General features: G+C 54.7%; 2 protein-coding genes and 1 long non-coding RNA gene across 10 annotated transcripts; 1 reads left to right on the plus strand and 2 right to left on the minus strand.

Moving 5' to 3' along the window:
- Window positions 1-11,572: 11,572 nt before the first annotated feature.
- On the plus strand, window positions 11,573-14,827 carry LOC118530655 (uncharacterized). Its single transcript, XR_004914749.2, has 3 exons — window positions 11,573-11,837; window positions 13,494-13,631; window positions 14,392-14,827. It is a non-coding gene; the product is annotated as an uncharacterized LOC118530655 (long non-coding RNA).
- Window positions 14,828-16,457: 1,630 nt separating this feature from the next.
- Window positions 16,458-18,618, minus strand: CHST14 (carbohydrate sulfotransferase 14). The gene has a single exon (XM_036084267.2). The coding sequence runs from the start codon at window positions 18,392-18,394 to the stop codon at window positions 17,264-17,266; it is 1,131 nt and encodes a 376-aa protein (XP_035940160.1). The 5' UTR covers window positions 18,395-18,618; the 3' UTR covers window positions 16,458-17,263.
- Window positions 18,619-21,056: 2,438 nt separating this feature from the next.
- Window positions 21,057-45,777, minus strand: BAHD1 (bromo adjacent homology domain containing 1). Of its 8 annotated transcripts, none has more exons than XM_036084265.2 (7): window positions 45,678-45,777; window positions 28,311-29,747; window positions 26,163-26,545; window positions 25,138-25,297; window positions 24,655-24,731; window positions 23,801-23,901; window positions 21,057-23,325 (listed from the first exon to the last, which is right to left on the minus strand). In XM_036084265.2, the coding sequence occupies exons 2-7, from the start codon at window positions 29,731-29,733 to the stop codon at window positions 23,136-23,138; spliced, it is 2,334 nt and encodes a 777-aa protein (XP_035940158.2). In that variant the 5' UTR covers window positions 29,734-29,747; window positions 45,678-45,777; the 3' UTR covers window positions 21,057-23,135. The 8 variants fall into 8 exon arrangements, with proteins under 8 accessions (XP_035940158.2, XP_035940152.2, XP_035940151.2 ...); XM_036084259.2 differs by lacking the exon at window positions 45,678-45,777 and adding an exon at window positions 45,463-45,532 and having other exon boundaries at window positions 26,163-26,542; XM_036084258.2 differs by lacking the exon at window positions 45,678-45,777 and adding an exon at window positions 45,463-45,531.
- Window positions 45,778-59,217: the final 13,440 nt, after the last annotated feature.

The raw sequence follows: 59,217 nt of genomic DNA on the forward strand, positions 1-59,217 counted from the left end.
TGCGTTTATCTACAGGGAAGAGTCAAAACAGTAAAGCTGATTTAGGAGCTGTTTGAGCCTCTTGCAGATGTGTCTTTCCCAAAGTGGACTCAGATCTGTGAAAAAAAGGGATTATGCAGTCAAGTAAGTTTGGAAGAGCAGCTCCACTGTCTCCACCTTCCATTCAGATCTACAAGACACATTAAATATCAGGAAAGAAGTCCCGCAGTAATCTTCAAAATTCAGTGTAACTCTGGGGCACCTGAGTGGCTCAGTTGGTTAAGCAGCTGCCTTCTGCTCAGATCATGATCCCAGGGTCCTGGGATCGAGTCCCACGTTGGGGTCCCTGCTCAGCAGAGAGCCTGCTTCTCCCTCCCCCTCTGCCTGCCTCTCTGCCTACTTATGCTCTCTCTCTGTCAAATAAATAAATAAAATCTTAAAAAAAAAAATTCAAGTGTAACTCTGGATTTCCCCACCATATTTGATCACCAAAACTTGTCACGAGGCTTGTTATCACCTGAATGAGACTTGTATTCCGCTGGGGAAACATCAGCATGGTCCTGGCCCGAGGTAGGCGCCCACTCATGACCAGGGCACGGATGGATGCTTTCCTGACCGGAGATGCTAGGGACAGCACACTCTGAATGGTAAAATACCTCAGATTTCTGAGTAAAGTGGAGGTCCAAGAGGGAGGGGGAATGTGGACAAAGTCATACCCACTCTGGTGGAAGGGAAAGGAGAGGAGGGAGCCTTCAGAAGAGGGCAAATTTGCTTTGCTGGTCCAAGGAAACATAACCTTCAAGTTTGTAATTCAGGTGGTAGTTTCCAGGACAAAAAGGATGCCTTGAATTATGAAAAATAAAGTATAACATCCTGTCATTGACCTGTGTTTTTATCAGTAAGAGTCTCTGTCTTTGTCAGTGCGAGCTTCTATAACAGAAAACCATAGACTGGTGGCTTAAACAACAAGCTTTCATTTCTCACAATTCTGGAGGCTGGGAAGTCCAAGGTCAAGGTACTGGGAGATCTAGTGTCTGCTGAGAGAGCCCTTTTCCTGGTTTGCAGATGGCTGCCTTCTCACTGTGTGCTCATAAGGAGGAGAGAGAGAGAGAGCTCTGGTCTCTCCTTCTCTCTCTCTTTTTTTTTTTTTTAAAGATTTTATTTATTTGACAGATAGACAGCACAGGTAGGCAGAGAAGCAGGCAGAGGGGAAGGGAGAAGCAGGCTCTCCGCTGAGCAGGGAGCCCAACATGGGATTCGATCCCAGGACCCTGGGATCATGACCTGAGCAGAAGGCAGCCGCTTAACCGACTGAGCCACCCAGGCGCCCCTGGTCTCTTCCTCTTCTTATAAGACGCTAAATACCATTCCAGGGGCTCCACCATCATGATGTCATTTGAACCTAATTGCCTCCCAAAGCACCCCCCCCTTACTAATATTATTACATTGGGGATTAGAGCTTCAACAAATGAATTTTGAGAGGATACAAACATTCAGCCCATAGCAGTCTCATTAACAATGATTACATTAACAATTATTGTGAAAAGTGTGTTGTCCCATTATGCTTAGGAATACAAGCTGCTAGGGGTGCCTAGCTGGCTTAGTCTGTGGAGCATAGGACTCTTGATCTTGGGGTTGTGAGTGGGGTTGTGAGTTTGAGCCCCACGTTGGGCATAGAGATTACTTAAAAATAAAACCTTTGGAGAAAAAAAGGGGGGGCACCTGGGTGGCTTGGTCGGGGAAGCATCTGCCTTCAACTCAGGTCATGATCTCAGGGTCCTGGGATCGAGTCCTGCATCGGGCTCCCTGCTCAGCAGGGAGTCTGCTTCTCCCCCTGCTCATGCTCTCCCTCTCTCTCTTTCTCAAATAAATAAAATCTTCAAAAAAATTTTTTAAAAAATAAATCTATTAAAAAAAAATAAATAAATCTATTAAAAAATTAAAAAAAAAAAAGACTACCAACTGCTGAACATAATGCGTCAACACATGGTGGAGCTGCCCCCCAACCTGCTCGGACACCAGCAGGAACCATGCACAGTAACAAGTCCATCACCAAACTCTCATAGCTAATACAATGAGGCAGGGACAATTAAAAATAACACTTGTCCTTTACGCACTGTGGGGCTTACAGTCTGAGATGATAGGCCAGCAGAGACCCAAACAGAAAAAGAGGACAGGTTTTGAGAAAAGCAGACATCCATTTTAGGACAAAACACTCCGATAGCTATAATCAGTTAATGGAATGTTGCTCTTCAGAACTAAGCCTTCAAGGTATGGATTAGGACAGCAGTTATCTTCCCCCAAGTGTCCATGGTGGTAATGAAAAAATCAGTAACGATACTAAGTAACAATAAGGCTAGATTTGTATTCCATGAGTTCCTTTGGATTTTATGCCTGTGTGAGATTTCTCCTTGTATAATGACAAATCGACTGCCCACAGTTATCACTCTTGACCTTTGTGGAAAAAATGATCAGGAGCCCAATCTGTAGATTCTTGAAAACTCTCAGATGTCTGAGCAGAGACCAGATAAAAATGCTCAACACACAGTTCCAGGGGGCTCTCAGCACCCCAAGTGCCATCCAGAGATTATGAGACCACAGGGGAAGAACCTCTGTTCTACCAATGGTGTTTTTGCAGGAATAGAAATAAAATCCTAAAATTTATGTGGAATCTCAAAGGACCCTAAACAGCCAAAAAAATCTTGAGAAAGAAGAACAAAGCTGGAGGCCTCACACTTCCTGATTTCCAAACATATTACAAAGCTACAGTAATGAAAACAGTATGGTATGGACAAAAAGACAGGCATATTATAGACCAATGGAGCAGAATAGAAAGCCCAGAAATAAACCTTCACATATATGCTTAAATGATTTTTAACAAGGGTGTCAAGACAACACAATGGAGAAAGGACAGTCTTTCAGATGTTGGGAAAACTGGATAACTACATGGAAAAAGAATCAGGATCGACTCTTACCTTAGACCATCTATAAGAATGAACTCAAAATGGATTAAAGACCTCATGAAAGACCTGAAGCTATACATCTAGAAAGAAACATGGGGGAAACTTTCATGATATTGGACAGACCATGATTTCTTGGATACAACAGCAAAAGCACAGGCAAAGCAAAACGAAACAAAACAAAGAGCAAGAATAGACAGATGGGACTATATCAAATTTAAAAACTTTTGTGCAACAAAGGAAACAACAGAATAAAAAGGCAGCCTATGGAAGGGGAGAAAATATTTGCAACGCATAAATCTGATAAGAGGTTAATATTCAGAATACATAAGGAATTCCTACAATTCAACAACAAAAAAACAAATAACCCATTTTTTAAATGAATAAAAGACTTGAATAGACATTTCTCCAAAGGAGATATATAAATGGCCAACAAGCATATGCAAAGATGCTCAACATCACTGATCATCTGAGAAATGCAAATCAAAACCACAATGAGATGTCATTTCATACCCATTAGGACGGCCACTGTAAGAAACAAAACAAAAATGAAACAGAAAACAGCAAGTTTTGGTGAGGATCTGGAGATATCAGAGCCCTTTGGGTCTGTTGGTGGGATGGTAAAATGATGCTGCTATCGGAAACAGTGTAGAAATTCCTCAAAAAAATAAATATAGCGGGCGCCTGGGTGGCTCAGTTCGTTGAGCGTCTGCCTTCGGCTTGGGTCATGATCTCAGAGTCCTGGGATTGAGTCCCTCATTGGGCTCCCTGCTCAGCAGGGAGTCTGCTTATCTCTCTGCCTCTCCCCTGCCTCGTGCTCTCTCTCGCTCACTCTCTCTCCCTCACTCTCTCTCTCTCTCAAATAAAGAAATAAAATCTTTAAACAAATAAATAAAAATAGAGCCACCCTATGATGCGGCAGTCCTACTTCTAGTTATATGTCCAAAAAAGAATTTAAAGCAGGATCTTGAAGAGATATTTGCACATTGATGTCCATTGTAGCAGTATTCACAATAGCAAAAATGTGGAAGAAACTGTAATGCTCAATGGATGAATGGATAAACAAAGTGTGGCATATACATACAATGGACTATTATTCAGCTTTAAAAAAAGAAGGAAATCCTGGCACGTGCTACCACAACATGGGTAAACCTTGAGGACACGATGCTGAGTAAATAAGCCAGCCACAAAAAGACAAATGCTGCACGATGGCACTTACATGAGGTATCTAAAGCCGTCAAACTCATAGAAACAGAAAGTAAAATGGTGGTTGCCAGAAGCCGAGGGAAGGGAACTAGGGAGTTCTGGTTTAATGGGTTTGGTTTCAGTCATGCAAGATGAAAAAGTTCTTGAGATCTGTTGTAAACAATGTGCATATAGTTAACAGTATTGTACCATACACTTAAAAAATTCTTAAAAGAGGATAAATTTATGTTACGTGTGTTTTACCACACAGACAGACACACAAAAAGAAATCCTCATCTAGGAATCTCTTCTGATGCTGCTCTGACTGATGTTCCTCAAGCAGGATCCTCCCGCCAGGCCCTGGGACACTTATTTTCCAAGTTCTTTCTAGAAAAGGAATGTAAACCTGAGCTTTCTGCACACTTCAAGAGCTGAATGATAGAAGAAAAACGATCCCAACCTCTAGGGGTCAGGCGTGGTGGCACGGGGAGCTGATTTGGGAGTAAGGTCACAGTGGCACAGTGCACAGCAGTGGGGGAGGGGGGAAGAGGAAGCTGCCCCGAGGAAGGGCACAGCTGGGGTAAGGGCACTGTCCAAGGCTGGCTGCCACTCCACAGGCTGTTGAGTAGCCTGGAAACATAGAGTGAGGTCACCAGGACAACTGGAAAAGCCCACACAGCAGTGGAGGGACAATGGGAGCAGATGGGACTCAAACCGAGAAGGAGCCTTTAGTTCTGGGCACGACATTGCCACATTGAATGGGACTCCGACGAGAGATACACACTATTTTAAAACACCAACACCGGGTGCCTGGGTGGCTCAGTCGTTAAGCGTCTGCCTTCGGCTCAGGTCATGATCCCAGGGTCCTGGGATCAAGCCCCGCATCGGGCTCCCTGCTCCGCGGGAAGCCTGCTTCTCCCTCTCCCACTCCCCCTGCTTGTGTTCCCTCTCTCGCTGTGTCTCTGTCAAATAAATAAATAAATAAATAATCTTAAAAAAAAAAAAAAAAAACTAACACTGGTAAATTGCTTGATATTTGATCCTCGAGAGAGTCAAAATTAATCATTACTTTTGACTCTTTTGAGACAGACTTTAATGTTGAACCCTATGAAACTTTGTAGGTTTTCTCATTTTCAGGCCCTGTTACAGGAGAAAAAATATGTATAGCATATTTAGAATAGCCTTTGATCAATTGATAGAACTGTAGAAAATATGACTTAAATGCTTTCCAGAATAGATTAGGAAAGGAGGAATATTTTATGTCCGCCATATGTTCAGCCTGGCCTCTCCCTTTGACTTCATGACAGTATGGGTCCCCCCCACTTCATAATTAATGCTTATATCACAAGGAAACCCTATCTTGAGAAAGTCAAACACAGTCCAAAATGCTCACGAAATAAAACTACCCATCTGCTTCAGTCCTCACAATGTGGGAAAGTGACTTGGGACAAATCAAGGAATCATGCATATGCTTGGGGCGCCTGGGTGGCTCAGTCGTTAAGCGTGTGCCTTCAGCTCAGGTCATGATCCCAGGGTCCTGGGATCGAGCCCCGCATCGGGCTCCCTGCTCGGTGGGAAGCCTGCTTCTCCCTCTCCCACTCCCCCTGCTTGTGTTCCGTCTCTTGCTGCGTCTCTCTCTGTCAAATAAAGAAAATCTTTAAAAAAAAAAAAAAATCATGCATATGCTTGACACCTGCAGAAATTACTAGGTAATTTGCTATCTCAACCTGTATCTGGGAAGCCTCTGAAATTGAGTCATTCCCATGCTTGAGGCCCTAACTCAGTCATTCTTCAAAAGAAAACGAGGTAAAGTAGAGAAGGAAACACGAAGAGCTATCAGTGAGTACCGGAGCCTGGCATTTCTCACCCTTGAGGAACAGACCCCCATTAAAGGAGAAGAAAGAATGCTCAGATCTCTGCCGGCAACTTACTACTCAGGTAAGTACAAAACATGAAGCTAATGACACTTCCGCTAATAGTTATTATACTACTGCGAAAACCAAAAGTACAAGTTCAAACAAAATTATTACTACAAGCAATCCGAACTGAAAGCATTAATTTTATGGGATAAATGATACCATGTTGCTGCAGCAGAATTCTGCCCACCTGTTTTTGCTGCTGATTGCTGGGGTGCACGTTCTTTGGTTCGGGACGCTGTGTCCTACCAACTTCCTTGCCACTTTTCTTCTTTTTGGTTTTGTCACCATTTCCATATTTTATCTGTATCTGTTTTTTTTTTTTAATTTTTTTTTTTTAAGCAGGCTCCACAGCCAGTCCGGAGCCCAATGCGGGGCTTGAACTCATGACCCCAAGATCAAGACCTGAGCTGGGATCAAGAGTTGGAGGCTCAACTGACTAAGCCACCCAGGCCCTCCGCTTTAAAGTTTTTAAAATGTGAGCTCTACATCCAACCTGGGCCTTGAACTCAACCCCGAGATCAAGAGCTGGGGCTCCACCGACTGAGCCAGACAGGAGCCCATCTCTGTTCTTTTCTAATCAGAATGGAACAATTTGGGTGGAGCTGCTTGGCATCGTCTCTGCTGTAAATGCAAACTCAGAAGCTGATAGGGCTGGTGTGGCAGTACTTGATGCTAAGGAGGTTGTTCAAACCCTCAGGAATGCTATGCAGTAATTTGTTTATATTACCATTCAAAATGAGAAGACTCCCCAGAATATTTCCTTGGGTCTTAGTTTGACAAAACTTCCATAGCCTAAACCTGAGGCTTTCAACTTTTTTTTGTACTGCAGCTCCCTTTGGTGGCCTGGTGAAGCCTCAGAATAATGTTTTGTATTAAAAAAAAAAAAAAAATGGGAGGGATTGAAGAGGAAGCCAATTACATTGACATTTAATTATTAAAATATTAAAAATGAAATTGTGATGGTGATTTATGTTTCTTCATGAGCACATTAAGGAGCTAATGGCAGGTCTAATAACTTGTAATTTCTAGGTAGTGATGAGTATAATCGATAGCTTATAATATCTTCAACAACTGTGAAGTGATATAAAAATGTCTGTGATTTCTATGACAAAGTCCCCAATTTTATTATTTCATAAAACTATGAATTTACAATATCTTATAAAATAGTTCAGGCATTTCAGGAGAGGTTTGGGAAAAGAAAGATGTAACTTTTCCCCACAGACCCCTAAGGAGTCCTGAGGACCCCAGGCAAGTACCCGTGGCCTAAATCTTACTCAAATCAAATGGTTAAAGTTATGCACACATATTCAAGATTAACCGCAGGCTTGGATGCTTAAGGGGCTGCCCGGGTACATGGATCATCCATCTCTCTCCCTTCCCGGAGCCACACGGCCAGGACCCCAAGCAGCACTGTCGGCAGCAGCGCTCTGAACCTCTGTGGCACGTATCACAGGAAGCTTCACCGTCCTAGCACCTAGATCTTTTCCTTTTACCCTTTTCCCGTCAAAGATTCACTGCAGGGGGAGGTATGTGTCCTCCTCTTAGCTCTCTGGAACCCCTCCCTGGGAGGAGCCCCATTCCGTAGTGCCCCTGTGTGGCTCCCCAACCAAGAGGGAAGGCCCTAAAGAGAGTCTGCTCATCTCTTACGAGGAGGAGGGGAGCTCCCCAGAGCACAAGGACCTCTTTGGTTGTTAGGCAACTAGACATAAGGAAGCAGGGCCAGGAGACCTCCAGAGTAAGAGATACCCAGCCAGTCACATGGGTGCCCCCTCTACCTACCCTCTGGCTGGGAAGGGCTGAAATGCCCTAGGGTTGCTAGGCAACAGGACAGAATTCACTGATGATGGTCTCCAGAAGATTGTTACACCCTTGGTAGTGTGTGGCATGTGGTGTGTGAGTGTGTGTGTGCGTGCGTGTGTGTGTGTGTGTGTGTGTGTGCGTGTGATGCATCACTTCCGCTGGAGGTCTAGAAGGGGGCAGAAAAAGTCACATTTCCAAAATGGCCTAATAGACAAAGAAAACAGCCTAAAGGGACTTTTGGGGTTCTCTCCAGGGCTGACTTGGAGACTAGGGCTCACTGCTGAGTATGTTGGAGATGCCCCCCCCGGGGGGTACTTCCTCTCCCCTTACCAGCTCCTGTCAGAATCTGCTCTCTATTCATGGCCAAGGGGCTGAAGGGGGCTGATAACAGATCTGTCCTAAGAACCCACCTGGGAAGACTTTGCAGATGCTCCTGGCAGTGTGGAGTATGAGCCCAGACTGACCACCGAGCTCTCTGCATCCAATCTGGGTAGCCTCTCAGTAGCTGTGTGACCACTCTCTCCAAGCCTCTGTCTTCATTTCTGTAAAATGGACAAGTAAAATCCATCAGAAAGCCATGAGGAGGGTCAAACATGCAGGTCAGCCTGAATCTAACCATGAGGAAACCATCAGAAAATCCAAACGGAGGGACATTCTGCAAAGATCTGGTTTGAATGCTTCAAAATGTCAATGGCATGGAAGACCAAAGAGAAAAAAAAAGATGGGAAACTGTTTTTGATGAAAGGAGGCTAAGGACCAAGGAGTCATGACAACTAAAGACAGTGTATGATCCTTGATTGGATTTAAAAAATTCAAAGTCATAAGTTATCATCTGAATGACTGGAAAATTTGAATGTGGACTTATACTGTTGTATTAATATAAAACATCTTTGGTTTGATTATATATTGGGTTATATAGCAGAATGTCCTTTTCCTTTGAAGATACATGATGAAATATTTTGGGGGTGAAGCGTTGAGATGTCTGTAATCTATTCTGGAAGGGAATGGTTTAGTAAAACATACATATACAGAGACATAAAACAAAGGTGGCAAGATGCCAACTGATGAATCTACATCTATGGGTGTTCAATGTACTATATTCACAGCTTTTATGTAAGTTAGAACATTTTTTCAAAATGAAAAATAGGAGAAAAGGTATATAGTCTGGCACAAAGAGCAGCTCATGAATGATAGTTTCTTACGCTTTTTTGACTTTTCATCTACGTGGGGATGGTTCCCTAAAACCAAAGAGTGGCTATAGCACAGTGGAATGACTCTGGCACAAGATGGTGGCAGGACTCGGGGTGTGGGGCCTTGCTGGAGCCTCCCGTACTCTGCCTGGTCCCTCAAGGGCTGATGACAGTGTTCCCGACACAGAGATGGAGCTCCTTCTCTCACACTCTGGGAGGAGGATGTCTGGGCCACCCAGCCCGGGTCATCAGCCATGTTGGGTGGGTGCCTGGCCTGCAGACTTCTCCTCTGAGGAAGGTAAGAGAGTAGAGCTGGAAATGACACTCTTAATCCCAGGCTTGCTGGGGGCAGCCTTCCAGGTGCAGATCTTGAGGAGCAGACGGTACTTTTGTGAGAATGAGAAAGAGGTGTTCCTTCCTCTGGGAGACCCAGCTTATGTCCGGGCCCTGACTGCCCAACCCCGCACAGCAGACTGATGAATCCCTTCTACGTAATATTGGCTTCCATCTATTGAGTGCCAGGCGTGTTCCGTGACTAATTTTGAAACCTCACTACAACTCTTCGGGAGAGATGTTGTTTTGCTCATTTCGCTTGTGGGGACACAGGCTCAGAAAGGCAGAGAGACTTGTTCGATTGGCCCAGTGAGTAAGTGTCTGAGCAAGAGAGCAAGTTTCTGAATGCAGGACCTTCTGACTCCTAAGCTCTCACCACCCCCTTGCTGTTCTCCAGCCCTCTGTCTGTGCAGAGTTTTATGCCATGGAAAGCTCCTTTCTTCGTGATCTGCAAGTCCTCGTGGGGGTAGTGAAGGTGACAGGTGATGAAACTGAGACTCAGACAAGGGACTGAGCAAGATCATCAGAGGCTTGTGGCAGAGTCTGGACTGGAATGCAGGAATTGGGTTCTTCATTGTCCTTAATACCTCAGAGGACTCCCTTCCCAATAACCAGTGGCAGCTGAGACCCACTTCCTCTAGGCAGCCCGGATGGGTCGGGAACACATGAATGCAGCCCCCTCTACCTCTGTGTTAGCGAAGGCATTTGATTGTTGGGAGTCTTCCTTTTGCAGAATTCCCATGGCCACTCCTCACCTCCTGGCTCCTCTCTTGGTTCCACTTTTCAGGACATCTCTCTTACCTGGCTATGTTATGGCCAGTCCAGGTGACACCCCTTCTCCCCTGCTCTGCCTGGGCTGCTTGCTCCACTTCCTGAACCTCTACTATTGCTTCCTTGGTGGAACATCTCTCCTTCTTTCCAGTCTCCTCCTTTTAAGAAGTCATATGCTTGCTGCCAGATGTCTGTTGTGATTCCTGATTCCTCTTCCTGCAGAAGTTCCTTTTCCTTTATTCTCTTTGCTGCCATTTACCCATCTACCCATCCATATACTCTCATCCATCCATCCACCCACCCATCTATCCATCCATCCATCCATCTACTTATTCACCTAGTTATCCATCCTTCCATTCACACATGTACACACACACACACACACACACACACACACACACACTCACATTCCTATCCATCCATCCATGCACTCACTCATCCACCAATCCACCCATCCGTCAGTCCATTCATCCATCCATCTATCCAACTCTGTATCTCCGTATATCCTTCCATTCACACACATACACATGCACACTTACACACACTTATCCATCCATCCATGCATCCAACTACTTATCTATCTAGCCATACATCCTTCCATTCACACAGGTACACACATAAACACACACTCACTCACACATCCATCCATCCATCCATCCATCCATCCATCCATCCATCCAAACATCTATCCATCCATCCATCCATCCATGTAATCATCCATCCGTGTAATCATCCATCCAATCATCTGACTTTTCACTTATTCGACCTTTATTGAGCACCTACTACATACCAAATACAAAGCAAAACAAGGCCTGGCCTTTGCCTTTGGGAAACCCCCAGTCTACAGGGTAGGGACAGACAAATAACACCATGGATTGAAAACTTTTCTAGAAGTGTGTTCTAGGGACCATGGGACTTCAGAGGAGGGAGGGGCTCACTGGCCAGTAGCTGAGAAAAGCCTTAGGGAGCACCAGGTATCTGAGCTGTGACTATGAGTCCCCTTCCTTGTTGTATTCCTCCTTTGTGCCCATCGCTTCCCCAGTCCCCCATCTATTCACTTTGTTCTCTGTTGGTAGTTGGGCTGAGGGTAGTCACAGGGACAAAAATCAAAGACTCCTCCCTAAAAGTTGCCCAGGGGCTGGCTTGTTCCTCCTGGCTCTCCTGCTTTAGTTAGGCCAGCTCTCTCTTTCATCTATCAGAACAGCTCTCTTTTTATGACTGGACCCTTGTACCCAGGTAGCAGGCGACCCCTCTCATGGGGGATTGGCCTGCCACTGCGGCTAGCAGCTTCTGTGGAAGACGCTCATTACAGCTTCTCATCGTGGGGTAGGGAGGCATGCCAGAATTGGCAGGGGTCAGCTGATGCCCATGTGACTTCGCTACTCAACCAGAAAGCCTTGCCCCACCTCCCCCACCCCTGCCCAGCCAAATCCACTGTTCCTGGGCCTGCCTCAAGTGCCTTCCTTCAGGCAGTCTGTGGCCCTTTGCAGCAGCATGTTTTAGGGGCCAGCCTGATCTCCAGTTCTCATGGACTACTCTGCTCTGATGGCCCCTCTAGCCACAGTGCTTGGACTCTTGGGACTCTGCTACCCCTGGGGTTCTGGGGGGGTGTGTGTCCTAGGGACAGCTCAGTGTCTCCAGGGCTGAGGACAGAGAAATGATCCAGTGGAGCATTGATGACGTCCTTCTCCGTGGGGAGGGTGAGTACCTAGTTCCTTCCATCTGCAAACATGACAAGGTGGCAGCCTAGCGGGTCTGGGGGCACAGTGGGGCAACAGGAGTGACGCAACAGGCTCCTCCTTCCCTAGGTCCCGAAGCCTCTCATGTCTTTCTGCCTCGCAAAACCCCACCCAAAGGCTGAGACCGGCATAGCTTTTCTGCTGGAGGGTCGAGGGGCAGGGGATGAACTGGCCTGACCTTGGTCCTTCTTGTCCCCTCACAATGGCACAGTCAGGACTGAAGCTGTGATTCTCTTTGTTGTCTCTGTGCAGTCAGGTCCAGAACTGGGCAGTAACAAGCTGAAGAGCTCAGTAGGAGGATGCTACGGAAGAGGTGGTACTCCTGGGCATGTGGGTCCCTGGAAGCTCACTTTAGGGCAACTTCACTCCCTCTCAGGCTGCCCCTTGAGTTTAAAGCCAGCTGGATGATCACACTGGGAGGAAGCCTAGATTATATACCCTGGGAGGTCTGGGGCACCAGCATCCAGACCCAACCTGTTGGTGAGTCTGTTCACAGCTAAAAGGATGTGAGCCTATGCAAGACAGAAGCTAGGTGAGGGTGAGTATCAATATCCACCCAATTAATGACAATGACACAGTCCAACGACAACCAGAACCTGCAGCCAGTTGGGTACACTGCAGAGAAAACACCCTGAAAATGACGGCATGGGCATTGGGGCATGCTGATGGTACATGTCTTCCAACGCCCACATGAAAGGCAGGGGCAGTGGTCCTGCTATAAAGCCAGGGGCCAGGGTTTCAGTTCAGGGTCCCCCAGCCATCGACAGGCTCCTGCTCGGCCAACAGTGATTTTCTGGTTGTTGGCAAGGTCATCACAGAACGTAAGGGGAACAATCCCCGCAGGTCAGAGCAGCCACGTGGGGGCCGTGTGGCAGCCATGGAGGTGCCCTGCTCACATCTCCCTTCGAGAGAACCTGCTGTGAGAAGTGCAAAGCCACCAGCTGCCGCACCTTTCGGGACTCCCCACTGGCCTTGCTGGGCCTTTCTTAGAGCTGCACTGTAATCTGAGACTCTTCCTACCCAATCTTCCTTCCCTCTCTCTGTTCACAGGTACCAGGCTCTTCCTGCCGACCCCGGCTCCTTCCCCCTTTCATCCCGCACAGCTGTTCTCTCCTATCCATCTCCTGCGTGTCTAATTCTATCTTGACACCTGCTGCTCAGAGGACCTGAGCTGAAAGTCTAGTATATTCGAGGTGTGGGTCCAACACCCCTCGGAAGTTGATTCTCAGGGTGGGCAAATCTGGAGGATTTTATAATAGCCGAGGGGCCTGTGGACCGAATCACGTGTGGAGTGTTGGGAAAGAAGACTGGAGGAGGGTGCACACGTCCGAGAAAATGAACACAATGCTTATCAGCAGATGCAGTGAGCTGGAGAACTTACGATGGACTTAAGTTGCCCCACTTTGGAAGGGGCAGACACTACATGGAGCTGGTTTGAATCCCAACCCCGGCCATCTCTTTGGGAGAGTTTCCTTATCTATAAAATGGGAACAATTTGACTTACCTTGCTGCGTTGTAAGAATGAAGAGGGTGACGCATGCAAAGGACTTGGCCGCGCCCGGGCGCAGGTGCTCTCAATTCAGAGTAGCTTTGTTAATTATTCGTATTTTCCTCTAGGAAGAGAGAGAGGAGGCCTCTCCTGTTGCTTGAAAACAGGCAGGGACTGGTTCAGGGAAAAAACAACAACAACAACAACACTGGATCCACCCTGGGAAGGGGCCTGCAGGTTTGGCCCTCCTGTGACCCCTGGAAAAGGTGAGGGTTCTGTGTTCGCAGTGGGGTGGGGGGTGGGGGGTGGGGGTGGCGGTTAGCTGTCCCAGTGGGACCTTGTTACTTCCCGCAGAGGGTCTGTGTGGGGGGACTCTCCTGCAGGGAGGGAAGGGAAGGCGAAAAGGACGTCAGAAATTAGGGTGAGGTGGTTTCTGGGTAGCAGCACCAGACAGGATGAGAAATGGACCAGAACTGGAGCCTGGGGGTGGAGTCAGGGCCCGGACCTGGAGGGCCCGCCCCTTCAGGCTCCTCCCCTTTCCTTTGTTCCTGGCCCTCCGCCAGTCAGAGAAGTTAAACTGCCAGCCCCATCCCCTGTACCCTGGGGAACTAGGTTGTACAGGTTGGAGCCAGTTTGAAAGGGGACCCTTGTCCTCAGAGGCGCCGGCCGGTGGCAGTAGCTTTGTGTGGGGACGAGGGCCGACCCAATGCAAAGGGGGAATTCCAAGAAGACCCAGTCCAGGTGTCCGGTTCTGGGGATGCCTCTGTCCCACCCCTGGTGGCCCAGAGCTTGCCACATACCCCTCGCTCTGACCTGGGTGCCCAGTACAAGGCAGGCCCTACTAGGGCCACCTGGCCACCCACAGCTCTCTGGAACCTCCTTTTAAGAAGCCCTTTTTCCTGAAAAGAAGGGTAGGTGACAAATTAAGTCCTTCAGGGCTGACTCCAGGGAAAAATGGTGGTAGGCGGCAATTTGTCTCAGCAGGCCTTTTCCCTCTCACCTCCAACCCTCCTGCCCACACCACAGGTGTCTGCTTCTAGCTGTCGAGTGCTCTGTGGCCTGGCACCCTTTTCTGCCTGGAGAGGAACCAATAAGCTAACCACATCAAGGACTTCATTTGACCCCCACTCCTCCGGGGCAGGGACTGGTAAATGTCAGCTGGACTGAATTGGATTCTCCAAAAATGAAGGAAGGAAAGAACTGAGGAGGGAAAATGTGTGCCAATGCCCCCAAATACAACCTGATCCACCCTTTTCCTTCACCTTCCTATTCCCTTTTCTCCCCACCCCCACCATCACCGATCTCCCCCTCCTGGAATTTGGGAGGCACACAGCCCTGGGTTGGACTTTGGGCAAGGTACTTACTCTCCCTGTGCCAGTTTCCGAGTCCATATGACAGCAGGACGACTCCTCTGCTATTGGTCTGTGGCGAGATTTAAATGAGGCACGCAGGGCAGGGGGCAGGCAGTCTCTGGGTCCCCCCCCGCCCCCCCCCCCCCGCCCCGCACTGCAGGCCCTAGTGAGGGGGATTGAGTGGCTGCTGTAGGTCTGGGGTGGGTGTTCCAAGCCCAGGGCTGGGGGGAGAGGGAAGCAGCTGGGGGGAGGGTGGAAGAGGGGGCTCCTGAGAGGGGCTGGAACCTCAGAGAAGGACCAACCAGGACTAACCATTTGGCAGGGGAAATGAACCCACAGGTCGAAGGAGCTCTGCCCAGAGGCAGCTCCAGTCTGCAGCGCTGGATGGACAGTGTCCTGGCTTCTCGCCTGTCCCCACAGGCCTCTGAGGGATCAGGTGTTCAACTAGCATTTCAAAGAACATCCATTCAGCCAGGAGCTAGGAGAGGTCCTTTTACTCATTTAGTCTTCATTCATCCTCACAGGACTCTGCTGTTATTCCAGGGATCCAGTGGAGCTTGGGGAGGCTCAGAGAAGTGGTCAGGCAGCTGGGGGAGTGATCCGTCTGGATGACTCCAAGCACAGTGTTCTCTGTCCTGCAGCAAGATGTACACCTTGGTTCTGCCCGGCCATACAAGCCTACTGCATGCCAGCCCCCTGGGCTAGGATCTGGGAATGTCAAAGGAACGAGACAGACACAGTCTCAAATTCACACAATTGCATTCTCGATGGGAGAGACTGATAAGTAACTGGGCAGTTACAACGGAACAAGTGCTATCAGAGGTGAAGTCCAGAGTCAAGGGGACCTTGAAGAGGGGCCTCTGATCTAGACAGGGAATCAACTAAGGCCTCCTGGTGAGTCATGGCAGAGAACCATGAGTGCCCATAGAATTGCCCTCCCCTGATTTCTCCTCTAAAGTCAGGCCAATAGCCAGGCTAGGTATAAGTGATATCTGCAAAGGGGCCCTTCCCACCTCCCTCCCTCCCGCCCCCTCTCTGGCACTTTGCACCCTTGCCTCGGGTCCCTAAGTACAGCAGTTCCCACTGAGGTATATGACAGGACTAACAAGGAAGGGCCGGCTCTGGCCTTGCATCTCTCCCATGGGTAGGGCGGGCCCAGCTGCCTTTTCTCCCATCCCCTGGTGGTCCTGGGATCTTGGATAGCATTGGGGAACAGGTCACACGGAGGCCTGTCCTCTAGTGCCCAGACTGTATTCCTCCCACATTGCCTACAACTTCCTCTGGACCCTACGTCGTCAGCAAGACCCTGCTCCTCCCTCAAACTTCTTGCCTTCTTTGTAATTCTCAATGCCAGGAATAACCTCCCCTGGCTCACACCACAATCCCCTTTGCATCTGGGGCCTCCTCAATCAAGAAGTATTCCTGCCTAAGAGGAGGAGGGGTCAATGTCTCATACTCACCCCCTTCTTCAGGGAAGAATCCATGTAGGTGTGCTCTAGACAGGGGGTCCTTCCTCATGGGGCTTGTCCCGTGCTGGCATCCCAGAAGCTGAGTTTGTGATCGGGTATGGCCTACGGGAAGCCCCCCAAGGCTCCCTGGTCTGGAAATGGCCCACTGGACTGGGCTTACACTTGGTCTCACTTTCTCTACCTGCAAGCTCCCTCTCCTGACCCGAGGAGACAGGCGTCATGGAGACACTCTGCACACACAGGAGCTCAGAAAGAGAATTACGGATGCTGCTTTTGTATACAAAACAACTTTATTAAAAATTCAGCAATTTGGAAAACAAAGCCTTCACAAGCATTCTATCAAAAAGTACAAATTTTAAATAAATGAGTCAGAAAAGAGGCAGCCAGATCCACCAGCCGCAGTCACAACCCTGGGGCAAGGGAGGAGGTGCCCAGAGCCCCCCAGGAAGGCTGGGCACAGGGCTCTTTGGATGTGTGCAGGGCCAGGTCCTGGAGCTACCAGGCAAGGGCCCTGACTCAGTTTTCCTTTCCTTGGAAAAACAGAAAGAACCTGGAAAGTGCAGGAAATTCTGAGTCTGAAGCAGAAAGGCACGAAAGTCACGTGTAAGGCACGAATGCGGACTGCAGCCTGAGGCACGGGGAGCAGATGGGTGGGTGGTCAGAGCCCAGGGTCCCTGGCTCTGGCCATTCCCCTGACTGGTGTCACCTCTAGGTTTGGCCGCAGGTTAAGGTAGATCAAGTGGACGGCACGGTCCCGGCAACCAGGGGCCCGGAGCCAGTCTTTAGAACAGATGTGTTGCTTCGCTGGCAAACTGGGGTCTAGCCCCGGCCAGGGCAAGAAAGGTCACATGGCCCCTAAGAAATCCCCCCAGTGGGGAGCACCAGGCCTCCCGTCCAACCAAGCCTGTACTCTGAGCCACTGTGGGCACCCACCGTGGACAAGGAACTTCTGAGGGCAGTGCCGGCCATCCAGGCATCTGGAGAAGCCCCAGGCCCCCAGGGCTCGGCTTTCTCTAAATGGCAGGCAGCTGGCATCGTCAACACCAGTCCCCGACAGCCGCCGGCCCAGACCCACGGTCACTGGTGACAGGCCTCCCTGGTGACGTTAGGCAGCGGGTAGGCAAAGAGGGAGAAGTCTAGGATGTACTTGGGCAGCACATCCTGCAGGAGGGCCCGCGGGGCGCTGCACAGGTGGTAGTGTAGGCTCTCGGGGCTGGCCGGCCGGTACCAGGCCTGGCGCGCGGGGAAGCGGACGTGGGGCGGTGCCCGCACCCACTCCAGCACCTGGTTGGCATCAGCCTCCAGCCTCTCATAGGAGCCTACAAAGTCATAGTGCACCGCACAAGGCTGGCACAGGTGGTACACGGGCATCCAGTGCTCATTCATCCGCTCAGGGTCCTCGTCCACCAGGTATCTCAGGAATTCGGGGAAGGTGACATCGTCCCCTGCAGGGCTGGGCCCCGCGCCAGCCCTGTACCGCCTCACGATCTCAGCCCCGTAGCGCTGCTGGTACTCTCGGATTTCGCCAAACTTGTTGCGGTAGGCGGACAGGAGGCGCTCCAAGGGGTCCCGCACAAACAGGAACTTGAAGTAGTGCTGTAAGCGGTAGCGAATCTCCTCGGGCCGCAGGTCTGCCAGGAACACCAGGTCATTGCGGTGGTCCATCTTGAGGCGCACGTCCACGTTGTCCAGGACGCCCGCCAGCACCTTCAGCAGCCGCTTCCAGTTCGAGCAGGCCACCTTGGGGACGTAGCAGTAGAGAAAGCGGTAGCGGTCACTCACGAGGATGTGGCGCAGTAGGGTGCGCCGCTGCCCCACGGGCAAGTCCCAAGGGTCCCGGGGCATGCCCGGTTGTCCGCACACGGCCCGCAGGGTCCGGTTCCGGACGTCCTGCCTCACCTGCAAGTCCGGGTCCCCGGCCTCCAGGGACAGCCCCCCAGGCCTGGGGAGGGCCCGGCGCCAGGCCGCGCCCTCGCGGCTGGGAGGGTGCAGAGGAAGGGGCTTCATGTCGGCCAGGATGCCCCGCTCGATCATGAGCAGCAGCCCGCTGGAGGCCACGATCACCGCGAACATCAGCATGGACGGCAGCAGCAGGGGCGGCCCCCCCAGCCCGGCCCGGGTCCTGCCCAGCGGGGCCCGCCTCAGCGCCCGGCCCAGGGGCTCGGCGCCATTTGGGGCCGCCAGGGGGGTCAGCGGGCGGGGGAACATGGTTCTCCCGGGGTGGGGGCCTGCGCCGGCCCGGCCGGTCGGAGGGCGGCCCGGGAGGCGGGCCCGGGCTGGGGGCGGGAGCCGGGGGCTCGGGCCCGTAGCTGCGGGGAGGGCTCGGGGAGGAGTGCGCGGACGGGAGGCCCAGGCGCGCGTGGGGGTGGCCGGCTCCCGGGCTGCGGCGCCGGAGCGGGCGGCGGGCGGGCGGGCGGGCGCGGCGAGGGACCGTGGCCGGATGTCCCGCCCGGCAGCTCCCCGCCCCCGGCCCCGCCGTGACATAGGCGCGGAGGCGGGCCCAGGCCGGGGGCGGGGAGAGGGGCGGGCGCCCCTGCACCGAGCGGGTTCGGAGGGTGCGTGCAGACCCCCACCCGGGAGAGGGCGCCGGAGCCAGGGCCGCCCTGGTGCTCCGGGATTCGGAGACAAAAGCTGCCGAGGCCCGAAAGGCAAAAGAGACCCAGGCCACGGCTCGCTCTCGCGCAGCGCGTGCCCTCGGGGAGCTGGACGGAGAAGACCTGCACCCAACGCCCTGCCGCACACTCTGGCCTGGCTGAGACCTTCCTCCAACAGCGCGTCTGGAGGCAGAGGGCACCCGCAGCGCTGTGCGCTGAGTCCAAGCTTGCGGGAAACCCTTCTTCTTTCTCGCTGGAAGCAGAGTCCCCGGTGTGCTCCCCCCACCCACCCTGCCCTAGCCACTCCAGTAAAGAGGAGCAAGACTGCCAAGCACTGACCAGTGGCTCATCTCCATGGTGACCGTTAGATTTAACAGTACCTGGTGGATTACCGTGTTCATCCACTGGGTAATGATGAAATGTCTGGAAATGGAGTCTTCTCCCCTCCTGTCTTTCCTCCCCCAGGCCTGAAGAGGTGGGATAACTGGGACACTCTGGTGAGGGGCCAATGACAAGTCAGTGCCTGGTGATCACTAGTGTGATCAGCACACATCTTGAAGGGTGAGGAGCTGGGGCGCACAAGGCAGCAGCCTCCCTGCCTGGAGCCAAGCATGCGCTCAATGGCACCAAGCGGACCATGTGGGCTACAGGCAGATATGGGAATGCCTAGGACAGCAGGGGCCAGCGTTTCCCCACCTGAGCTGAGTACCTAGCCAAGGGTCCAGACTTCATCCTGTTAGGTATGCATGTGTGGGGAGCCAGTGAAGCTCTGAAGGGGAGTAGTGATGTGATCAGAGTCCACATTTACCAAGGCAGGTGCCTGCTCAGTGTCTGGTATTCTCTTTCAGTTGTCAGAGGCGCCCTGGGAGGCAGGTACTACAGGCCTTCCCACTGCACAGCCGAGGAAATCGAGAGGCTCAGGGAAGCTGAGACTCTACATGGGTCAGTCTGATTTTAAAACCTACGTTCCTAATCGCGATCCTTCAGAGATCAACGGACCACAAACGTGGAATGGTTGGGAGGAAGCAGCCGATCCTAGCTTATAGTACTAAAGGGCTGAATGGAACAGGAGGAGAAGATGCCAGAGGCTTTGAGTTTAGTGGGAGAAGGAGGTACCACTGATCAGATGAATTCAGAAGCGTAAGGAGTCCCGGGGGTTAGATGAAGCTAGAGGGCTCAGGGATGGCCCATGATCCCTAGCAATGTGAGAGCACACAGGATGAGTGCGGGGAAGGAGTGGGAAGCCTGCTGGCTTTCCGGCTTCTCAGTGGGCTCCCAACATCTCACTGCCTGATTGCTGGGGTGCATCTCCGGATGCACCATCCGCTGATTTAGAAGTTTGCCTCAGGTTCAGCCTTCACTGAACTGCTCCTCGCTTCCAATAGCACTGAATATAGATTTCTGGTGTTGGGATTATTTTCTACTGGAATCGGTTTTTTTTTTTTTAAACAATAAATGTTCTTTATACTAGAAGAGGGGGAAAAAAACAAAACCTTTGAAATGTTTGGATAATTTGGCAACATGTGCTCATTCCTCCGAAGAGTCTTCTGTGTTAGCAGTCACAGCAAAGTAGAGTACAGGAATAGCCACTTAGTTTGGGGGAGTCCCTGGGCAAGGCACTTGTCTCCACACCATTGCTATCTGTAGAATGACAGGCCACTACCCACCTCATGGGACTCTGGTGGGCAGCGTGGCAGTGCCACCAGCACCCTCTATCGAAATGACCTGCCCCGATGTCTGTACCAGAACGAGGGGGGGGCAGCTACGCTCTGCCCCCTAGGAATCCCCATGATCACAAAGCTTGCTCCACACGGAGTATGGTCAACTCGGAGGCTGGGCTGAACCAAGGTCCAAGCAGTCACAAACCCTGGGCCTGTGATGTGACCTTCATTCCCTCAGCAAGGAGGGCCAGACTAGACCCTGAGGCCCTAGGGCAGTTTCTGCTGGCCAGTTCCCCAAGGACATGACCCAAGGTGATGAGGTGCTATCCACTCTCTGCACCTACCTGGGGACCAGTTCCCAGGTCACTGGCCAGGGCAAGGCTGTCCACCCAAGGATTTCACATTGTCCAGGCAGGTAGCTCTGGCCACCATGATGCCGAGAAGCTCTCATCCCCACCCCACTCCCCGGCCCCCTTCCTCCATCTGCTCTCCCCCTACTTTCCTGCCCTATTTGTTTATTGGCCTTAAGGCCAATTTGTTTGCCTCACCACTAAATAGTGAGCCCCTCTGCACATACAACCCCCCCAAAAAGATGACAGGACACACAGGGAACAATCCTTTTCTAAATCAATACAATTTTTCAAATTTATTTTTTTCTTAAAGAAGTACTTCTAATCTCTGTCAAAAGGGAGGTGAGGAAAGGTCCTCCCTCCCTTGTAAACACTGAAATACAGATCTGAGAAACCAGGGTCGACACACACAAAAAGTGCATTTTACAAAATATCAACTAAAATATATTTTACATGAATTATGCTTCCATTGAAATTCTACCAGCTGCATTTTCAGGTTCGAAAAAATATTTCCACATCTAAGAGATTTCAAAAGCATTTAAGTTCTGGGCAGCAGACCCTGCCTCCAGGGGAGGAGGGGCCTTGATCTCTCCTGCTGAGTGAGGCTGGGCTCCTTGGCCGCAAGAGCCCAGCACCCTGGGAATGAGCAGGCTCCCAGGCTGGCTCTCCAGAGCCCCTGCAGCCACTCTCTGCCAACCTCTTTTACTGCCCCACTCCTTCCTCCAAACAGCTTATTCAATACAAGGGCACCCTAGTCCCTTCCCCTCGGGTTTGGGATTGGGGTTTCCATGTGTAAATTCGCCTCTGAAGGCTCCAGGCCTCCCCCAAGCCCAGTGACCAATCGGGAGCAGCCTGTCTTCTCAGGGATAGCACAGGGCCTGGGGTTGTTGGTAGGGCCCTGGGGGTTCGCTTCGACCTCCCTCTCCAGACCCAGCCTGACTGTCCTCACCCAGTGTCACCTCCTTAGCTTGGGCTGGGTCTGTGCCTGCCCTTTCCTAGGGGAGGAGGAGGAGGAGGAGCGCTGCCCTCCTTGGCTCCTGCCCCCAGGGGTGTGCCCCGGGGAAGTGCTAACAGCAGCGCCCAGACCACACAGTGCTCCTCTCCCCCTCCCCACCAATGCTCCTCTTTGGTACAAATAGGATAGAACCAGGCTGCTCCAGCCCCCTCACAGAGCCCCGGGGGGCCAGGGGCCTAGTCCTGGCAAGGACAACAGGGGGCCCAGCCTCCTAACCTACTCTGGGGAGCAGCATGAGGTGAGAACAGGGCCCCTGGGAAACGGGAACAAACTGAAAATGCAGGTCCTTAGCTCCTAGAGTGAGTGGCTGCAGCTCAGCAGGTCTGTGGACTGATACAGTGTTGATTCTCGCAGGGATGTAAATTAGTGCAATCTACAAAAGACCAGGGTAAGGGTGGGGGGCAAGGGGAGCCACAGCACTCCTTTGGTTTGATTTCAGGTGGGTGTGGCTTGAAGAGTCAGGTATGAAGTTCTGCAAGAGGTTTCCTACAACCTCCAAGTGTAAGGCAAGAGGAAAAGTCTTCAATAAATCAGGTAGCAATTTTCCTTGCCCCCTGCCCACCCCCTCCCAGCTCCCTTCCGCCCTCCCAGACATGACAAACCCCATGTTGACCAGTTAGCTTCTGGGAAGCCAGACCTGCTGGATGGCCCTCACCAGGAGGCAGACAGGAAGCTGACGCCCACAAGTGGGCCACACCCATGACTGTGCGCACTGGGTAACTTGTCCCAGCGCGGGGGCTACTGCAGGGGCAAAGGAGGAAGCCAGGGAAAGGCCCCGAGTCTAGAAAGAGAAAGTCTACGCTCTGGAAGCCAGACTCTGGCTCTCTATGCCTCAAAGGAAGGAGCTCGGAGCTGTGCTAGAATCTGGGAGAGCCTGGTCCCAGGCTGATGGGGAAGCAGTGGGTCACAGTGGGTGAGGTAAAGCTGGCTCCCGCTCGCCTCCCCCCCCTTGAAGGGCCCGGGGGGGGGGGCTAAAGAAGAGCCTGTTGGGCCTTATTCCTGAAGGACTCTCCCCTCCCCCCAGGGCCCCATGCCCCTCAGGCTTGGCCCGGCCTCAGGGAAGACTGCTTCTTCAAGTCTCCACCCAGGCAACCACAGAGAGGTACTCTGGGCCAAGCTGAGGGCTGTGATGCTTTCCTTATACCCTGGCCTCCCCTTCCCTCCCCAGGGGCCCAGTACCCATAGGGGTCCCTGCCCTCCCCCCAAGAGAACCACAGGCCAGCAACCTCGAGCCCCTGTGGCCCCTTAACCAAGTGCTGTGCTTCAAGCAGTGCCCCCTGCCTCGGGCCCCACTTGCCCATGGGCAGGCCCAGTGTGGGCCTGAGGAGGCTACTGAGGGTTCTTGAGGATGCGGCCATGGCGGAAGTCATAGACGTGGCGGCAAAGAAACACCAGCTCAGGGTCCGTGTCCTCGGGCACTGTGCGGTGTGGCGGGGTAGAGTAGTCTGCAGAGGGGGGCACCAGTGCTGTCTTTCGGCTGGGGAGGCCCTCGCCTCGGCGCTTGGCCATGGCACAGAATCTGCAGTGACACACACCATTTGCTGTCTTTACCGCAGCCGCCTCTGCAGGAAGATCAGCTCCTTCCCCACCCTGCCCAGAGAGCTGGGGCCTCCCCTCCCACCCCCACAAGGGCTGGTGCTGCCTCCATCCCTGGCCTGGGAGCTCCAGCCTCTCTGCCGATCGCCAGTCCATCTTCTCGGTCACTGGGGGAGCACATCTGCTGGGACCTCCCTCCCAACACCTGCCAATTCTCCTCGATGGTTCTCTGAGAGCAGTACTGTAGCCGCCCCCAAACGCTGCCCCAACCACCCTGCCTCAGAGGAGGAACAATTTTTCTTCTACAAACATCAGAAGGCAGAAGAAGGCTGTGAGGTAGAACGTTCTGGGAGGTCAGGCCCTGTGAAGGAAATCCTCTTGGGAAGCTCGGGCAGCCCCTAAACAGCCCTGGGGAGTCTGAGGGGAGAAGCTAGCCAGACGGGCAGGGCACCACCCACCTGCAGTACTCAGCAAAGGTCAGCACATAGCATTTCTCCTCAATGCAGGCCACACTGTTCTGGTCCTGATGTCGCGATGCAAAGACTTCATTCTGCAAAGGCTCAAGGAGAGAGAGGGGGACATTGGTACCAGGGTTGGAAGCACGTAACTGCAGAAGCAAGGCCGACATTAACTCTTCTGTTGGGACTCCTGACCTGAGATAACTCCAGCCAGTGCCCAGAAAGCCAGGGAGCATCCCCCACCCCAGGGCACTCCTCCCAGGTCCCGTCCTACTCAGGAACAGCCAGGGGCCTATCCAGCAACGCCCCCCGCCCCATGTCATCAGCCTCCTGACCCCCACCCCCAGCTCAGGGGAGGAGAGGGGAAGTGGTACCCATCTCCCCATGAGATGAAAGGTCCAGCAAGGGCAACAAAGTGCCGGGGAGCCCAGGCCAGGGGCCGAGTGACCACGCCCGACGGCACTACCTCTCCTAGCACCCTGCTTGGTAGCGTGCCCGGGGGCGTCCCGAGCCTCTTCTTTCCTCCCTCTCGCGCCACATACAGCAGCAAAGGGGGCTAGGGGTGCAGCCCCACCTCCCCTTTCTTGGGGCGAGGACATTGCCACTTGCTCCCATTCTGGCATGCCCTTGGGGGTCTCCCTTCCTGCTCCCCCTTTCAAGGAAAAGGTTACTATTCCCTTTGAAATGTGAATTGGGGCAGTGCTGCGAAAACAGGCTAAAACCCAGGCCCGTCTGTGGTGTCCAAGGTGACAATGACTTGACTGCCCGTGGCTGCCTCCCCATTCCATGTTCTTGGTGCCACAACTTCTCCCTGCCACCCCGGCCCTCCCCGATACACTTGCCAGGCAACTCACCTCGTGCATGCTGGGACTGCGGCCTCCCTGTAAGTGCTCTGGTCTGTAATACCACAAGAGGCTCATCATCAGTTCTCCTAGGGGGACAGGAGAAGCAGTCATGGCTTGAGCTGGCAACCCCAGAGTAACTCAGACAGGCAGGCAGGCTGGCTACCTGCCCGGGACGATCATCCAACTTCGATGCCTGGGCCAATCCTACAGGCTCAGCCACCCATATCCCCTGCCTCAGGCCAAGCCTGGCAATTCAGGGGCCTGGAATGCTGTCAGGCATGGAGGAAGAAGGGGGAAAAGGTACTGACAGGTGAGGTGGGGGGACAGGTGCCCAGGTCCTGGTGGCCGGAAAGGTTAAGGAGCTGATCCGACCCAAACCATAGGCCATCTTGCGGCCCTTAGCAGCAGACAGATGGTGGCTGAGTGGAGGGCAGCCTCCGTGGCAAGAACACGAGGAGACCAGTGCCAGGTCAGACTGCAGGCAGGGGGTACCTGATTCAGGGTTCTCCCAGAGGGCAGAGATCTTGGCCACATAAGGCGTGGACGTCTTCCGTGGGCCTGACTTGAGGAGGACAGTGTCCCGGACTCGGATCGTCTCTCCATGCCGCTCCACCGCCTGGTAGCTCTTTCGGATGGCTGGTTCTGGCTCATCCTAAGCAACAAACCAACAACACAAACGGGCTCATGAGGAGGGGAGGAAGGAGGGAGTGAGCGGAAGACATTCTCTGCGTGCTTTCCTCCGGGCAGTCAAACCACTGAGGACGGAATACTACAAAAGCAGTTTGCATAGTGGTCTCTTCTCCCTAAGCCTGGCTTTCAGGGCCACAACAGGGGTGGGAGCTCCCCATGGCTAGAGAAAGGATACAAAATAGGAACAGGGGTGGGAAAGTGGCCTAAAGCTTCTGGGGCTGCGCTGTGACCAACACAACCCAACAGCCAGTTCCCCTGCTCCAAGCCCCAGCATCGAGAAGGTCCTCAAACTTCCTATTGGGGCAATTTGGTTTTGATCTTTAAACCACCACTGTGAAGTGGCACGGCCCTGGGCAAATTACTTAATCTACCGCTATACCTCAGTTTCCCCGTCTGTGAAATGAGGACAGGAACATGGGATACACACCTCACAGGGTAGCGGTGAGGATGAAAGCACCTTAGCTCAATGAAGTTTAGTCGATAACTCTTTTGCTCAACCCAGATGTTCCTGGATCACTCATTGCCTAGCCCAATTTTCCCTACACATACACTTATCCAAAGAGCCTCCGGGAGAGTCCTCCATTTTATAAGCCAGGATAGAAAAGACAGCATAAGCAAGGATGAGAGGTGAACACACTGACCGTGCACCCCCTCACCTTACCAAGGCCCGCGGTACCGGACCAGCTGGGGCTGGGGGAGCAGGCTGGGCCAGCATGATCAGTTCCCAGACAGGCTAGAGCCAAAGGTTCCCGGGATCCCCTCACAGCAGGTCCTATGTCCCCACGGCCACCTTCCCCTTCCCCCCGGCGCTAACAGCTGGCACTCACCAAGACATAGACAGCCTTCTCACACGCAGCCCCGACGGGCACCCAGCCATTAGTGCGGCGGCGGCGGCGGCGGCGCGGGCGCGGGCGCTGCACACGTGGTTGCTTGGGGTGGCTGGGCCTGCATGCGGCCTTGCTTCTCGCCGTGTGCCTACAGCTAGAGCCCGTGCGCAGACCTGACTTGGAGCCGCTGGGAGGCTTGGCGCTCTGAGGGCATGCGCGGGCTACTGTCTGGGGCTCCGAGGTGGGGGTCTGAAGATGGGGGACGGGCTCTGCTGCAGGCGGCACGCTGGGCACAGGGCATCCCAGGAGGGGGTGGGCAGGTGAGGCAGGGTGGCCGGCTTCCGGGAGAGGAAATTCCAGCTGGCCCAGGGACCTGCAGCCTTCTGGGAAAAAGGAGAGAGGGGGTGAGGGCGGGTGAGGATGAGCACTAACCCCACTGGTGCCCCTGCTTTCAGAGCCTGCTCCTGTCGTCATGCTGAGTGTGAAGCCTGAGGCTGCCGAGGTGACAAGCGGAGTCAGGGGCCATTAAGGTGGATCGTCAGAGTGACTGGCCAAGGGTGTTTCTTGCCCCTGGAGACTGGCCCACAGCCATCTCCATCTCCCCCTGCTAGCCTGAAAGAAGGGGGTGGGGGGTAATGGGAACAGTGTCTCTAGCTCTGACTTCATCTCCTCCAGAGCTCCCACAGTGCTCAGGAGCAGGGGGGCCAGGGTCAGCCCGGGATATGAGTCCCAGACCTGCCACTCACTGGCTGTGTGACCTCCGGCAAGCCACGCTACCTCTTAGTGCCCTGCAACAGAAGGAGGGGCGGCAACCATCATATGGGGGTCCTGGGTGTTTCTCTTATCAATGCCTCGCATCAACCCTACGAGGTAAGTCCCATGACCACCATTCTATAATGAAGGAAACTGAGACACAGAGCAGTTACTGGCTTGTCCCACGATCACGTGTCTAAGGAAGTGGGGGAGAACATTTCACTCCAGGCAGTCTGGCTCCAGAATCTGTACTCAATTACATGCCATGTGGCCTCCCACATGTAAAGCGCTCGGAACAATACCTGGCACGTGGTGCTTACTGGGGTTCCAGGGCGAGGGGGCAGGGTCCTGGGTCCCACGGATGAGGGGTCTAGATTTGGGAGAGTGATGCAAAAAAGAAGGAAAAGCCCAAGCAGCAGCCTGATCTCATTTCTTAGAGCTCCAAGTCACGCCAAAACCTGAAACAACCAGTCTGGCCAGTCAACTGGTCTATAAAGTTGTTTTATAGACCCCTACCAGAAGGGGTGTGGGGTGGTGGCAGGGAGAGCCCTGGTAAGGCCTGGCCTCTCACTTCACCAGCAGCAGGGCAGACTTGCCAGACAGGATGGCTCTGGTCACCTCATTTCCACCCGGGAGCCAGAGCCGGAGCCTGGAGAGGCATGTGAGGACACTTCTGCCAGTCTGGGGGAAGAGAGCCCCGTGGAGGGCTGTCCCACCGGCTGCAGTGCGAGCCTCTCAGGTGTCCGGGCCTTGCTAGGAAGGCAGACACCAAAGCCCCAGGCCCTGTTAGCGTCCTGCCTGTGTAGGGGACTCTGCCTGTCTGTTCTTGGCGTGTGCCCACTCTGTTAGCCCCTCGCGAGGTGAGGCTACGTCTGCGTACTACGTCCCCTTCAAGGCCTGTACGGCCAGGGCGAAGGAGTCCTCCTGTGGCTGGCACGGGGCCTAGTACCCACCACCCTTCCCGTGAACGCTGAACTAGGCCAGCACGCAGATGGAATGGGCTCCTGCAAGGTAGAGTTCTAGCTCTCCATGAGGGAGGCAGAGGGACACAAGAGCGACTTGGCAAAAGCCCTATTTTCAACATGTAACTTGCTACTCAAGAGTAGAAGAACGGGCATCCCGATGGGGACGGAGGGGTGGCTCTCCCTGCCCCCTCCACTGCCACAATGCTACCTGCCACGCCAAGAAATCCCCATAGACAGTGGGGAACAGAGCTAAGAGCTAGACACGGGCCCCTTTTCTGGGACTACTCCACGGTTTGGGGCACGAAACTAGGGGAAGCCTCCCTTCCCAAAGCCCCCGACCTCCCACGTAGTAGCTAGACCTCAAGGAGCCCCACGCCGATCCATGGCCCACCCTGCTGCGACTGGACATCCCGCACCTAGGAAGTCTTACCTGCTGCAAAAGGCATTTTGTAGGGGCAGCCGCCGCAGGTAGTGCCGATGTGGGTAAGAGATGGGGGCAACATTTCACAGATGCTGTAGCCATTCACTCCAGTGTCCTCGCTAGAACAGTAGCGAGAGCCCCAGGGAGTGTGCTGGAAAGGGGTGCCTGCGGGCACTGAGCTCGGTGCCAAGAGGAGCCCCTCGTTAGGTGCAGCCACTGGGGACAACTTGCCCTCGGGAAGCATGGGGCAGGGGGCGTAGCCTCCACACTGCAGCCCGTCTTGGCTGCAGTAAAGGTAGAAGCTGCCTAGGGCAGTGAGCTCAGGTCGACCGCACAGGCCACTGTAGTGGGCAGGGTTGCCAGGCATCGGCAGGGGGGACAGCTGGGGTGTGGGGAAAGAAGGCTGGTGCAGTTCCTGCTTGGGGGCAGGCGACTCTTCGCCTGGGCGCCCAGGCTCTGGCTTCAAGGCTGCCTGCCCACCCATCAGCAGAGGCAGGTGGGGGCGCAGCCCCAAGGGACTCTCCAGAGCCTTGCTCAGGGGCTGGTAAGGTGGCTGGCTGGCTGGCCCCCGAGGGGTGGCGGATGGCCATGGCTCCTCGGGGTGCCTCTGCCAGTCGAGTGGGCCTACAGCCTCCCCAGAGCCAGGGCCCTGCTGGGCCTTGGGATAGTTCTTGCCATTGATCTTATTAGCCCACTTTGGCCTCGGAGCCCTCAGCGCCGGTGGCTCTGCGGAGCGCCCCTCTGCTTCTGGGTGGGCACGCGGTGGCCTCAAGGGTAGCTCCCGCTCCTGGCTCAGCTTCAGGAAGGCAGCTGCATTCAGGCTGGCCAGTCTCTTGGGCGCTGGGTCACCATCTCGACGGGCACCCTCATCCGGTGCTGGCTCTGGGGACAGGTCCCGACTTCCTCCTCCAAGGTCCTCGAGCCGGGGCCGCTTCTTGGAGGAGGACCAGCCGCCCGCGGCCCGGTCCCGGCTGCGGTGAGAGTCGCCCCCTCGGCTGCGACGGGTGCCCACCAGGCTGCTGGCATCCTCCCGCTCCAGCAGCAGGTTATTGAGGGCCTCCGCATTGAGGGAGGCCAGGCGCCTCTTGCGGGGCTGGGCAAGGCCAGGGTCCTCACTGGATGGGGCTGGGCTCGGGGGCTTGGGCAGGTCAGGGGGCAGCTCATCAGCCTCATCTGCACTCCGTGGACCAGCCACATTCTCCAGGCGGGTCAGGAGCACTTTGCAGGCCTTGGGCTTCTCGGGGACCAACGGGCGCTTACGCAGTGGGTAGTTCTTGCGGCGCCCGGTGAAGTGCCCTGGGCTCTCGGGCATGCCTGCTTCCACACTCTCTGCCCCCGGCTCCGTACTGCTGCCTTCCATCTGCAGGGGCTCCCGGCGGCCAGAGGGGCCCGAACTCAGCATGGGAAGGGACTTCCTCCGTGTGTGTGTCATGGGGTACTTCCAATCTGCAGGGCAGAAGGGAGAAGCCCACCGTGACCTGCCTGGCCTGCTTTCTCCTCTGCTGCAGCCCGTCCAGTGTCAACGCCCTCCCCCTTCGGTAACTCTGGCCTACCCTCACCCCATCTACAGCCGGATTTTCCCAAGACCCCTCTTCCAGAGTGCAAAGGTCCAGTGGGGTCAGGCCACCAACAGCTGTGCAAGGACTGGCTGCCCCACTCTTCTTTTAGCCTAGGGTCCTTCTCTGAACTAAGCCCTTCAACAGCCTATGGAAGGATGCAGGCCCTGGGGTCAGAAGACAGAAGGCGCTGGGGGCAAAGTTCTCAGTTCTTTACCTGTCCTTCTCCCGCTAGATACTTATCACAGGTCAGGAAGAGGCTCTGAAGACACCAAGCCAGGATGGGGCTGGGGTGGTGGGAGCCCATCTGCTCCTTCAATAACATTACCAATCCTTCCCCCATCTTGGGGCTTCTGAGATTGGCCACAGGAAGATAAGGACAGAGACAGTGAGGAGCTAAGGTGAGGAACCCGCCTGCTGGGCTGTGGAGAAAAACAAAGTCCAGCCTGTGGGGACACCCTGCCTGGCACGTACAGCAGGACAGCCATAACCTGGGTCTTGCTGGAAAAGCCCCCTGAAGGGGAAGGCCTGGCTGTGAGGAGTGCAGGGTCAGGGGAGGTCTCAGCCAGCCCCAGGAGCCAGCATTCCTGGGTAGGAACCCCACGCAACAGCCTCTAAGAGTTCGGGAAATAAAGTATCAAAGACAAGAACTAACTGGAGACAAACCGACAAACCAAACCTGGGCTGCCTTGCTAGCCCTGCCCTGTTTCTCAGGTCTCCCTCCTGGTAGGCAAGATGCCAGGCAGAGAAGAGGACTGGGGGGGTGGGGCATGGCAGGAAGCCCAAACCCCTGGACAGAAAATGCCCACGACCAGGCAGCATCCTGCCCCCAACATACCTGGGGCAGCCTGGGCCCCGTCCTGAATGAGAGGCCAGAGCTGGGCTGTATCCTGGAAGCTGGCACGGCCAAGGCAATGAAGAACTGGCGGGGGTGGGGGGGTGGAGGCGTCAGTGTCAGTGGTCTGAGACGACTGAGCCGTTCACTCCCTACCTGCTCCCCAACCCAAAGCAAGGGGCTGCCTAACAAGGTGCCAGACAAGGCTCTGCCCTCCCAGGCACCCCGCAGCCCCCTCCCCACCCAGCAGGCCCAGGCTTTCCAGCCTGATTTCGCCACTGCTGCTGTTATTCATACTCCCTCTCCCAGAGAGGCTGGGAGCAGTCCCTGCTGGGCCAGGATTTAACCCTGAAAGCCCCAAGCCTGAAGGCTCCCATGGATTCCCGAGCCCTTCCCAGGCAGCTCCTGTGGCCGTGGGCCAGTGGCTGGGGTCACTGGGTATCTTCTCTCCCCACACACACTGTACTAGTTGAGAAAGAGTTCGGGAAACCAGGCTGAGAGCATCGTGGGTGTCAGGCTCAGAAAGGACTCGGAAAACTGGAAAAGGGAGGCACCGTGCCAGGCACAGCTCTGGCCACATGCAGGGCCCTGCCACTGCCCGGAGACCAGGTGGGGCAAGACAGAGGCACAGGAGGCAAACCCACTCCTCCCTGAAGCACAGATAGAGGAGGGCTCCTAAGAAATCCCAGGTGGTCGGCTAGGCTCCCTAACACTGCCCTCCCCCCCTCCCATGCAGGGTGGCCCCCCATCCCTGTTTGCTCAGCGGGCTTATTAGCAATGCCTCCTTGCACTCCGAAAAAGCATCCTTTACAATCCACAGGCCCTCTTCTCAAACGCGGGGCACCCCTGTGCTGGAAGAGGAGCCCCAACAAGAAGCACATCTGTATTTCCTAGGAAAGCCTAGGCCCAGCCCTTCCCCACCCCCAAAGGGCCTGGAGACAGAGGATCCGTGAACAGACCACAGACCGCACAGCTGAGCAAGAGCCGAAGCCCCTCAACAGGCCCCAAGTTACCAGAGGAGTCAGGCCTGGGAATGGCTGGGGGCCAAGGCTGAGGTCACCTGGGCTTGTGGCCTTTAAGGACATGGACACCAAGTACAGAGCAAGGAGGGGCCAGATGGGAAAGAGAGTGAGCTCAGGGAGGTGCTTGCAAGCCTGGCAAGCAAAAGCGCTCTGACTGGAGGGCTGACTGGCCTGTCCCGTCGTTGCCCCCGTACCCCCCCAGTTTGCTGGTGGACCAGCTGCAAGGGTGGACTCTGGGATACTGGCCCCACCCCCTCAGACTCCCCCTCTCCACATGCAAAAGGTCCCAGCAGGGAGAGGCTGGGAGGGGAGCCTGTCCCCAGAACTTGGGGACGTGTTCCCTATAGTGTCTTCCTCCTTTACCTCCCATTCAGCTCTCCAGTCCCTCAGGGACACCCATTGTCCCCGGATCCCAGGAAGCCTGTAAATCACAGGGTGCACGTCACATTTCCAAATCAAGCCTAAGAGCTTCCTGCTAGCCTCTCCTGAATCCACCGAACCCCTTGTCACCGGCAAGAGAACTCCTAACTTTCATGTGGTGCCTAAGGCAGCAATGTCACTCACCGTCCTGAGGAGAGGCTGGGGTCTCTGCCGCCTGCCTCGCTGCACTCCCATCTGAGGAGAGCGAGTATGAGTCATGCTTTGAAGCCAGACTTGTGAGAACTTCAGATGCAGCTTTTCCCTCGGGTGGGGCTGGGTGCAGGGGGCTCCCAGACTGCCAGGCCCCTCTAACCTGCAGGGGTGGCCCAGCTCAAGGAGGGAGGGCATGGAGAAAACCCTGGGAAAGCAGGAGGCGTGGTTCCCATTCCAGCTCGGCCAATCCTCCTGCTGTCCTGTCCCCACACACTAGCCCAACCAGGAACTTCCTACCACTGCCGAGAGACAAGGGTGCATGGGCTCTCTCAGCACCACCCTTTTCTCGGGGAAGCCCTGCCCTCCCAGGCATAGGTAGTCCGGGTCCCCTCGGGAGAAGGTTCCTAGGAGGGACTCCCCAGGGCATATCACTGCTCACCTAGACTGTGTCAAGTTAGCTCGCACTGAAGAAAACCAGTCTGACTGTCCCCAGCTCTGATGAGCAAACAGCCAGCTGCCATGAAGGACAGTGGCCGGCCGGTGTCCTCCACACCAGAGACCCAGCGAACCACAGGCTGAATCCAAAATCCCGAGTGTACTCTAAACACAGCAAACAGGCCGTCACAGGCCCAGGCACTGTGGGTCACGAAATTGAGGGGGAGAGCAGGCCCAGCAGGCCCAGCTGAAGCGTTGATATCCCGCATCCCACGTCTGTCCAGGGCTAGGAGTCCTCCCCACACAGGAGCAGAAAGGGAGGGAGGACTTGGCTTTTGCCCTCGGGCTGCAGCAGCATCAGGCACCTGGCCCACTCTCACGGGCAGGGCACACCCCAGGGGCTGTGTGCAAGGGAGGGTCAGAGGCCTGGCGAGTGTGGGCTGTGGGCAGCACTGAAGGGAACACCAGGGGGTCAAGCCCAGATCACTCCTGTAAGCAGGGGCTGCCCTGGGGCAGGAAGACGTTGGCCACAGCTCTCCCCCCACCCCTTATTTACTCAGCTCTAGACTGTACACCCACCTCCATTCTTTGGGGTTCAGGACCCAGGGCTCTGCCCCACTACCCTTCCTGAAACCTCTCTCACCCACTCAGGCAGGTCTTAGGCAAAGGCAGACCAGGCGGTCACCTGGGTGAGGGTCAGGAAGGGCCCGGCCCCAAGCCGCCTCCCTCGATGATACCCGAAGTGACACAACTGGCACTGAGTTAAGCACTGCCTTCCTGTGCACGCTCTCTTGGCGTAACTTCCCCCCAAAGGAATAAGAGCTTTTCACGAGCACTGAGCTTCTTAAATCTCCTATCAGAGAAGAAAGGCAGCAAGAGCACAAAGGCAGGCTCCTGCTCATTTAAATGTAGTTGGTGCTACTTCATGAAGCTGCTGAAACTCTTATGATAAAGCCAGGTCAGCCACGGCTGTTATTTCTCGAATCCCCCCACGCTGGTAAACTGGAAAGAAGCCAGCCTTCGAGGGAGGCAGCCCCACATTTGCAAGCCAGCTCTGCCCCTGGTAAACAGCTTAACTTCCCTGAACTTCAGACTCCTCATCTCCAACGGATACATCAGAAGGAACTTAGAGTGGTGGTGAGGATGACACGGGTCTCTGCACAGGCAGGCTGGCAGATGCCCCCACCCCGCCTTCCGGACCCACAGACAGAGGAGGGCAGTGTGCCCTTGGCGTGGGGGGTTCCCCACATCAGGGGCCCGGAGCCGTGGGGGCTGTGAGAAATCTGAAAACCCAGCCTGCACCTGAACTCTGCTCTGCTTGGATTCTACCAAAGACACCCAACCTTTCTCCTCAATCCCGGAGAAAGACGGACACTGGGGTGGGGGGTGGGACTCGTGGGGGGCTCTGTTTACAACACAATGAGAGGACAGGGGCAGAAACTATACCCCAACAAACCCTGAACAACAGCTCCATGCGTCTGGGAAATACTCAGCTGGATGGTGAAAGGGCCAGGGGATGGGGTCAGGAGGCGTGCGTTCGCCAGCTCCCGCCGTGGGACTGCTGCTTCAGCACGAGCACCCACAGACAGCAGAAGTGTCCAAGCCTCCGGGGTGCTGCCCCCAAAGAGAAAGCAGTGGCCTCGGCCACTGGCCCCGCCTCCCCGGTGCCTGTTCAAGCCTCACCGACTGTGGGCACCTAATTCACTGGGCAGTCAGGCTGGGATCCTACAACACTTGGGCAGGAAGCACGTACGCCACCAGACAGAACTGGCCCGACCCGTCTGGAAACAGCTCGTTTTATGGAGTGCCTTCGGGTCTGGTGGCCAACTGAAGAGCTGGGTCTGCCCCTGGAGGCACCAAGCCCATCTATGGCCTGTCAGACCACCTGCTCCTCCCACTTCACACTCGAGGCCCCCAGGAGCCCAGAGAGGTGGCGGCACCCGGGCAGCGAATGTTCACACCCACGCCACGTTGCGTCTGGTACCTCGGCCAGCCTGGCCCCCATCTTGGCTGCTCCTGTCTGCTATGACCATCCCAGCAGGAGGGCCCACACACACAGGCCCAGAGCTGCACCCAAGTATCCAGAACCCCACTTACTTCTGGCTTCAGACGCAAAGCCGGACAGCCTGCCTCTTGTAACTAAAGGAACACAAATCTCAGTGGGGAGGAAGGGGAGTTCTGAGTCAAACTATAAAGGGACTCTCTGATTTTATATGAGAATTGCAATTAAGTGCAGGAATATAGTTAACAGTAGAGCTGAAGGAATCTCCTCACTAGAAATTGCCAGTGCCCTGGTTGTGGGGCAAGGCCCTTCCTTTAGGTAGGGGCTGACAGTGAGAGAGACAATGTACCCCTAGGATCTAGAAATCAACATACACACGTGGACCACTGAACGAGGATACTGGGCAGAGAGCATTGTATTTTAGTCACACCACGGTGCTCTGCTTTAAGAAACTCTAACCTGGGTGCCTGGGTGGCTCAGTTGGTTAAGCGACTGCCTTCGGCTCAGGTCATGATCCCAAGGTTCTGGGATCGAGTCCCACATCGGGCTCCCGGCTCAGCGGGGAGCCTGCTTCTCCCTCTGACCCTCTCCTCTCTCATGCTGTTTCTCTCTCAAATAAATAAATAAAATCTTTAAAAAAAAAAAAAAAAAAAAAAAAAGAAAGAAAGAAACTCTAACCTGACAAATCAGAAGGTAATCACATGCAATGCAAAACTAGTTTGTAGAGGGTTTCCTTAAAGGCACACATACCCTCGTGAGGTGATGTGCCTTCCCCAGCTTCTTCCTGGTGCACACCCCCTGTGCACACGAGGTAGACCCGCATCCGCAGGTGCCAGTCCAGCTAAGCCAGAGCGCCTGCTGCTCATTCCCAGGCACACGGCATCTCTTGTGACCTTACTCATTCAGCCAACACTGGCTGACCTCTCACCGTGGCTCAACACAGCAGATGTGAGACCGGCAGCAGCTAGAAGCCACGTCGTGCTGCCGCTGATCCTAAGTGGGGCTGGTGAACAGCCTGAACTTCTCGGAGCCTTGGTATTCTTGTCTACACAGCAAAGCTGTTATGAGGATCAAGTTAAATGAGAATGTGTGCCTAGCAGAATACCTGGGATACAACAGGTGCTCAATACGAGCTCACTCTTTTCCCCTGTGTGTCAAGTATGAGGCTAAATGCTGAAGAAAAATGCCAAAGAGACGAAGAAATTGGGGCTTGGACTGGTAGGGAGAAAGAGGACGAGACAGCGTGACAAGGACTGTAACAGGGTCCTTGGGGTTCGGCGTGGGGAGCTCTGGCTCCATGGCAGCTTCACGGAGGCCAAATCGGAGCCGGGTCTGCATTTCGACACTGACCGAGGGCCTGCTTCCTGCCGGGCGGACGCAGGGAGGAAACAACAGCCCGAGAACTTTGCTTCATGAATATCTGGATGTAGGAAGCAGCAACAGACCAAAGTTGAAGTCTTGAGGCAGGAGACAAATGCAACCGTTCCCAGACTCACCTTTAGGAGCTCCATGTAAGATTACTCCAGCCTGGGGGACAAGAGAGTTCCAGGCTAAGGCTCCCTCACACCTTCCCACCCAGACTCCACAGCACCCAGGCTGGGCCGGAAGCACATCTACTCCTGGAGCAGGACCCGTTTGCTCCGGGCAGTTAACAGCGGGGGAGAAATCAACAGGAACAGAGACAGGGCACCCCAAAGCTCAGCAACAGGCCCTCCAAAGCTCAGCAACAGGCCCTCCACAAAACCAACAGGAAATGTCATGCCTCTGACACACAATTCTTCAAAAAACACAACAATAGCTCATCAGCCTGCTCCGGACACCTGCCCAGGAGGGCAAAGGATACGTGTTGTTTCAACCACCAGGACACTGCCGGAACCAACAACTTAGATTTCTAAGATGGTCTGCCAAGCCTGGAGGTGCTATCTCTTGTCCTGAACAGAAGAAACTGGCTGGCCAGGCCAAGCTGGGAGCTCTGCCCTCAGACTCCCCGGTGGAGGGCTCACCTCCTGAGTGAGCCAGCCACGAAGAACAAGACCCAAGACCAGGCCTTCCCAACACTCCACCAGCACCGTCAAAACCACAAGGCAAACCCTACTAGAGTTTCGGGGACCCAACACAAATACCTCACAGGTAACTAATTAACTAAATGATCAGTGCCACCCTCATTAGGATGCAAGCTCCATGGGGACAGGTGGGCTCTGCCTGCCTTAGCACTAAATCTCACCCGCAGGGCTTAATAAGAGCTTGTTGAATGAACAAAGATCTGGCTGCCCACCTGCTCCACCCCATTTAACATTTCTATTCTAGACTGATGGCATCACTTGGGAACTCTGACCCCCCCAACTCTCCCCAATTCCCAGGAGCCCACTGTGCCTCTTCAGTGTGATCAACAGTTCAACAGGGCTACTTGCGGGTAAGCTCCTGTATTTACGTGGCACCACCCTCGTCCACTACCATCCTCTTCCCTCTCTCCCAACTTGCCCAGCTGTACCTCAGGCAAATACTCCTCTCGCTCCACCTCTCACTCCAAAGCACTGAGCAAGCAGGGGCGGACCTGGAAGCACACCTGTACCAAGACAGAAGGTCACAGACGTTCAGCTGGACTCCGCCGCGGAGAACCAGCAGTGTCAGTCCCCGAATCTCCGAAGCGTGCGGGGTAGGGAATACTTGATTCACCGCCGAGGCTTCTAGTCTAACAGGATGGCTAATGTTTGTCAAGCACTCACTACGTGCCCAGCACCACCCTAAACGGGTAACATTCACTCTCATTTATCCTCACGATTGCCTCCTGAGGGGGTTGTCACCACCTCATCCAAACGAGGAGAAAACAGGTACAGAGGGGTAAAAGAACTTGCCCACACTCCCGTGCTGCAGACGGCAGAGGCGGGGCAGGCGGGCTCAGTCCCAAAGCCCATACCCCCACTGCAACCCAGGACAGCTGGCTGGCTCACGGACCAACGTTCCACATCAACCTGCACAGTCAATTTCGCATTTTCTGTGTTGTTTTAATTGTTGGTATTAACTTTTAGTCATTTTTCCTGATTTTACATCACAAAGGAACTGAAGATGTACTCCAATGAAATGGCAGCGGCGGGCCAGAGAACATACACATACTTTTACAAATTGTTTCTACAGCAAAGTCTGCCCACAGTCCCCAGTCAACTCTCATATGCGCTTTGGTAAGAAATCCATTTCATATCCTACGAAGGAGTAAAGGGCTTCGAAGAGATGTTGTCTTGATTTTACAATAAATCCAAAAGAGAAGGCTATAGACGGCCCCACACATCTCACCACAGCTCTTGAACCAGATGCAATCTCCCTCCAGCGCAAACTGCAATAAAGACTGACATTTGGTCATCACACTCCGACCGACCAGCCATCTTAATATTCAAAGATGTATTAACTGCCCCATGGCTACCTCTCTTTGGGCTGAGTAAATCTAAGTCCTTTCAATTTTCTCTGAAGATCACGTCTTATACTCATTTAATCCACTTTATAATTCTTTCCTCCGTCCTGTGGAATCTGTGTGAACCCCTCCAGGCACACGGCAGGAGACACCCCTCACTTCTTGAGGAGGGCCTGCCAACTCTGACTCTACTAGGAATGTGACTCCATCTGCCCTTCTGGCATACCTGTCAGGGTATCCTGGCATCAAACAACACCCTAACACCTTTCCCATGATTTCTACAAACATCCTCTAAACCCTAATAATTCACCTCTAAACCACCTGGCCAGATGAGAATGTGATTAACAAACTAAATCTCCCTCCCTCCCCCGCCCCATTTTAGACAGCGAGGCTCAAGTTGGAGAAGGGGCCCAAGGGTGGGCCACCCCGCTCCTCTGCAGGCAGGAAACTGAAAGAGCCTCATGGGGGGACTGGGGGGGGGGGGAGGGTGGGCAGCAAACAGGAGCCAGAGATGGAAAGGAAGGAGAAGCAGCCACCACCACTCCAGGTGAGATCCTGGGGTCACAAAAGGCAGAAGCATACCTTAAGGTCCCACTTCCTGAACCAAGGGCAGGGGGTCAAAGCACGTTGTCCCCCCAAACCCACTGGAAAAGAAACGGACGTGAGAAAAAAGATGTAGACACCAAGTTTCTGCCTGGCATTGATCCTGTTAACTACAAGGAGTCACTTATCATTTCTTCCGTTCAGGTAACTTGGTCACAGTGCCTTGGAAAAAAAAAAATCCCATTTCAAATCTCAGAAAGGCTCAGAGACAAACCCATTCGTTTATTCCTGGTGGATCAGGCCTGCAGAGGCTCTCAAGGACAATGTTTTTTGTTTTTTTGTAGGACGCTGAGTCAGGTGAATAACCAACCATCCTCTGCAGGTGTTTCCCACTGGGAAAAATGGAATCTGCACAAAAATCCTTCCCAGGACACAATACAAAGTCCTGGACATGACTTTGCCCTGAGGCCTGCTCAGCAAACCCACAGTCCTCTGGTCCTGAGCGGCTGCAGCACATGGCCTAGGGCAGGGCACCAATTCTGCCACTGGAAGCCCTGGGCCTGCAGCCGCTGCTCAGCTCGGTAAAGCCGCAAAGCCGAGGGGGAGACAGGAGCTCAGTGGAGCTGAGGGGGCTTGTCCGGCCAGCCGTCTGCCCCGGAGCAGGCCTCTGCAGCCTCTTCCTCCTCCTCCCTGTTAGCCGGTTTACTGCTCATTAGTGGTACTACCAGGAGGTGGGCAGGGGAAACATAAAGGAGCTGAAATTCAAACCGGGCCATTTTATTCCAGTGAGGTACCTCCCATAAAACCAGGCAGGATTTCATCCACCAAGATCTCCCTGGACCCTTGACCTGGGGAGGTCGAAGCAGCCCAGAGGGTAAGGAGCTGCAGAATCTCTGGGCCCGGGGCATCAGGAGCCTCCGTTTCTAATCTTCACGAGCTCTTGAATATTCTCTGTATTTCCTGCCTTTTCAAAGTTAACAGGCACTCTAGCCATGAGCTGGCCCATCCGGTCAAGGCCATGGACCCAGAGAGCAGAAGTGCTGGGGCTGCCCTCGGTATGGAACGAAGCACTCTCCTTGTCCCTCCGAAGTCCCCCGCACAATGGCAAGTTCACAAAGGAAGTGAGTCTTGCCAGACTGTGCTAGCAAATTCCCATAAATACTTGGGCCAGGGTAGTACTGCTTATGTAAAATGCTTCCCCATTGAGAGATGCTGCTTTATTTACATTCTTCACAACCCATTCATAAAAAGGAGGCCCTTTAATGTTGGGGCTGTTCATATAATGCTCCATAAACCCAGCAGCTTCGGCTGGCAGCCTTAGTTCAACACAGGCTACTTCTCAGCTCCAGAGACTTTTTCCCTTAAGATTTTTTTTTTTTCTTTAATGACTCACCTTGCAACAGGGCGCTGAGGCCAGATGTTGCCAAAGCAAGGCCAAGAGGAATAAGGACAGATAAAATGAAAACACACAGGTCCTCCCGAATGCTGGGATAGAGAGGTTGGAAGAGACGAAAATCAATAAATTGAAAATCCCCATACAACTTCAATGTGAAGTATGTATGTTGGGAGGTTGAATTCCTTCCAGGTTTACTGAAACTTCCTTTATGGATGTCAAAACCGTCCCCAACTTATACCTCTACCTACCAGAGAGAAGGTGGGGAGGGAATTTTTTTAACCCCCAAAGAAAAGAAAGCCGAGGGCTCATTCTGGTCTTTAATTCGCATTGTGGATGAATAAAAAAACAGTCATTTTCTCTGCCTCTTCACAGACGTGTTCCAGGGGCTGCTGGATCCAAGAGGGGCACAACCGGCTCAGGGTCATGAAACTCGGGCAGACCCCAGAAAGAGAGGAAGGACTGTGTTCTAGGACGCACAGCCAAACGGCCTGAGCAGCTGAGGAGAGAGCCCGGGAGATGCATTCTGAGGTAGCCTGTCTCCTGCCACAGTGGAAGCAAGGAGGAGAGAAGTAGTAGGGATTTTTTTTAATTGACGGGAGCGGTCTGCATTGCCATGGCAACTGTGAGGGGTGGCCTTCCCGCTTGGAAGGGAAATGCTGGCCCATTAATCATCAAACTGGGGCACAAAAGGGAGGTTTGGGGGAAAGGGGATGGATGCAGAATTTATTTTTTCACTGTCTCGAGTCAAACCAGTCCCCAGTTCTCTTTCCCATTTCCCCCGTGGTCCAAGGTCTGATGGTAAACAAAACGGAAGTTCCAAGAGAGTTGGGATCATAGCTCTCCCCTCGATGGGGTGGGTCCAGTGTGGGGCTGATCGTGCCTCTGATGTCAGTGACAAACACCTCTTCCAATGCCAGTCCCCAAAGTCCTGTCCACAGGCCAGACCCAGGAATCTTTTTCTTTTCTGTTCTCAAAACCGTGTTTTCTCCCTCATTTACACCCAGGATTGAGAAGAGATAAAACATATGGATTCGTTTAGCATGGACAACAAGGAAAATTGCCTAAGAGCAGCAAAGCCGGGTGCAGAGAATGGCCTGGCGGGGTAGGAGCAAAACAGCACTACAGCCCTTTTCAGTGCGTGTCTATATGGTGTCATGTGAGCAATCCACAGGACGGACTCTCCACCAGCTGAAGTATCAGAAGCAACAGCTAAGTTCCATTTGTTCCCCACGCTAAAGCACCCCAAACATGCCCCACCTATGTGCCTTTGACAAAATAGGTTGGAAACCACCAAGGACTCCATACTGAGCATTTCTTGGGAAGAAGGGAAGGTTTCCCCTGTTCCCAATCAACTAAGCAGCCAACTGCATTTATTCATTCAACAAAACAGCATGCAGAGCAGTATACCAAAAATCCTAAAATATTCTCTCTCTCTCTCTCACACACACACACACCACTTTAACACTCATAATGTCCCTGTCTTTAAGAAACCTCCAACCTACAAAACAACTCGAGAAGACACCATGTTATAAAATCCAGGTTCACAATCTCAGAGGCAAGCAATGGCGGCCTAGAGGGGCCTGACTGACAAAGATGAGTAGGGTTCAGGTGGGAGGAAAGGAAGGCAAGAGGCTCCTCACTGGGGTCAACCAGAGAAAGCAGCAGAAGCAAAGATGCGGGGAGAGAACTGTGACCCGCACGGCTAGGGGGGAGCCTAGGGGGTCCATCTAGGGTCAGGCTGCAGGAAAAGAAGAACCACTGAAAGTGTGTGGACAGGGGAATGACATGGGCGAAGGAGTGCTTTCGGAAGAATGATCTAGCAGCTGTGTACAGACTGGATCAGAAGGGCCAGAGGAAGCAGGAGGGAAAAGGCGACCAGGACAACACAGGCCTGCCATGGGGACAGAAGAGCAACAGAAAGGAAGGAAAGGAGGGCAATAGGAAAAACAGAGAAACTCTTCACTGGAGTAAACTCTCCAGAGCAAAGCCTCCTAAACACCTGACCAGACTGACTTGAGTCTCTGGCCAGGTAAGAGCCTGTCAAAGAGGCAATTCCCCTTTATATTCCAGTGGCCAGACCAGGTCATCCCCATCTGACTGCCACCAAAAGAAATCACATACCATGTAGCCCTAAAGGAGGTAAGAAGGCCTTGAAATTCATCATTCTCTGAATCTTAGACATACAATTAAATCCTCTCAGAACAAACGTTAGTCTCCTGCATGAGATAATACCTCCCTTTCCCACAAGCCTCAACTCCACCCAGGCTGGGGTATAGACCCTTCCGAGGAGGGGGTTGGAGGGTGGCTGTGAATTAATTCCCTGCCCATACTAAGCAAGGCTGGCACGCAACTTTCCCAGGATGGGCCTCAGTTGGGAGAAGCTCCTAACCAACAGCTACCTGAGGTGGGACTTGAACCCAGAATCTCAGCAAAAGTGGACATTCAAGAACAGCTTCAGTCCCCCTGTCTTTGTGATCCGAACTCTTCAAAGAGGTATAGGGAACCCTGAGGAGCCCTGAGAGTTCTGAGTGGGTTTTTACAAATGGAAAACAGCATCCAGCTTAGAAATGATCACTGGTGGGGATAGAGGCACTCAAGAGCTTAAGCCACTGGTTCCCAAGTATCCTCTAGCTAGCCAACGACAGTGATGTCCCTCCAGGACATGTGCTCCCTCCAGGGCCCTTTTCTCCTTTTTTCAGAAGACATGGGAGTGGAGAGGGTAGTGGGAAAGTCTCCGGGTGCCACAAAGGAAAAAGACTGGAAACCTTTTCATTTAATCATTAAATTACTGCCTGGATTTATAAACTCCAGCTTCTCATTATCCTTTGTAAGTATCTTCTTGGCTAAAGAAAAGTGCTGAAAACAGTTGAGGATGGGTTGCTGGAGCACATTTGGGGGGAATCTCCTAGTCTCCAATCCAACTGGTCTTCTACCCTCTTAAGGCTGTCGACAATGGGCGACTAGATGTCCCAGATGGGACTAAACCTCTCCTCATGGGCAGACTCTGCTTGCTGAAACCCCTCATTCCTAGTAGGCTCTAGAGTGGCTCACCAGACTGTCTCCTAACCCGGTCACCACCGGCCAGGCCCACCGTGTGCACAACCCCACCTCTGCCCCTCTGCTCCAGCCGGGTCGACCCCACTCTTCCCAGAACCGGGAGGTGATCAGCGGCTGGAGCGGTGAACCATTGCCGCAGCTTCTCCCGGCGGGCACCCTGGCCCCCGCAATCCCTGGGGCAGAGTCCGGCCCTGCCGCCCGCCCCTCGGGGTGGGTGGCTCGGACCTGCTCCCCTCCCCGACGCCACCACCTGCGCCCGCTCAGGCGCCGCCTTTGTCCGGCGCTTCACCGCGGAGCGGGCCCCTCGGGCCCGACCTGACCTGGCCCCCGGCCCCGGAGAAGAGGCGGAGAGGCGGGCAGGGCCAGACCAGGCCGGGCCGCGAGCACCGGGTCCCGCTGTCACTTGGAGGCGGTCTGACAACTTCGATCCCCCCCGCCCCACCTCGGACTCGGCCGCCGCTCCGCACGGTCTCCGCCGGGCCTCCCGCGGCCCACGCTCGCTTCTCGAACCGGTTCCCTTCCGTCTTCGGCGCCTCCCTTCCTTCCAGCCCGATAGGGTCGGGTCTACATTACCCCCGGCCCCGGTGTGGCCCCCAGCCCCAGCCCCCCATCCAGCAATAACCGGTCAGCTCCCAGCGCGGGAGGGCGCCCCCCACCCTGAGCGGGCGATCCCGCGGCGCCGCCCCCGGCCGCGGCCCCTTGCCTCGGGGACCGCGATGGGGGAGGGGGCGCGGCACGGGGGGGGAGGGGGCGCGGCGCGGGGGGGGCGGGGGCCTTGCCGCCCGCGCACTCGGAGGCGAGCCCGCTCCACCGCGGCGAGGAAACGACCGGCGTCCTCCCGCCCTCCGCGGCCCGGGACGCCCGCGCCGCCGCCGCCCGGCCGAGCTGCCACCCTGCGGCCGCCACCCACCCCGCCCCCAGCCTGAGAGGCGGGCGGCCCCCGGGGGCTGTCACCTCGAGGCGCGCTGCGCTCCCCGATGGCGGGACCGTGGCGCCGGACCCGTGGAGAGGGAGGCGGCGCGAGCAAGCGGGCGGCCGCACCTGCTTCGCGTCGTCCGTCCGTCCGTCCCTTCCCGGGCTGACGGGGGCGGCGGCGCGGCGCGCTCGGTGGGGCGCGCTGACGGGCGGCCGGTCCTCTCCCCTCCACTCGTCTACCTCCCTTGCTCGCTCCCTCTCGCCTGCTCGTTCCTTCCTCCCCCCGCCCCCCGCCCTTCCTCGACCCCGGCCCCTAGCTCACCCGGACAGCGGCGCGGACGGCGCGGCTCTGGGCGCCCGCAGGCCCCGGCCGGGCTGGAATCCGGCGGCTGGAACCCCCCGGGGGCGCTCAATTCCCGGGCTCCACGCTGCTGCGTCAGCGCCTCCTCCTGGGGGCCGGGGCCGGGCGGGCGGAGCGGGGGCCGCGGCCGGGCGGGGCCGTCGGGGGGGGCGGGAGCGCCTGGCCGGGGCGGGCGGACGGCGGGGGCCGGACGGGCGGGGCAGGCAGCCGGACGGGCGGGCGGCGGGGGCCGGGCTCCGGGATCCGCTACGCCGCTCGCGGTTCCCCCACAAACTCCCCGAGAGCGGAGCCTCCGCCGCCCTCCTTCCTGCTTCCTCGTCCCCAGCCAATCAGCAGCGCGCCCCTCGGCCAGCTCCGCCAATCAGCCGCCCCGCCCTGCGCTGGCCCCGCCAGCCAATCCGGCCCTCGGCTCCCCCTCCCGGTCTCCGACCAATCAGAACCGTGGGTCGGTCGTCCCAACGCAGGGGGCAGCACGAGGCGGCCGGGGGAGGCGGTGCGGGGAGTGGTGGGGCCTGGGGGGAGGGGTACGGTGCCAAGGGTGGTGGCGGGGGGTGGTTTTCTTTGCCGGCTTCTTGGATTTTTCTCTTCGGCTGCAGAGCCTGAGCCGGTATCCCATGGTGACCCGACCCTGGCGCCCCAATCCCCCAGCTGCTACCCCACCCCCCGAGAAATCTTATCTCGCCCCCGCCCTGGCCGTCACCCCTCTACATCCCCTTTCCCCCTTCTCCTCCTTAGCACCCACTGTAGAAAACTGCGGGCCGAGAAACACCCCACCCTCGCCAGCGGCTGCTGCCCCCAGGGCAAAGCCTCGGGAAGACCAGCCGAAAAATCAAGCGAGGACAACCCCCCTTTCCTGCAGAAAGGGCCCCAGACTCCAGCGAAAGGGCCCCGACTGCTGAGAAGCCCCTCCCGCCCTTGCCTCATCTTTCCGACTTCCCTGCCTGCCACGTCTCCTTTCCTTTCAAGCAAGGTCGGTCCTAGCTCGGTAACCCCTCACCCGCATCTCTTTTTCCTCTTTCTCCCCTTCATCTACCGCCCCCCACTCCAGCTCCTAATTCACCTTTCTCAGAAGCAGAGTGTGGAACCCTCATCCATTCCCAGCTGACAGCAGAGCCTGGTCTGTGAGTCCTTGACACCCACACACCCTCTTCCACCACCGCGGGCAACATCTGAGCTCTCCGGGGGAGGGGGGAGGGGGCGGGCAGCCTGACAGCCCCGGCTGGCCTCCCTCCCTGGCGTCCCCAAGCCGGGATGGGACCGAGCGTGGACACTTACCTGGCTTCCCCCTAGTCACCGAATGCCGTGGCTCCGTCTCACACCCACAGACGTGCCTTTCCAAGCCCGAGCACGCTCGCGGGGTCAGCGGGGTGGGTGGGCACAGCGGGCTGAGGTCACACGGAGGGGTGGGAGGTCCCTGGGAGGTGCGGGAAGGGGCTGTGTCTTGGGCAGCTTGTGTCGCCAGAGACGGCAGAGAGCTTCACGTCAACAAGCACTGGCTGTGCACATAGTAGGTTCTTGAGAAATGCTGAGTCCACCCCAGAACAAAGCCTCATTCCCAATTCAGGCGGGGGAGGGGAGGTTTGGGAGGTAAAAGGAGCAGCAGCAAAAGGGGTAGTGTCAAGTCACCGGAGCGCAGGGAGCAGCCCGGGGGGGCTGGGCCGAGGAGCGCCTCTGGCACAGAGAAGCACCCCGAGTGCTGGGGCTGCCCGAGCCTGAGGAGGAAGCCAGCCTCGGAGTGTGGCTGAGGGGCTCCTGCACCACATGCTGCCTAGCCTTTCCTAGACCTTGAGACTCCAGCCCGCAGAAAGGCAGCCTTTGAGACAGTCAGCGCTGCTGGCCTCCATGGTGGGGAAAGAGAACTCTAAAAGATGGTTTCCCCGTCTGCCTCCAGAGCTGTCAAGGGGGCCCAGACAGTCCAAGCTGTGTTGGGAAACACTTTTAAAGGACATGGTCACCCAGCAGAGGAAGTGTGGGAACGAGAGCTGAAAGCTAAGACCATGGCACGGAAACTTCTCAAAGGGCCAGGTTCTCCTAGGACAAGTCCCCCCTACTTCTCCTATCTCCCACCCTTAGGGAATGCAGATTCCCCAAACCTATAAAAAAAAAGGAGGGCACTAAAGGATTTCTCCCCTCCCTGAGCCTCCCAGGACAAAGATTCCTAGCAGTTCCCCCGGCCACCACCAGGCCAGCCCTACCCCCCACCTCCCAAAATGCCCCTGCTCCCTGTCCCAGTCTGCCTCACGGGCTGATGTCCCCCACCCCTCATCAGAGACTGGTGGTAGAAGGTAACAGCAGCAGTGGCCGCTGGAGCTGAGCGTGCCATTCTGGCAGCCTAGAGCCAGAGCAGAAGAGGGGACAGGGCTTCTGTCAGCAGCCCAGCCTGTGCTGACCTTGGCTTCATGCCCACTCATGGGCAGGGATGGAGGCCAAAAGGGTCAGAAGAGAAACGTACCTAGTCACAGGGAAGGAGACCCAAGTGGCAGGAAGCCCATGCTTGGCCTAGGAAGTGGTTGCAGGGTGAGGTTGGAGGACTGGACTTTCCCCCCAGTATCCAGGAGTGAAGACCCACTGGCTCTGGGAAGGGGGGATGGGGGCAAGAGTCATCTTTATTTGGGGTCCCGGTGGGAGGGAGGCTGAGTGGTCATGAGAGCCCATCCCCGCCTGCCCAGCCTGCCCAGCGGCTGGAGGAGTTCTACTCTGAGCCTCCCCCATGTGGGTGGCTGTCTCCTTTGCCCCAGGAGGCTCTGACTGAGTGGGCTACAGTCACAGGCGGGCTAAAGGCACTTGGTGTTCCTGCTGTGCCAGCCCACTGATCTACCCCAGTTCCCTGCCCCCTTTGTTAAAGCTGCTCAGCAAACCCGCAAAGAAGAGGCCAGGGGCTGCACACCCTGCCTGTTCCCCAAGGGACCTTTTGGCCTCTCCTCTCCTCCGGCACCACACTTGCCAGGACCTCTTCACCTGGGCCTCTTTCCTTCCCAGTCCAGAGCCCTTCCGCATGGGGAAGGGCCTCCACCTCTTCCTCTTCTAACTTTCCTTCAGCTCCCCTGACCTCTCCTGAGTGCTGCTCCCACCCCACCCCACCCAGGCAGTGGTGCCAACGCCTGGGCCCATCGCCTCTCCTCACCCTGGCACACCCAGCAGCCCAGATGTCCCCCATTGCAAAGGACTTGCCGCTTGGTCTGGGGACAGGAATGGATCAATCAGGTCTCCTGGACCACCTCTCTGTACCTGCAGGCAGGGGGCTCTCTCTCCCCAGACGCCTCCAGACCCATCAGGAAGGGTTAACTGCCTCAGAGCGGGAGAGCAGAGAGAGGGAGATGCAGAGAGGAAAACATCCAGGGCTGAGAGAAAACACGCTGCACACCCCTCCCCCACCGTGCGCGACCAGACTGACAGCCGGGACAGACTGGCTGCTCGGTCATCTCCAGTCCCGCCGCCCGGCACCTCCCCCACCGCCCGGCGCAGTCCCTGCAGACCGCCTGCCCTCGGTTCCAGCTACCTGGCACTGGGCAGGGCACCTCAGCAGGGCAGCGAAGTCCTTGCAGTGATGGCAGTACCCACTTGCCCCTTCCTCCATTCCACGCCCTGGTCCCCTCTGTCCTGGGAGTGGGGCGGCGGCTCCCCTGCCCCCTAAAGTGCCTGAACTTTAGGTCCCGGGAACACTTACTGAGCCACCTGGCCCCTCAGCCCCAATGGACTAACTGGAGGGCACAGCTCCTGGGGGCAGGGACACCAGGGCACCAATTAAATTTGGCTGCAGCACTTGCCCCCTCCCCCCAGCATAGGAACCCCCCCGGGGTGGGGGGGATAAAGAAAGCTGGACTTTTATAGTCCTTTTATCTGACCCACTCCCTCTTAAAGGGATCGGAACCCTCTCCTTAAAGGGATCTCCTGAAATTATTTGCCCCCAAGGAAATCCAAGTGCAAGCGTCTGTTTGGTCTTTACCTGCTGGGGCCCCTTTCCCTAGAGATGGGGAGGCAGAAGTGCTCTCCGTGTGACTCTGAACTGGAAGGGCAAGGTCCCCTCCTGCCACCAAGGAGCCAGCTGCTGAGTGCCCAGCAGAGAACAGGACCCCTCTCTCCTCTAATGGCACTCACTGCCACAGCCTGGGGGAGGGCGGGAAGGTCAAGGTGAAGTGGGAGCCTGTGTGGGCCCAGTCTCTTGTAAGATGGAACAAGGGGGGCTATGTGCGCTCAGACTTTGGGGAACACATGTCCATGGTGCTGTGTCCAAAACCCCCATCTGTCCAGTGCAAGCCTCCAGATTGCTGGCAGGGGAAGTCTTAGCAGGCTGCCTCGCCCCGAAAAAGCTGCATTCTCCTTTCCTCTCTCCCAACTCCTGACTCTTACCCTCTTTGGGGCCCCTGGCCTTCCCCTTGGGGTGCCCTCTCTGCCCCTTATCCAAGTTGCCTCTACAACAGCCCCAACAACTGCAGACTACATCCCATTTCAGGCTCCTTCCTGCCCTAGGGCTCGTCCCTGGGGTCCGTCTCACCCCCTGAGCCCTCCCCCCACCAGCCAAGGGGGTGGGGGATGGGCACACCTCGGCTCCCCGGAGCCCAGCAGAGCTGCATCCTCTCCCTCCTGCTTACTCGGCACCTAGTCTCACCCAGCCCTTGGGTCTTCAGGGTTCGAGGAAGGGTGGGTGTGAATGGGGGGCAGAAGGGTCGGAGGGCACTCAGACCGACAGCGGGACAGAGTCGGAAGCAGACACTCATTGAAGCCACCCCTTTTGCCCCTCCTCCCTTCGCCCGTGGAGGGTCGAGGCTGCCAAGGGAGGGCTTCCCCAGGCGCTTGGGAACTCGCCAAGGCCCCCACGGCTGCCACTCCCTGAAGGAGAGGCTCCCCCCAAGGGCTGGAGCTCGGAGGCCTTCCCCCCACCCCCCCTCCCCCCCCTCCGGCAGCTGCTGCAGCCTCCGGCTGAGGTCAGGCTCCACCTCCTTTCTCCGGAGGGAGAGCGCGAGGGTTGTTTGTTGTTGGGGTGTGAGAGGGAGAAGGTTCGAGATCACCTGGCTGGGTGGGCACTGGCTCCGCGAGCGGGAGCGGGGCCGGGTGGGCTGGCGTCGGCAGGAGCCTCCTGCGGTGGGTGAAATGCTAATCTCACCCTACCCCCCCCCCCCGCGGGTTCTGAGAAAGCAGCCCCGTCCACTGCACTAGTTCTTCCATCCAGCCGCCCACTGGCCCGTGCCCCCGCCCTGCTATCCGTCCCTTCCGGAGTGGCTGAGTGCCCCCGGCAAAAGGGCAAGCCCTTGGGTTACCGCGAGGAACAAGACTGTTCCTGCTCTCAAGAAGCTTCCAGTCGGGGGCTGGAATGTGTTGGGGATAGAAGGACAAGTAGACAGAAGACAGCAACGCGTAATGGCTGCTGAGGAAGAAAGGGAAGGGTGCCATGGTCTGCCCCTGGTGTGGGGCTGGGGTGAGGTGTGAGAACGTTCGAGAAAGGGCTAAGTTGTGCGGAGGCTTTTTGAAGGAGCGGGCATTCTCCCCCGCAGACCTGCCATCCGTAGGGGGAAAGTTGAGGAAGCCCCAGGCGGGGTGCTGGCGTTAGCAAAGGCGCAGAGCTGGGAAATAGGGGCCGAGGCTGGATATGAGACTGGAGAGTGGCTGGGGCCACCCAGGCTTCCTAAGCCTTGTCACGGAGCTTCATTCCAAAGGAACTGGGTGGGGGTGGGGGGTACTGGAGGATTTTAAGTAAGGAAGGTCCTGGTCAGATCTGTGTCTGACAGGGATCTGGGGAGGTGGGCTGTGGGGAGCAGCGGAATGTGGCTCATGGCGGGGAGAATGTTGCGCTTGGGTTTCCACCCAGCAGACTGGCGGGCATCCCAGAAGGATGGGTCTCTACCCTCCCTCTCAGGTCCAGGTTGGGCGGTAAAGGGTCCATCTTTAGGGAAGAATCCTCTCTCAGCACCGCTCTCACTGCCGTGCAGGGACTCTACCTTCTCCCTCCCCCCTGGGAAGGGAGGGGGTGCCCCAATATCTCCATCTCCTCTCTCCTTCTAGAGAGTTCTGCCCTCCCAGAATCAATGCTATTTCCTGGAGCAGCGACAGGAAAGAAGTCGGCAAACACGGGGGACCAACGTTCCTCTCCAGGTGCTCTTTCTGCACCTCATTTGGGACTAGAATTCTCAGGTAGTGGACATTGGTGATAAAAACCATATAGAGACTCTGGCAAATGTCCCTCAGTGGGGCCCTCGGGCTAACATCAGGCTGAGTGAGCATTTGACTTTCAGGGGCTGGTCCTGCCTTCACCTCAGTCCCAAAACGTGGGCATGATTACTGTCACCATTTCACAGATTTGAAAACCGAGGCTTAGAGCAGTTAATGTCTGTCCCAGGTCACACAGGCAGGCAGACTTAAACCCCAGCCTACCTTCTATGAGCCTGGAGAACCTTGCCCTGCTTGCTTACCTGTTTCCCTTTGACCACGACCACAATTGGGATTGCCAGGTGAGTAGGACACGGTGTGGGTGTGTCAGTGAAATCTCATACTATAGCCCTACCCTTTCCAGGGAGCCTTTGCCTACAACATTTGGAAGCAAAGTCTGTGGCTTTTCTTTGGGGTCTCTAGCATAGGTTGTACCCATTAATATTTGTTCCTGGAGCAACCTAGACTCTGCCTCCAACTCTCAAGCCTTACTTTCTGTAAAGGTCTCCTGAAACTCTGGTCCATCTTGCTCCCCAAATTCCCAGGGGGTCCACACTGAATTCATGGGGGTTCTACACTCTCTTTCTAACCATTTTCTGCTTTGCTTGGGTCTCTGTGATGAGACTATAGACCCCTGATGGGCACGCCTATGGTTTCATCTTCCTCTTTGTGGTTTCCTATGCGTCTAGCACATCCCTGGACCCAAGGAAGGATGGCATTCTAGGTCCCTCAGAACCTAGCCTCAGGACACACAATCCTCTACTACCTCTCTCTTTCCACACACCAACTTAGGAATCCCAAACTGGCAATCTTTGAACAAAATTCAGCAGGCAGACAAGTTCTGTTTGACAAGTTCTTTTTTTTTTTTTTAATTATTCATTTATTTAAGTAATCTCTACACCCAATGTGAGGCTCAAACTCATAACCCCGAGATCAAGAGTCTCATGCTCCTCCGACTGAACTAGCCGGGCACCCCGATTTGACAAGTTCTTATCTCACAGGGATTTCAAAAAGATTAAAATTAGGAGCCAATGCTGAAATTTCTTGAGATTTAAAATAAAAATTCAGATTTCCAGTTTCTCTTGAAAAATCAGAAAATCTGACTACCTTTGGCCCACATCTCCACTTGCAACAGTAGGGCTGGTGCCAAGTAGCAAACCCCATCTGTATGGGACAGACATGCTTCTGTTTGCCGTGGTTCTGCCTGGCCCTGTTCAGGCACTTGTAAGACCTGCCTGATCCCTGAAGCTTTTCAGTCTTGTGCTCCTTGCACTGTGGCCACAGAAGCACAGACGGGTGTTATGGTCCAGGCCTCTGGAGTGTCTACCTCCCTTGGACCTACTCGGAGAGCCTTGTTATATTCTCATGGGCCATCTCTAATAGCACCTTTTTTAGTGCCCTAGGTGCAGAAGCCATAGACCAAGGCTGGAGATGAAAAGGGATGTTCAACATGGTCCAGAGTCTTTGGGCTTCTCTAAATGACTACTCCCAAGAGCATGGCATAATGTCTTACAAATAGTAGGTGCCTAATAATGTTTGATGAACTGACTAGTGATTAGTAAGTAGTTAATTGAATGAATACATTAATGGAGAAGGGAAGACCATTCCAAGGAGCACGATGTCTGAGATGTTCTGGGTGTGGGTTGTTGCTTGGGACCTCAGCTTCCTCGGGGTCACTGATGTCATGACGTTTGTCTGCCCAGATATCAAATGGGAATATTTTAGGGGAGGCCCCTCCCTTGAGGAACCCCATGGGCTGTGGACTAGAAGTGTGTGGGGATTGCACCCACTGTGGTTCCTTCAACCCCGACCTGCAGACGCCTGGGATGAGGAGGAAACTCAATCTGGAATGCGCAGGGTCCTGAAAGCCTCCAAAGCCAGGGGTCTTCAACAGAATGCATGGGTAGGCGCTCAACACCTGTTTCTTTCCTTAATCCTCAACAACCCTATTAGGAAAATATTATTCTCAAATTTACAAACAAACGAGGAAACAGATCTGGATGGAGAGTCTAAGTAACTTCTTTTGGAGGGACTCCAAACCTTTGCTTTTTTAAGTGCAGCAGTTAGCATAAATGTTAAACAGAGGTCTAACCCTTTATAGGTCTAAAACCTTGACTCTTTCTACATTTCATAGAGTGCAGTGGTTAAGAATAAAAACTCTTTAGGCGCCTGGGTGGCTCAGTTGTTAAGCGTCTGCCTTCGGCTCGGGTCATCATCCCGGGGTCCTGGGATCGAGCCCCTCATCGGGCTCCCCGCTCCGCGGGAAGCCTGCTTCTCCCTTTCCCACTCCCCCTGCTTGTGTTCCCTCTCTGGCTGTCTTTCTCTCTGTCAAATAAATAAAATCTTAAAAAAAAAAAAAGAATAAAAACTCTTTAGCCAGACTTCCTGAGTAGAAGTCCTGGCTCTCCAGCTTCCTAAAACATGCAAAGTACTTGCAACGATGCCCGACCCATAGCAACTGCCCCCAAAGCATTAGCAGTTATGAACCTACTGCATCATGCCTCCATCGGACCATTCCTGCAGTCTGCCCTGTTACTATATTCAAATCTAGTCCTGCAACCCTTGTTTGCACCCTGTCTCCCATGTGGAGTCCCTACTATGTCGTGCCCATGGCTGTATTCTGTCCACCCAGCTGCGGCATGTCCCACTCTGGCTTCAGCCAGGCTGGGTGCCTGCCTTTTGGCTCTAAAGGAGGGACCAGCCTCTCTCCCCAGGGCTTATCCACTACACCGTCGCAACACCAGGGCTGTCTCTGTGACCCTAGCCGTCCTCCTCTGCATTTGGAAAGATTTCCCCTGGCATCCTTAATCCCACTCCCCGAGGTGAGGTGGCTCCACCTCCAGGGTCCCAGCCATAGCCACCGACCTCTCTAGTCTTCCAAACCAAGAGCAGAGGGAGAGTCGCCCGTGGCTGTTTGGCTATCTTCCCTCAACCTCGGTGAACCCACCAGAGCCAGGACCAGCCCCTCCCCCAGCAGAGACCCTCGCTGGAGAGGTCCCCGGAACTACAGTCTGGGCCACAAGTACTGTGTCAACCTACTACACAGAGCACTACTCAAGCTCAGCACCATTCAGGCACCTGGGGAACCTAGAAGGTGATGCTAATCACATTGCTTCAGACCTTGGGAAGCTTCCACTCCACCCAGCAGAGGACCCTCTGAAACTGAAGAACCTGGCGAAGAGTCTATGACTCAAGCAGGACTAGGGTCAGACGATAAATGGCTGGGCAGGTGACACCAAGACTCAGGCATGAGATCTGACAAATACTGTTCCCGATTCGTGACTATTACTGTATCTAATAAAATCTCACAAGGGGATTTGTGAAATTCACACTTAGTTATACGGGCAACTCTGCTTTGTTCAGACGCATATGGGGAAGTCAGCAATTGCCCTTTTCATCTGTTTCTCTCTGTTGGAGCGTGTTCTGTGGTGATAGGTAACATTCCTAGGGAGACTTCGTGAGCCAGGTGCTGTGTTAAGTTCTTTATATGCTCTCATTTAATCCTCAGCCAGTCTTATGAAATAGGTTCTGCTATTATTCCCATTTTACTGATGAGAAAACGGAGGCACAGAGAAATCCAGTAACTTGTCCAGAATCACACAGTTAATAAGTAGCGGAGCCAGGGTTCAGATCCCAGCCTTGTCACTTCTAATTGTTCTATCACTCGTTCCTAAATGAGCTTCCCCAAACAATTCTCTATTATGTTTTCCAAACGTCTGTTAGCAACTCATTTGGATTTTACAAATGAAGTTGCTGTGAGTAACATTCATCTCACTATTAGATTGGGGGCAAAATATTGCGAGAGTATTGTCATATTTTTTCATAAAAAGAATATTCCTTTTGCAAAGCCTCATCAAAAGTACCCTTTCCCTGCCCTCTGCACTCATTCTGACACTGAAATAACAACGTGGTCTTTCAGGAACATCAGATACACTACAGCCAACTTCCAGCTACAGGCAAACCCAGTGCTCTCACAGTGTTTTGATTTTGGGGTGAAGGTACCACCTCCCACCTAGTTTCCAAAGCCAGGAATATTCCAGTCTTCCTTGGTGCCTCTCTTTCCCATGCCAGCCACCACCCATAGCTAATCCATCACCACAGCCTGACTGTCATTTACCAGCACTTCGACCACCCTCTCCTCCCCACTCCAGGGAGCACAGCCCCGTCGTGCACCACCTCCCCCCCCCCCCCATGTCTGTTTTCCACACAGCAACCAGAGGATCTTTCCAAAATAGACTGCATCATATCCGTCTCCTATGGGAGCCCTTCTGAGGCTCCTGCTGGCTGTCAGGATAAAGATCCGAATCTGGAACCCAGGACAACCGACCGGAGGCTGCCCCAGTGGGGAGGCTCCCTGATCCCAACCCCTCCTCCCCCAAATCACACTCCTGAACCAGAGATGCTCCCTCTCTCCCAAGCCTGGCTGAGCAAGTCAGTGGCTTCTGGGCGAGGCCTGTCTCTCCGGCTCGGTGAGGGGGAGGACCACATCTGCTTTGGGTCCCACTGTTTCCCCACAGCCTGGCCGGGTACCCGCACATGGTGGGCTCTCAGTAACAATTACTGAATGGTGAATGAATAAATGACTGGTGGAGGACTGAAGCCTTTGCCTGTGCCGCAGCGGCTCTGCCATTCGACTGCTTTGCCCAGTGGCCACGGCGCTGGATTTTTCTATCAGCTTAGCAGACTACCTCCTGTAGCCACATTGTGTGCCGGGCCCTGCCTGTTGCCCCGAGACACTCCTCCCAGCCCAGGCGGCCTGGTTTCAGGACCAGTTATGATGTTACCTTGGCCTGTGAGGCTCCACCGCTCGTGGGGTTTGCGATTTGTGTATATTCTTACTATAAAATTCACTGACTTGATTACTTCAGTGGCTGGATTATAATAGTTACGGTTCCAACCGGGCAGACTCTGAAACAGAAGACATAAAAGTCACAGTCCTGGCTTTGGCAGTCCAGATGGCTTCTCCAAGAAGCTAGAGTCTGTGGCCCCAGAACCCTGCTCTTTCAGCTGCTACTGAAAAGATGGGAGAATTTAGTTCAAGGCAAAGCCTTGGGATTTCCCCTGCCCTCTTCTGTCCCTCCTCCTGCAAGTCTGCCCTTTAGGTTTCAGTTAAATCTGATTTCATTTAGATAAGCTCAGTGGAGGGCAACAGGAAAAGAGTGGTCCCCTCCTGCAGCCCCCAGGGCAGGCATTCATTCTGCAAGTATTAATCGGATGGGCACCTCTGCTTAGCCAGGCTTCATGCTGGGGATATAGCACCAAGCCAGGGACAGGTAGAGTTGGGGTGAGCAGTGCTCAGCGCTGGGTCTTAAGGAATAGAAAACATTAAAATTGATTGGAGTGATGGAAATGATCTGGTTTATGTCTACCTCCTCAACTAAATTGTAAGCTCCTCTGGCCCCACAACTGTTATAGCCCCGGCACATGGTGGCCACTCAGTAAATGCCAGTTATTCTTAACTCAGCTGGGGATTGGCGGGTGAAGGGGCAGGTCACTCAAGTAGGCTGAGCCCGGGGTGTACCGACTTGGCGGGGGCAGGAGGTCCATCTATTGACTGACCGCTGGGTGGTGGACCCCAGGTAACCCTCGCAGACTCTGAGGTCCAGAGAGATGAAGTTTCCAGGAGGCAGCATGGAAATGAATTGGGTGACTGTTCCTGGTGAGAGGAGCAGGCTGGGGGTGGGGTGGGTGGCAGGAAGGGGCTTATCAGAGGACCCTGGGGGGGAGCTGAAGATGGCTGAGTCCACAGGAGTGGCCACTTGGGGCTTCCAGCCTTGGAGCAGAGGGGACATAGAAGTTGAAGGAAAGCAGAATATGGGATAGGAAGGGTACCCATTAGTGAGGGAGACGCCTAGAGCAAACACTGAGAAGCCAGTGTTTCCCTGTCTGACCTTTCCTCGGGGAGGGCTAACAGCCTCACTTACAGATTGCCTTGTTGCCTATTGACAACAGGCTCCACACTCCAGGGGCTCTTGCCCCCTCTCCACGGCTCACTCCAGGGCTCAGGAGTCCAGGGCAAGAGGCTCCAGCCTGTTGGAGGTGTGGGTGATCAGGTGGAGAGAGCAGAAACACTGCACCCGAAGCTCTCCAACAGGCTCCTAGGGGGTGGGGAATGGGGCACAGGGGTGTGTGTGGCAGGGTTCCAAGAACCTGGGAGGCCCGCACAGAAGGAGAAGACTAAGGAAGGCCCCACTTGCTTTCCAGGGAGACTTCACCTTCCTTCACTCCAGAGCCAGGCAGCCTTCCAGGGAGCCAGTGTACCCCAGGAGATGGAGATCCCAAAGGCCAACTATTTCCCACCCACTCCTTCTCAGCTTTGCAGGACCACAGGGTATACTCTGCCCAGGGGTACCTGGGAGGTCGGAGCAGGGCAAGAGGTGGGGAGAGGGGCTGGCACTTGCTGGGTCTGAGTAGCTGGGTGGGGATTCTTTAGTCTGAACCGTCCGCAGCTCTGGTGTTGGAAGTGGTCTCAGCCCAGGGAGCAGATCCCCGCTCTCCTAGGCAACTGCAGTTATACAAAATTCACATACCTTCAGCCTTAATTAGCAATCTTGCAGTGGCCCCAATCTCCGCCACGCCCTTCCACTCTGGGCCAGTGGTGGGAGTCTGGACAGCAAGGAAGGACTGGGCAGGCTGAGTGCCAAAGATGAAAGACAGCGAGTCTCACCTCCATACAGCCTGTTCTCTTTTCAGATTCCTCCTTCCCCTATTTAATTTATTTTTCTTTAAGATTTTAATTTTAAGTAGTCTCTACACCCGACGTGGGGCTCGAACTCACAACCCCGAGATCAAGAGTCGCATGCTCTACGGACTGAGCCAGCCAGGCGCCCCCCCTTCCCCTATTCCAAATCTTATTTCACCCCAGGATAAATTTAATTAAACAATTTTACTTCCACAAGGAAAGGGACCTACTGCATCGCCAAGCCTGCCCAGCCTGGCAGCAGCAGAGGGGCCTCAAGTACGGACTAAGAGACTCGGCTACCCCATTCCCATAAACGGAGCAGCCATGTGGGGTGGGGTCCCCAGGTGGTCCTGAAAACACTCTGCTTCGCGGAACCTGCCTGCCAGGAACCCAGGCTGATGCGCCACCTCGGGGACCCTGCAGGCAGGCCAGGCCGGCGGCCCCCAGGGCTGGGCTCATGTCCCGAGGGCAGCTGCAGGCTGGTGCTCCTTGCCTCTGCTCCTGCAGCCTGTCTACCAGCCTGTCTCTTGGTGTGTGTGTGTGGCCGTGTGCATGTGTCTGTGGTGTATGCACACGTGCGGTTGGCCCCGGATGGGCTCGAGGGCACAGGTGTGTTTGGATGGGGCGGTGTCCGTCTCTGCGGCTCCAGGCATAGCTCTAGTCTTCCTTCTTCCCTCCCGCCCTCTGCTCTGTACTTGCTCCACGGATCCACTGCCCTCTTCCGAGGAGGGACGACACTACCTGTGCTGTAGGGCCCCACATACCCCTGCGCCGGGAATATTGTTCCTCTCTTCAAGACAACTCCCACCTGCCTGTCTGGCCCTCACTCTCCCGAGCCTTCCAGGGCAAAGCTGTGTCAGATGGCTTGGCAGAGCAAGTGGAAACATAACTGTCTCTGAGGCTGATCTGTGCTCACTCAGTGCTGTCTCCCAGGCCCTGGCTGGCGCATGGCTCTTAGCTTGTCTTTTTTTTTTTTTTAAGATTTTATTTATTTATTTGAGAGAGAGAATGAGATAGAGAGAGCATGAGAGGGGAGAGGGTCAGAGGGAGAAGCAGGCTCCCTGTTCAGCAGGGAGCCCGATGCGGGACTCGATCCCGGGACTCCAGGATCATGACCTGAGCCGAAGGCAGTCGCTTAACCAACTGAGCCACCCAGGCGCCCCTCTTAGCTTGTCTTTAAAGGTTTGTTGACCATGTGGTTTATGGGACCGGGGAAGGGAAGCAGGGATGGACCCTCTTTCGCCGACTTCTTCCCCTTGTTGAAAATAAGCTCATAGCGTTGGTTGGCCCTGGGGCTGGCATGCCACCTCCACCCCAGGTCACCTCTGGTGGTACCAATCTAAAAAATATAGGCACACAACGACTTTGGAAAACAGTTTGGAATTACCTAGTAAAGTTGATCACATGCATACCCTACAACAGAGAAATTCCATTCCTGGGAATACCTAGAGGGACTCTTGCACACAGAAACCAGAAGATACATACAGAATGTTTTGAAGTAGCCCCAAACTGGAAACAACCCAAATGGCCATCAACATTAGAATGGATAATTAACTTGTAGTATTTTCACACAATGGAATGCTATACAGGAAAAAAAATTTGACCAAATTATAGCTCCACTCATTAACACGAATGAATCTTTAAAAACCATACAATGATAAGTCAAAGAAGCAAGACAGAATATAGAGTGAGTCTAATTGTAGAAAGTAAAACAAAACAAAACAAAACAAAAAAACCCACAAAAAAACCCAGGCAATCTAAACAATATTGTTTAGGGATATACACAGAGGGAGGAAACCATTAAAAAAAAAAGGTGGGGAGGCAAGGATTGTCATTAAATGGAGGATGGTGGTTCCTCTGGGGAGAATGTGTCACCGTTGGGCACGTGGGCTTCTAAGGTACTTGGAATATTCATTGACCTGGGGGCTGGGCATTTGTTTTTTATTGTTCTTTATACTGCATTTATGCATGTTATGTACTCCTCTGTAT

Source organism: Halichoerus grypus, chromosome 8, assembly GCF_964656455.1.
Source record: "Halichoerus grypus chromosome 8, mHalGry1.hap1.1, whole genome shotgun sequence".
NCBI classification, from domain to species: Eukaryota; Metazoa; Chordata; class Mammalia; order Carnivora; family Phocidae; genus Halichoerus; species Halichoerus grypus.

Bases quoted from the DNA above. Each gene is read 5' to 3' on its own strand.
- CHST14 (XM_036084267.2), bottom strand. From the start codon at position 18,394: ATGTTCCCCCGCCCGCTGACCCCCCTGGCGGCCCCAAATGGCGCCGAG.
- BAHD1 (XM_036084258.2), bottom strand. From the start codon at position 45,493: ATGAGGGTTCCACACTCTGCTTCTGAGAAAG. The intron at 26,546-28,310 runs GTAAGACTTCCT...CCTTTTTCCCAG, and splicing joins CAAAATGCCTTTTGCAGCAG to AAGGCTGCAGGTCCCTGGGC. The intron at 23,902-24,654 runs GTGAGTTGCCTG...TCTCTCCTTGAG, and splicing joins GCAGTCCCAGCATGCACGAG to CCTTTGCAGAATGAAGTCTT.